Below are 72,089 nucleotides of genomic sequence, written 5' to 3'. Positions count from 1 at the left end.
TGAGCACAGGGATTAAGAAATTGTGTTGTATGATTTAAATGATAGTAAAATAAAATATTTTCTCTGTCCCAAGGTAGTTGATGTCATTTCTTTTGGACACAAAATTTGAGAAATTGATTTGTTACCTGAAGTTGAGAGTGTGAAGTAAGATAGAAAAAAAGTAAGAGAGAAAGAGACAGTAAAGCAAGAGATGGAATAAAGTTTATACCAAAAGATTAGATAACTCAACTATCTTGGGACGGAGGGAGTAGGAGAGAAGAAATAAGTAGAAGAGATAAGAGAGAGAATAAAATAAGTGATGCAATAAAGTAAATGATTACATGTTTGTCTTTTGTAAAAAAAGGTAATGACTCAACTTTGTTGGGACGTCCTAAAAAGGAATACGACTCAGCTTAGAGCATCCACAATGGCTCCTGGACTAGAAACTGGACACCTCCTGCCATATAATCAGGACTAGAAACTACCTGCCACATCACTAGGACACCCAACTGCACAATAGTGGACTAAAAACTGGACTAGCACTAGGACTAGCCACAATAAACAAAATAACAAATTCATATTATAAATTATAATCACGCAAATATAGAATTAAATTTACGACACAAATACATGAAAATACAATCCTAATTAAAAAAATTTCAAGAAAATATGTATTTTCTAGAAATTAAACAGAGAAAATACGTATGTATAGAAAATAGAGAAAACAACGCATACTAATTTTCTAGAAAATGCAATCCTAATTAAAAAAAATTCTAGAAAATACGTATTTTTTAGAAATTAAATAGAGAAAATATGTATAGAAAATACGTACGTATAGAAAATAGAGAAAGCAACGCATACTAATTTTCTAGAAAATGCAATCCTAATTAAATTACAAACTTAGAAAATACGACGAGTTTCGGAAATTTAAAAAAAATATATAAAAAAATAATTCTAGCCGGTCGCTCGCATCGGCCAACGGATCGGCTAGAGTTCGCCGATCGGCTAGCCTAAATTGTTCTCGCCGGTCGCAATGGAGGCTAGCGGACAAGCTAGCAGATCGTGAATCGGCTAGCCTGTCCGCTAGCTTCCATTGCGGATGCTCTTAGTGGGACGAGAGAGTATTTGGTAATACTCCCTCCGTTCCAACTAAGTTGTATTGAAAAGTAGGGCGAGAAATAAAGAAGGAAAGAAAAAGAGAGAGTAAAGCAGTTGATGAATAAAGTAAGAGTGATTGGATGTTTTGATTTTTATGTTAAAAAAATGACTCAACTTTGTTGAGATATCACAAAAGGGAATACGACTAACATGGTTGGGACAGATGAAGTATCATGATTTTTTGGACAACTTTCAATCTCTCATGGTAAATACACGTTTCATTCGTCCCAATAAATATAAAACATTTAGTTTTCGGCACATAATTTTATGTAATGTTGTTTTGCGAGTTAATGAGAGTTAATGAAGACAGAGTAATTAAGAAAGAGAAAAAAAAAATAGAGATATTGTTCTTTTCATTTTAGAAAACTTTCATTTTTAATGAAGCAGCCAAAAAGGAAGAAAGAGAAAAAAAAACAATAGAGATTGTGTTGTTTCGATTTTAAGAAAATATCATTTTTAATGAGATAACCAAAAAAAGAAAACATTTTATTTTTACTGGGATATAGGGAGTAACTCATACTCCCTCCGTCCCAAGGAAGATGACCATCCCTTGAGAGGCACGAGATTTTATGCAATTTAATTTTGTGCGGAGGGAATAAAGTAGATATAAACGTCTTTTCATTTTTGGTAATGAGTCATCTTCGGTGGGACGGATAGAGTACTATAAAATGTTTCGCTTTTATTTTATATAGGGAAAAAAAAAATTCATTCAATTTTATTTTACTTTATTTTGTTATTTTTGTTTGAATGGCGCTAACTCTTTATCTATGTGAAGTACTCCTACAAATTATTTTATCATTGTTCATGTTCAAGTTACTCATTATTTTACATAGTACAAAAGATTTATCTACATTGGTTATATTTCGTCATTGTTTTATGTTTTATATGCCACACAAATAAACAGTTAACAACGTTTAAACAAATATTTTGAAATGTATTAAATTGAGACACGGATGAAACTTTTTATAAATTATGAAATTTCAAACATTTTGTACCAATTTGAACAAATATGAAACATTTTGCATCGAATTGTGTAATTATCACGTTAACGTAAAATATGTCCCAATCTTTGTTCCTTTTATTCAAAATGTTTGCATTATTAACTTAAAAAAATAAAAAGAAATTTGACAAAAATAGGTTTTAAAGGTTGAAAAATATATTTGTTCAAAAGAAATCCATAAAGTACAAAAGTCAGTTTACCAGTATTATATCAAAGTTCTACGTGGCGATATTTTTAAAGAATATGGACCACAAACTATATTATAACAAAGTTCAGGGACTTAATGTAGTTCTCTCTTACAAATAAACTTCAATAATGACCTTTATGTCAAAAAATTACAAATACTACGAAAATCTTTCATGAATATTATATCAATGCTCAGAGACATTTCGTGATATTTTTAAAGAGTACGAATCTGTGGATGACAATGTTCATGGACTAAAAATATTGTTCTCTCTTATTAAAAAATGAGACTCAAGGATTTTAGTAGTACTTTTTCACAATGCTTCCAACATTCATATGAAACTTTTGATATCCATAACAATGGAGTACTTGAATTTTTATAATCTAATGTATAGTACCCTCTCATCCTGGTTTCTCCACACCACCCTCAAATAAATTGAAGTACTCTATTCATTTATTAAAATATTATCCATTTTTATTTTAATGATGTTCATTGCGATTATCTTCTAATGAACCATATACGGATTTATATATTTGTGCAAAGTGTACGAAAAATATTGGCAGGAGTTACCATGATTTGAGGAAAAAACATTTGCCATTTCAAAGTATTATGATTATGGGTGGCTTGCAATGACCAAAGCCGTCATGCCTTGCAAGATTCCTATGAGTTTCGTCGTCTCTATAAGAGCATCTCCAATGCCGGCTAGCCAACCGGCTAGCCGATTCGCGTCGCTAGCCGGTCGGCTAGCCGAACCATTGCAGCAGACCAACCGAGAATCGGTGAGAAAAGCGGCGTGGGCTAGCCGATTCGGGTGCGCTGGCCGATGAGCTGGCCGCCATTGTGGCGTGCCGATCGGCCAGCGACCGGCCAACACTATTTTTTAATTTTTTTTTTTTAATTTTTGAAAAACTATATAATGTATTTTTTTAATGTTTTTTTATGATTTTTTTTAATTATGTAATTTTTAAATAGGCACACAGGCGACGGGCTAGACCCAATACAAAACTAAGACCTAAAACAGAAACACGAGACCCCCGTTCGGCTAGCGGCAAACTAACGGATTCAAGGCATACTAACATTTTTTAATGTATTTTTTAATAAATTGTGAGGAGTAGAGTGGGGCGGTGGCTCGTGTGTAGAAGTCCGGATATTTTTTTATCATGTAATTTGTTTGATTTTTAGTTAATGTACTTTTTTTATTTAAATAAAATTAACGAATTTTTCCCGTATATGTATCGTAAATTTAATTCCGTAATTTAATCGTAATTTTAATTCCGTAAATGTAGTATTTTTTGAATTATTTTTATTGCGGCTGGCCTATGGCTGACCTAAATCTGATGTGGCAGGTGGATTTTTAGTGCTGCTGATGTGACAGGGAGAGAGAGTGGCTGGCCTATTTGCATTGGAGATGCTCTAATTAATATGGTCGTTTTTAATTTTGGTTAATTTGCATCATTGTGATTATATATGCACGTGAGATTGATATAAAGCAGTAAAGTAGTACTCCCTCCGTTCTATAGTAATGGAGGCGAAACTTTTCGGCACGAAGATTAAGAAAAATTGTGTTAGGTTAGTTAAGTAAATGGAGAATAAAGTGGAAAATGAAAAAAGGTAGAGAGTTGAAGAGAGAAAAAAGTAAGAGAGAGTAAAGTAGATGTGGAAAAATGTGTTGATTTTTACTAAAAAGGGAAATGACTCTATTACTATGGAACGTACCAAAATGACAAAATGACTGTATTACTGTGGAACGAAGGGAGTAGATTTTTTTTTCGTCTTTGAAGATTGTTAATATTTTTTACTAACTCATTTGCACAAATCTAAAATCGTTTACTTTTGAAGCATGTTAATGTTTATACTAGCTCATTTTAGATTTATTTTCCTTTTATTGGACGTTTCAAAAAAATAAAATAAGAACAAAGTTAGAATCAAGAAATAAGCATTCCTCAGAGTTAGAGAACAACACACGAACACACGCCATGTGTGCCATTCAATTTGATTAAGTCAAAAGCCTATTAGGTTCAAGAAATGACCAAATCACCTAGGATCCCTAGCAAGAACACAAAATTTACGTCCCCCCTCCATGCATGTAAAAATATCTCCTTTCTTATTCTTCTCTCACCACATTGTGATATTTTTTCTTTTCTAGGTTTGGAGTTTGATAATTAGTTCACACAATAACCAAACTTTTGTTTAGTGGTAATTTTTTAGAAGATTCGAGGTTCTAATCTTTAGGTGGAGTGATAGGAGTTTGCAACCCCTCGTCTATCAAAAGATGATCTACAATAAAGTATATTCTGATCAATTATTTCAGATTTGTTGTCTATCAAGTTGTATTCTAGACACCATAAAATTAACTTGTAAATTTTCGAAAGTCATCCCATTAGATAATTATGAGTCGGGGAGCTTCGATATATCCATAATACCCACCAAATAGATAACACATGGATCACGTGCATCTAAACCATTTATCTAAGAAGCATCACACGGACCGTGTGGTGTTGAACACTAGCCACGCGACTCGCGCAACGATCGATATGGTAATCTGAAACAGACTATACCACTCAGACCGTGAGATTGGAAAACTGGTCACACATACTACTATATGGTAAGGCGAGTTTCGTGAAGCCTTAATTATTAGACGAGGAATATATCTGGTGGAGTCTAGAACAATGAAACTTTATAACACAGACAAAGTGCAAAAACTTACAAAGAAAGTAAATTTCCAAATTAAAGTGCGAAATGAAAAGATACAAAGATTGGCTGCCATATAATCATTTATGGACAATTTTTCTTTTACATTTGGCAATGATAATTATATTTGTATAAATTAGGAGAACCAATTCAATTATATGTAGCAATATTATTTGGATTATTCCTAGCATGTATTAGATGAATTAAACATATTGTTCAAATATTGAATTTCTTGTGAGTTTTGATGTAATTTATTCCTTTCTATTGCACAACCTCATATTTATCATTCTTGCGAGTTTCCAAAAACGTCATTGTCTGTTTATTTATTTCAATTAATTCCTTTTTGGAGTAGTTTATTAAACAATCCCCAAACCCCCTTTTTAGTTTAGTCAGTAAACTAGCTAGATAGCTAATTAATTTGCTTTGCAATTATGAGTTAGATCTTTTAATACGATATTTTATACTATAGGGAGGATAATGGAATAACACGATCAATCTCAATGGAAAAAAAGAAATACTATGATGGAATTTTTTACCCTGTCCCTGTCCACACGATTTTCATTGTAGTGCTGTACTTTCATCACAATCACACACACACGCAAGTTAGGTAAGGGGGACCTCTCTAGCTAGCTCTCATTCTCTCAATACCAAAACAAAATCTTTAATCTGCATGCATGCAAATTAATATGCATGCTTACAACACATAGTCTTTCTATATATTCTTGTCATATTGCTTTTGTGCTTCTCATAAATTGAATTTTGAATTAAGAAATCATGTGTGAAGCTCCATATTCACCTTGGGTAAATTTAACTTGGATTGACAAGCAAGGGTATAAATTGTAGAGTTACATCTTATTAGTACTACCAATTAAGATAGGATCAGCTATGGAGTAGTTTCTATCTCTAATTTCTAGCAACTTAAAAATATATCATCACCTCATGTTTAACATTTTTACTTTCAAAAGCCTCAATTTTGGAAGAAAAATTATCAGCTATGGCCTATGCATAGCCATATAGATTTTGAGGTGAATTATAACTGAATTCATGTAGATGAGAAGAATAACGCTAATCATAGTATTGGAGATTATAGTACTACCTCGGTCCCACTCAAGATGTCTACATTCTTGAATGACACGAGATTTAAGAAGGAGTTGTTAGATAGAGCAAGTAGTGAGAAAAAAGATACTCCCTCCATCTCACTTAAAATGATCACATTCTTGAGTGATATAGATTTTAGGAAGTGTTGTTAGATGGAATAAAGTAGAGAAAAAAAAATGTAGTTCAATATTTTAATGAGGAGAGAAGAGAGAGGAGGTTGTTTCCAAAATTAGAAAGTGACCATTTTGATTGGTACAAACAAAAAAGGAAAGATGACCATCTTGAATGAGACGGAAGAGTAGTTGAATATTTTAATGAGGAGAAGGGAGATATGAATTTATTTTTAAATATAGAAAGTTGATATCTTGAATGAAACAAACTAAAAAGGAAAGATAGACCTCTTAAGTGGGACGAAAGGAGTTCTGTTTTTAGAAGAAGAAAAAAGAGGTTGGCCTGCTTAGATTAAGGCCGAGATGGCGAGATGGGATATAAAGTGTTCCTGTTGATGGGCTTTTGTGGGCTGAAGAAAGGCCCATTTACAACATATCTACCTACATATAAATAATAAATATTTAAATTTGTCTATTGTGAAAGTAGTAGTACTACATGGGCTTTTCCTGGAATGAATTGATTGATTTGAAATTGCCAACTTAAATGATAAGTTTTGGGTGAAAGAGTTGGGAATGATTTTCTGTTGAAAAGGTTAGAAAACTTTTTATGTCGCTGGATTGACAATTCACGAAAACTTCAACTCAGATCAGACACTAAGAGCATCCGCAATGGTGCTTAGGCCAGTCATAGGCCAGTCATTCTCTCCCCTGCCACGTCAGCAATACTAAAAATCCACCTGCCACATCAGATTTAGGCCAGCCATAGGCCAGTCGCAATAAAAATAATTCAAAATATACTACATTTACGGAATTAAAATTACGATTAAAATACGGAATTAAATTTACGACACATATACGGGAAAAATAATCCATTCCATTAAAAAAAATTACAAAGATTTTTAAAAAAAAAGTACATGATTTTTTTTTTAAAAAAAGGGCTTCAACACACGAGCCCCGCCACTCTCTACTCCTCATCGCCGTCGCCGCTGCCGCCACCCGTGGTATCTGAGCCCACGTCGGAACCCGCTAGCCATGCCCTCGCGATCTCCAAATCAACACGCATGCTCTCGAGCATCTCGTGAAGAAACATCTTCTCCGTGGGGTCAGTGGCATTCTTCCACTCTTGGAAGACCTTGTACATCTGATCCCGCGTATGGTTACGCGAATGGAGAGTGTACTCGAGTGGGGCGGGTGGGAGGGCGGAGGACTGGACCTCGTGGGGCGATAGGGGGGATCCGCCCCTCGCAGCCCGCTGCGCCCGCTTCTGTCCAACCGGGCGGGGCGACCAGTAAATGAAGGAGGGGATGGAAACTCCTCAGCATCCGGGGGAGGTCGTGGGATCCGCCGCTGCTGCCGCTGCAGTCGCAGCTATAGTTCAGTCGCTGCTTCTTCGGCCACCCAGCGTCGCACCCCGCCCGGAACTTCTCGGAGTCCTTCAACAACAAGAAGCACTCCCAGAAGGTGAACTCCTTATACTTCCCCTCCAAGGGGAACTGACTCACGGCTATCCTCCGGGCGTCGTCCTCATTCTGCCCACTTCTGAGCTGACGGAGGGCGTTGGCGTACAAATTCGCAAAACGGCCCACTGCGGCCCTGGTGCGCTCCCACCCCTTCCGGACCTCCTCGTTGCTGAAGTCCTTCCCGTGCGGGCAGTGCCTCCTATAAGCATCTCTGATCTTCGACCACATGTTGACGACCCGGGCTGCGATGACTCGCCGACCGCCTTCCCCTTCCCCCTCGTCTTCTTCTTCGGCGCGGCCCGCCTCGCTGGAACGGGAGTATCATCTTCCCCGAGATCGATCCCCATATCATGCAATGACAGAAGGTCATCGCCAGTGAACTGCGTCTCCACTGGGGTCGACGTGTGAGACGAAGCCGTCAAAAAATCAAGCGAGGGCCGATATACCGTGTCCCCTCCTGGTGACCCCTGCACATCCCGGGATGCATACCGTGCTGCATCCCCCCCTGCATCCCGCCCTGCCACATCATCCCCATCATCTGCTGCAGCATCATCTGCTGCTGCATCTGGGGCATACCCCCCACCCGGGCGCTGACTGCCCACCGCCCGGCATCCCCCACGGCATACCCCCCGGCATACACCCCTGCGCCCCCCCGGCGCACCGGCCATCATCCCCATCATCTGATTCCAAGGGATGTTAAACCCCGGGCCCATCTGCCCCCATCCAGATCCCACAGGTACCGTGGGAGTCTGAGATCCACTCGTCGCTGGACTGGACTCGTTGTTGTGATCCATCGCTCGATGATGCTCTTGTACAGAAAGTTAGAGAGAGAGAAAACTCGTTAAAACAAGTGGTGCAAATGAAAATGAAACGAAAATCGCGTTTATATAGGTTTAAAAAAAAAAAAAAAAAATCAAAAATCGGCGCTGGCCGATCGGGCCGCCACAATGGCGGCTAGCCGATCGGCCAGCGCTTCGGCCAGCGACGAGCGATCGGCCAGCCCACGCCGAAGCGCTAGCCGATTTCGCGGTCGCCGACTGCAATGGTTCGGCTAGCCGATCGGCTAGCGCGACGAATCGGCTAGCCGGTCGCTAGCCTACCATTGCGGATGCTCTAACGGCTAACACTTTAGTTGCAAATTTGCAATGCAATCTACAATTCCGCAGTTTTTTATTTTTTATTTTTTATACGGATAAAAACTTAAATCAATTAATTAAATGACAAAGGGTTGCTGGAGGTATCTTAAAGCTGAAACCAACCAAAACTAACTAAATGACAAAAGACTGCTATTTTTATAACTACTAGTATCATCACCCGTGCTATCCACGGACTATATAGTTTTCACTGATTAAACATTTTAATAAAATTAATAAAAACAAGAAATAAGTAATACAGTTACATATATTAACTTTAGAATTAAAAAAAATTAATAGTATTGATTAGAACACTTTAAAACACTAATATAATATTCCCATCATCCAATAATAGATTATAGATGTCACACCTTCCTTTTTAGTTTGTCACATAAAAGATGTCACATTTTCTTTTTCTTTTTTTTTTTAAATTCTCTCTCGCATTAATATAAAGATACTATTTTGGTTTTGCACTTAGCACACAAAAAAACATTACTTAAAATCTCATGCCATTTCCGAAATGTGTCATCTATTATAGTATGGATTAAGTACTATTAATTACGTAGAACAATAACATTTCAACGACTAAATAATTCAAAAATAAACTACTATCAATTTGATTGTTACAAAAATGAGAAATAATTTAGTTGTACAAATAAAAATATTGATAAATGTGAAAAAAAGTTAAATATATAGAAAAATTATTCCAAAATTTCTAATTTAGGAAACTTTTTCTTTCTAAAAGCATCCACATCCATTCTCTTGCCAAAAGCACGGATGTCGGCCCAGACCCCCCTTTATTCATTTTTAATACTCTACTCTTCTATAAGAGCACAATACACACATCCATGTTCTTCCGCAGGAGCATGCTCAAGGGTCTCATCATTCTATTATTCAATTTAAATACTTCAATTACTAAAAATATTTTCACAATATTAAAATGCATTAAAAAAATACTCGGAATACTATTAAAAATTACATAATTAAAATTCTAAAAATTGAGATTGAGAGAGTTGTTTGGTTTAGTGTGATTTTTTGTGTTGAAGTGTGGGTATTTATAGATGAAAGTGTGAATTTTGGGATAAACATGATGAAAAAAAAAATTTAAAAGTGTGAAAAAAACAGATATATTTCATTAGGAAGTTGGAATATCTTTTTTGTTATTAAATTTGGATTTTTCATATATTTTTTTAGAAAATGATTAACTAACGGCCAATCAGAGCATTCCACGCCGGCTGCTCGTGCTCTTGCCGTCGGCACGATGGTGCTTTTGCCGAAGAGCACGCCCGTGCCGACGGCAAGAGCGCAGCGGCGAGCACGGCTCTTGCCGTGCCATCAGCACGACGACTGCTCTTGCGGAAGAGCATTGCTGCGGATGCTCTAATGAGGTAAGACTCATTCTCCACTACCAATGCTTCAACTTTTATTATTTTTTATATTTTACTAATTGTGAATTAAAATTCGTACCATTTAAATCTATTAATTTTTATGGGACAAAGGGAGTATAATTAAATCCAAATAAATGTTATTCATAATTAATTGCTAAACATCTTTTTTGATAATTAAATAGAATATGTCAAATTATTGCGTTAATATCTTTCATACAAATACATGTTCGGTGTTGAACAAAATATTAATACTCCCTCCGTCCCTTTTAAGATGTCACACTTGTGTGACGACACGTGATTTTAGGATGTTTTGTTTTGTGTTGTTAAGTGGAAAGAGAAAATATAATATTATATTATTGTGAAAGAGAACTTTTTCTAAAAATGGAAATACGACATCTTGAATGGAACAAAATAAAAAAAAAGTAGGATATCTTTTATGAGACGGAGGAAGTATTATATTGTACATATCATTCTCACCAAACATATTTTTAATTTAGTTGATATTTAAATAGCAACTTGAATTACTCGAATAAATTTTATTAAATCATCATACAAAATAATATATTCCCCCGTCTTTTAAAAATAGAAACTATTTTTATTTTGGTACGTCTATTAAAAATATAAAATATCTATTTTAGGAAACTTTCTTTTTCTCTCTAATGAAGCGAGTCTCATTCTCTCTTAATAATACTTTAATCACTTTTTTTTTCTACATTCCTCTTAATTTACCATTTATGCGTTAAAACTCGTATCATTTTAAATCACGGGTTTTAATGCACAATTTGGTAAAGTAAGAGAGAAGGATAGAAATATTAGGTAAGAGAGAAGGAGAAAATTTTTTGGTAAAATAAGAGAGAAAGAAAAAAGTAATGGAATTAATGTTAATGGATTATGGACTCACTTTATTAGTGGTATAAGTGGTAAATAAATTGATATATAAAGGTGTAAATATTTCCTAAAATAGAAAATTTAAAAGTTGTTATTTTTAAAAAACGGACTAAAATAGAAAAAAGTTGTTATTTTTAAGAAGCGGAGTGAGTAACAGCTTTTTTGTGGTGCTGAACAAACTGCACACTACTCAATAGTGTTGCAGGTTCTACTGTTGATAGCTTTATGATGATGACGGTTCTACTTAGTACGGGTAATTCATCACATAATCGGAAATAAGTGTTAATATAATAATTATAATAATAGTAGTAATTATACGACTGTAATATATGAAATTGCTATATGATAAATAATTACATGAACAGATTTGAAGTAGAACATGGGTTGTTATCCAAACTTGTATTTCTGTTAAAAATTTACCCTTCTTTTTGTAATGCCTCCGCAGCAAGAATGGATGTCTTAACAGATATCCCACGAATTTCTCTCAATTCCAAATATTCAAATTCCCAATTTTCTAGACTGCCAAACTCCATCAAAATTTGTTCAGATGTTCTCTAGAAAAAATCAAGTGGAATATTGTATTTCCTTATTATCTATAAACATATACTCCTAAATAATGAAAATATTACGCCATCTCCAACCATTTACATCTAACTGTAATTTTACTCAAACCATTTGCACTAAACTTAAAATCCAAAAGAATATTCCATATTCTCCTACTTTTTTTTACTTTCAATCTTAACTACATATTTATTTAAATTACACATCACCCCACGACACTTTGTCAATAATTTTTCAAATATAATTAAATAATTTGATACAATTATTAAAATAATATATTATATTTATATATATTAAATATATTATGCATTCAATAAAAAATATATTAATTTATTGTATTATAATATTACAATTCATTATCAATAAAATAATTATTACTAATAAAATAAATACTATCAATTAACTTTTTAAACTAAATACCGTCTATATCCTAAAAAAATAAATAGTCTGCATTAAACATATGACACTAATTAATTAGCCCATCTTGTAAGGAATTAGCCCATCTCAAATTCAAAAACAAATTTAATTAGCCCATGCCATTAATTATTATACTGCTAAACCTAATTTCCTCTCCCATCTCCGCTATCTTCTTCAATCTCCTCTTTCTCTGAACTTTCCCCTTCTCTCTCCGATGGCCGCTATTCTTCTTCAATCTTCCCTTCTCTGTATTTTCCCCTTCTATGTATTTTCCCCTTCTGATTTCCACAACCACTCACTCCTCTCCTCCACTAGAGTGTCTCCAATGGCGGAAGTCCCAGTAGGACGTCGCCGACGTCCGACTGGACGTCCGCTGTAGTGGCGTCGAAGGGCGCCCACGCCCGTCCCATAAGCCCGTAGCATGGGCTCGCCCGTCCTCCCCACGGGCCGGCGGACGTCCGCCACTGAGGCGTGGGTAGGACGTCGAGGTCGGACGTCCGACCGAAAATTAATTTTTTTTTTAAAAAACTCTATAAATACGGCTCGTGTCGAAAAATTAATTCCGTAAATTTTTAGTTTTAATTGTGAATTTTTTAATTTTATTGCGGGAAGTCCTAGTGGGAAGTCCTAGTGAAATGTGAAGTCCTAGTGATGACGTGACATGAATTTTGTGTGGGAAGTCTTAATGGGAGGGGCGCCACCGGAGACGCTCTTAGAGTGAAGCTTGAAAGTTTGAATTTTTTTTACCTCCAAGTCAATTCCTTTTGAAAAATTAGTGTAAGAAATTAAATTTACTTTTCCTATTATCTCCTCCACAACAGATTGGGTTTATATTATTCTAATCCTATGAGATTAATTGTAAGAAACGAAAGTTTAGGTTGATAACTCTGTCATTCTCCCAAAACTTAACTTTGTTTTATACTCCTGCTACTGTATTTCTTCTCCCGGAAACTTCAATTAAATATTTGTACTAAAAACTTTTTAGAGTATAACTGTAAAGACACTCTACTCGATGTTGAACTCTATTTAATCTGCAAACACGCAATATAAAAATGTTTATACTTTTCCCGCCCAAAATATGCCACGTGTCACTTCAAAAAACTGGAGCTTTATATATGTATAGATTTGTGATGTTTATTAAACTATTTTGTCTGTCCAATAAAATTTGGGAGCATCCACGATGGTGCGCTTTAGGGTGTCACACAATAGTGGACACGACCTTCTCCCACCGCCGGAGGAAAAAAAATAAACGTTTTCAGGGCGCTGCGGCTCGCGGCGCCGTGCAATAGGTCGCTGCGGTCAGCGTCCCCCTCCTTCTCCCTCAGCCCCGTCCCCGCCGAGTGCTCGGCGCGCCCCCGTCCTACCCCCCGCCGCGGCTGGACTTATCCAGCGCTATAGGGAGCTGCGGCGCCGCCGCGGCTGCCGAGGAGACGGCACCCTATAATCCTCCATGTCAACATCTTATTCTCCTAACCATTCACCTGCAATGAGGCGTCCAATAGCATTTTATTTATCTTTTATATTTATTTTAAGTTTTATTAGTATTTAAATATAATAAAATTGTAATTTATCACTACAAAATAAAAAAAAAAACTTCTTTTTATTGAAAGTCGAAAGTATATAATACCAAATACTTAAAAAAAACTACAATTTCAACGGCGGTTACGTGCCCAAATTTCTTCAACCATGTCGGACATGAGCCGAGCATGGTCTTGTTGGTTGCGGTTAAAGCTTGTGCCGCTAGAACCTCATTGTAGCCCATCAGTAATCCTCGAACTTGGGGTGGGGTTGCCGAACCAGATCAAGGTCCAGCTTCCTCATCGCGCCAATCGGTGACTCTTGTACCTTCGTCTTCGACTATCATGTTATGCAAGATGATGCACGCATACATGACATCGACAATGACTTCCTTGTAACAGAAACGCGCCGGACCATTCACTATTGCCCAACGCGCTTGGAGCACACCAAATGCCATCTCCACATCCTTTCGCGCAGCCTACCGCCGTTGCTCAAATAAAGCTCTTTTCTGATCCGTTGGGCAGCTGATCATCTTCAGAAAAATAGGCCACCTCGGATATATGCCATCGGCCAAGTGGTACCCCATATTTTTATTGTTTATGCATAATAATATACTACTTTAGTACTTAGTACTCCCCTCCGTCCTTCTATAGTAGAGGCGTTCTATTTTCAACACTCATTTTAGAAAAATGATACTAATAAATAATTAAAGTAGAAAGAAAGTAAAATAAAAGAGAGAATAATATAGAGAAGACTCTTACTATAATATAGATAGTCAATTTATTTCAATTTGTATAATTCAACAATTATATTTGCATATTAAACTACCTTTTTGGATTTTAATTTGTGATTAATTTTATTGTCATGCATGTTATGTTTCAGTATTGATACCCACATATATTTTTTTTTAATTCTTATATTATTTCTAATTTTATTTAATTTATTTATAGTTTCAAATCAATATAAAATATCTTAGTCCGTTAGTTCGTGTATAGTACGAGTGTAGTACTAACTAGTTTTATCACCCGTGCTATGCACGGGCCATAAATTTTTTAGAGAATTCTAAGATAAATGAAAAAAATATAAAATTAGATGATAAAAATTATAATTATGCTTGCTGACAAAGAATATATGTCTAATAATAAAAACATTGCAAATATCAATGACAAACCAATGAGAGTCTATAACCAGTAGAAAATGGTAGGAAGAAAGAAGAACAAATAAAAGATAAGAAAATTAATTACATTACATATAATCTTATAAATCTTTTCGGATGATAATTTCAACACTATTAATACAATCTTGAAGCGCAGGAAATATTACAAAACGGTTTACATGATGTCTAGAACTAAAGACTTAAGTTGTAAACTAACAGAAAAAGGTATTACTAATGAGGATCCCACAATATTTATGACTATGAATGTTACATGTATTCGATGTACATATTATAATAAACCGTCATTTCAAAGAATACTATATATATAAATAAAAAAAATTAATATATATTTCAGGTGCACTACAAAAACTAAAAAGGACTAAACCTTAATCAAAGCAGCTTCGGAAAGATGGAACAAATCTTGTTTCTAGTGCTTGCACTGGCATAAACGACACATACAATCTGAAAATGTAAGAAACATTTTACTGAATATAGTTTATTCAGTGTGGAGCCAAAATATTTTTAAACTCTGATTATATGATTTGGATTAAATTATATTTGGTTTAAGGATAGATCCGAAGAAAATCATGGTTTCTTCACCAAATCAGATCAATCAAATTCTCAAAGGTAACACAAATTTCACAACATAAATTTTTAATTACTCAATCAATGTATATGTTGTTTCAAAAAGTTAATTACTTATTACCCAGATTAAGCACTGAATCAGTAAGTAAATGCATGTTTAAAACTGTCGTTAATCGTTTCAAAGAATGGGCTAATTAAATCTGTAGCTATTTTTGTCGAATTCAAGTAAATTTCAAAATGAACAGAACTTCAGAATATAGTGAGGACATCTTAAGCTCTGCAGAACTGCATATTTAAAGATGAAGAACTTTACAAATACCAAGATGACCTTTGAGATTATACCACAAAAGGCTTATTTAAACGAGTAATGATAAACAATCAAATTTTGTACAACCAAAATAAGGTTGTATTAATAATTTGATGTATTAATTATATATTAAAATTATAAATATAGTATATGGATAAGTTAAAAAGACTTATTAGTATTTAACCTTATTTTTTATATTTATATTTGAATTTTCTTTCTATTATTTTTATAATTTGAATTAAAGTATGCACTAATTATATTTATAGTTCCAAAAAAATAAAAAAATAATACAAAAATCATAAATATATGACCACAACATTATGCACTTTCCATGTACTATATATGCATTCAAATATTTTAATTAAATGCATAAATAAACCTAACTTTTGTCAAATAAATTAGTTTTTGGTTGTACAAAATTTGGTCACATAGATTTGTTGTATTTAAATTGTTATTTCAGAAATTAAAAGGATGAATACCCCAGAGAATTTTCATCAAAATGCCTCAAAGAATTATAAACAAAAATAAGCAAAGAAATAAACAGATTATTTGCTAACTAACAGTTTGAAAGAGTAGATTAGATATCCTCCAATAACTTGTAAAAAAATTAACTCCACCTATGCCATGTTCTGGCCTTGCATATTAAAAGGATAGAGTAATTCCAAAGTTGTATCAACATAATATTTGCATGATTTTATCACATTAATCATGATTGTTTTTTCTCACAGGGTTTAGGGTTTAATAATGAGCTTATGCTCAGATTTGGTTAGAATGTTGGGCTTATAATCTTGCTAGAACTTCTTCTTCACATAGGTATTGCATTTGCTAAGGAAATTGGACATGGATAATATCAGTTTGAACATTAGGTGATCTTTGAAAATCAAAAGTGAGATTTATTTTAATGAGATATGGTCTAGAAGGTGCCATTGATTAGGGTAGGACTTGTACAACAAAGAGGTCTTAGAGCACGTGAGCAAGTTGTTCATTGACCATAGGTGATATCTGAAAATGGTGAAAAGATTAGCATTTAACCATAATAACTCCAGATATTGTTGGTCTAAAACCAAAAAATTGTCACTAAGGTAATCGTTAGGTTGACTTTTTTAATGGCTTTTATCATTACAAACAATTAAAATCGCATCATTCACTAATTGTCATGCTTCAGGTTAAAATGCTGATCTGCATTCTTATGGAGGTGACCCGTGGAGGTAAAATTTTTGACTGTGACTTTAATCTTGCAGGAAGAGTAATACACTTACAGAGGTACTTCTGCTATATACATTGAATCACTTATTACATGTGCAATCATATTTTTTTAACATATATCATAATTTCTTATGGCATTTGAGTGAATGATGGATTGAACATTGGAAATGCTTAGAATGTTGAGCTTGCATCTCTTAGTAGATTGGCATTTTTATTTTATTTAACTTATAACTTTAAAACTTAATTATAAAATGAAGGGACAGATAAACATTACAAATTCTTCTCATTCTTCTCATCTTACTAATATTTTCTGCCAAAAAAACATTTCATTTACAGATTACAGAGATATATAATGACTTCTGCAATTCATACAACTCTATTATCTAAATATCTAACTCACTGATGTGCAGGTATCTATCAATAATACAAGAGGGAAGTCCTAAACTTAAAGTTACAAAGAAAGGTAATGAGAGCATCCATTCATTATGTAAACCGTTTAGTAATGTTTCCTGCCAAAAACTATTTATGTAGAGTACTGATCTCAAAATGTTGGTCAGGATATAACCTCTGAAAAAGGCTAATGAAGTGACAAATAGATGGTCAGAAACAATTAAAAAATGACAGCATCAAATGATGAAGACATTACACAGGTGAACTCTAGAAACATTTTCATTTATATATGCCTACAAAGAATAATAATTTGAGACTGTTTTCACCTTTTTTTGGCAGCTAATAAGGTGCAAAAGAAGGCCAATGGAAGTGACAAAATGATGGTCAAAAACAATTCACAAATGACAGATGGTCAAACAGATGTTCTACACAATAGGAAAAAGCAATAAAAAGAGGTTAGAACTCTTTCAGTAGATATAAGAATACATATGACCACAGAATGATAGAGACTATAACATTTAAAATTTAATGTAAGGAATATCATAACTTAATCAACAGTTAAAGAGAATAAAAATGAATGATAGTTTCCATTTAAAAACAGAAACAATGAATGTATAGACCAGTGAAAACCATGTGTCTCATGACATATTATATAGAGAGAAGAAGCTTTAAATCTGAATGTAAGGAATACGCTATGTCTGATTTGGTAGAAGAGAAGGGGTGGGGGAGGGGGGGAAGAAGAAAACTTATCAGATGCTAGATGGTTATTTCTTCTTAGATGCTGAAGGTGTAAGTGTCTAAGAGTGGAAAACGATTACACCAAGGTATTTATAGAAGATGGGGCAAGCTGAGCATGCACTCATAAAGTTTTGTGCATGTTCCCCAAAAAGACATCATAATGACAAAAACCTTTCAAATAACACTTAATAGATAAACCCAATATATACCACATGGAGTATTATTAAAAGAGTAATGATAAATAACCAAATTTTGTACAACCAAAATAAGGTTATACTAATAATTTAATGTATTAATTATATATTAAAATATAAATATAGTAAGTGGACAAGTTAAAAAGACTTATTAGCATTTAACCTCATTTTTTATATTTATATTTGAATTTTCTTTCTATTTTTTTAATAATTTGAATTAAAGTATGCACTAATTATATTTATGGTTCTAAAAAAAATAAAAAAATAATACAAAAATCATAAATATATGACCACAATATTATGCACTATCCATGTACTATATATGCATCCAAATATTTTAATTAAATGCATAAATAAGCCTAATTTTTTGTCAAATAAACTAGTTTTTGGTTGTATAAAATTTGGTCACATAGATTTGTTGTTATTAAAACGTATTACTATTATGGGATGGGATTTAATATCTGCACAAAAATATAAAGATTGAAAATGAGAGTTTAAAGAAAGTATAAAAAAAACTGAAAATTAAATAGACAAAACGTATATATATTCATTCTTCAATAAAACTAAAACACACAACATTAAACATAACCATAAATTACTGTAATACTAAGTTTTTAGTAAAATTTCATTAAATGCTATAGCCAAACATATTTAGATTAAATAGAAAATAATGGCACATTCAATGACCTCACAAATTTAATGACACATTAAATGAGAAATTATTGAACTTTCTCCTATTTAAAAAGGCCTTTTCACAGGAATTCCAAGAGAAAGAAAAAAGAAACCCTAATTGGAGTCCAGCCGCCTCCCTCCTTCAAAGACAAAGAAAGAGAGTTTATGTAGAATGATTACAAAAGGGCACACATTAATGATGCACGCGTGAAGAGCTACACAAGTCTACAACCTGAACAAAATGGTAGGTAGAAAGAAGAGCAAATAAAAGGTAAGCAAATTGTATAGATTAAAGATAATCTTATAAATCTTTTCAGGGCAAACTTTTAACTCAATGATTATGTGTAGGAAATATTACTACACGGTTTACACTTTACACCATGTCTAGGTTTAAAGACTGAATGTATTAATAATGAGTATGCCTCAATCCTTTTTACTATGAATATTACATGTGCTAATCATAAACTTTTTTGTAAAACAATACTATAAAAATCAAAGGAAGAAATTTAATGTATAAGTTTTTTGTGTACCTTACAGGAACTAAGAGCATCCGCAACGCTGCGCGATACCGTGTCGGTCTCGTCTCGACGAGATGAGACGGCATCGAGACAGCGTTGCGGCTCCCGTCTCGTCTCGACGAGACGAGATGTCTCGACGCCCGACGCGTCCCGGCGAGGCCAGCCTCGAGCTGGCGAGACACGCGCCCGGCGCCACGTGGCGCGCGCGGGCGGCTGGCGTGACGCCCACTCGCCGACCCGCGAGTGGGCGTCGGATTTATGACGTCATAATTCAATTTTTTTTTAAAAATCAGATTTTTCAAAAAAAAAAAAAATTAAAAAAAAAACCGTAATATGACCGTTCAACGGTCATATCTTTAATTTTTTTTATTTTTTATATATTCTATATATACTCTTCTCCATTCTCCATTTTACACACAAACACACATCTATTCTCTCATCTCTCTTTCTTTCCTCTCCAATCACTTCTATAAAATCATTCATATATTTTTTTCTTCTCCCAAATTTAATTAATTATGGATCCATTTGAGCAAAATGCGTCGAATAATGGAAGAATCGCTAGAAGAAGATCGACGTAGGGAGGAGGAAGCCGCCGCGCCTTCTAGGCGACGCCGGACATATATCCACCATAACCGGGAGGAAGCCGCCGCAAGGTTGGAACGTGATTACTTCAGTCCGAACCCGGTGTGGGGAGATATCTACTTCCGTCGCCGTTTCCGTATGTCACGCCCGCTATTTTTGCATATCGTGAGTACATTGGTGGCACGGGAAGAGTTCTTTAGAGAAGGGTTCGACGCTATTGGCTGCCCTAGCCACACGACGCTCCAGAAATGTACTGCGGCGATCCGTCAGCTTGCTACTGGACAAACGGCGGATGCGTTCGACGAATACCTGCACGTCGGAGAATCCACTGGGCGACTTTGTTTGTTGAACTTCTGCAAAGGCGTCCGGGCAACCTTCACCACCGAATTTCTGAAGAAGCCAACCACCGCAGATTGTCAGTTTCTGCTCCGTCTTCACGAACAAGTGCACGGATTCCCCGGGATGCTCGGGAGTGTCGATTGCATGCATTGGCAATGGAAGAATTGCCCTGTGGCGTTGAGGGGGTCATACACGAGCGGCCACAAAGGCACCCACCCCACCGTTATACTCGAGGCCGTCTCCGACTACCGGCTATGGATTTGACATGCGTATTTTGGGGTCCCCGGCTCGAACAACGACGTCAACGTGCTCAACAACTCCGACCTCTTCGCTGTAGTTCTGAATGGTAAAGCGCCGACCATCAACTTCGTCGCTAACAATCGCCAGTATAAAATGGGGTACTATCTTGCCGACGGCATCTATCCGAAGTGGCCAACCTTCGTGAAGACGTTCAACAGGCCTGTGGACGAAAAGCAGTCTCTTTTTGCGCAGAAGCAAGAGTCTGCTCGCAAGGATGTGGAGAGAGCGTTCAGGGTTCTCCAAGCACGATGGAACATTATCAAAGCCCCGGCTCGACAGTGGTTTATGGAGAATATGGTCGACATCATGTATACGTGCATAATCTTGCACAACATGATTGTCGCCGACGAAGGACCTGAGGCGGGAAATTGGTTCGACCCTGAAACCCCGGGAAGCTCAACGCAAGTAGTCCGCCTCGAACGGGAGTGCATCCGTCTTTGCAAGAGCGGTTATCTATTCGGGCAAGGACACATGATTCTATCGCCCACGCCCAACTCCAGGAGGATCTAATGGAGCACATTTGGGCAAAATTTGGCAACCGTTAGATGATCGTCACTAGAGAACTCCTTCTTCTGCTTCTTTGCCTCCATTTTTTTTTATTTGAGTTTAAGTGTGCAATTTGTAATTTCTAGTTTTTTAATTATGTCTTTTTTATTTTTTTAGGTATTTAAATTGTAATTTTATTTTATTTATAATGAAGTGTGTTTTTTATTAATTGAATTTGTTGGAATTAAAAATAAAAAATGAAATTGAATGAATAGTTAAGAGATGGTTAAGAGATGGAGGGATGCAGTTGTTGTCTCTTAGTTAAGAGATGAGTTGAAAAGTACAGTGGGGCCCATGAATAGTGAAGAGATGAGACGGTTAAGAGACGGATAAGAGAAAGCGTTGTGGATGCCCTAAGGAGGACAAAAGCTGAATCAAAATAGATTTGTCAAGATGGAACAAAGATTGCTTCCAGTTCTTCTGCACAAGCATAAATAACTAACCATTATAATCTGAAAAAGGTAAGAAACTTTAAAACTGTATGATTTCAATTGAATTTCTATTTGCTTTAAGACATGGTTAGTAGAGAACTAAGTAACATATACACATTCAATTCCATGAAATAATACATTTTCTTGAACTGTTTTCTCAATACAGTCTGATTTGAGTTATATTCATCTATAGATTTCAATAATGGTTAGTGAAATGGATACTAATTAAATTATTAAGAAAATGATATACATTTTATTTTTTGAATGGGGTATTAGTAACAAACTATAATAACTCCTGAAAGTTTGCTTGGAAAATCTGTGTTAATTCTTTAAATGGAAAATGGGGTATTAGAAACAAACTATAATAATTTCTGAAAGTTTGCTTGGATTTTAACTAATAGTGTATTTAAATTTTCAGGTATCGATTGCAAAGAGGTCTAAAGGAGTATGTAATGGCTTGAAAGAATGAAATAAATACACAATGTAATAGTAAATAGTTGTTGGAATCTATGTCCGGTCAATGAACTTTGACCAATTATAATTTCAACGAGACATTTAATTTTGTAAAATTAAATGATATAGCGTCGATCTACGTTCGGAGTAGATGACCGTGGTATATTTATTTTCTCAAATCCGATTCCCGGTGAGTGAGAAATAATTGATTAAAGTTGTGCAAAATTGCAAACTTAATGAGCTATGAGAGAAGCTTAGGGAATAATTAAGATAGTTAATTATCCCACATTGAAAGTTACAACCTTATTAAACTAGTATTTAATAAGAAGGATTATTACATGTAATAATTATAGTCGACTAAGATGGGCTGTAAGAGCCCACACGCGCGCCGCCCGCCCCGCCGCGAGCCGCGAGCCTCGAGCCTCGAGCCCGAGCCCGAGCCCGTGCCCTTGTCCTTGGACTTGGACTTGGACTTGGACTTGGACTTGGACTTGGACTTGGAGCTTGGACTTGGACTTGGATCTTGGCAATTGGTCTTTGGGTGGTCTTTCGGCTTGTTCGTAGGCTTGGTGCTTGGGCCTAGTTGTGGGCTTGGTCCATGGCTAGTGGGTCTATTTCTTTTTAGACCACCACCGTTTCCACGTCAGCGAGCCAAGCGGGATGACACCTCGTCAGTATGACGCGGTAAGCCAACGTGGCTGACACGTGACAGTCCATGTCATGAACGAATCTAGAAGCTTCTAGATTCAGACTCTCAGCTCTGTAACGGCTTGCCATTCCATGCATTCTACACACATCAAACACTAGAAAGCATTCTGCATCATAAGCTCTCTCCCTCTCTGCATTGTTTTCTGTCGAAAGCTCTTCCCTCTCCTCCATCCAGTTCGCCGGAGCTCTGTTGATAGCGGTGCTGCTTCACCAGAGACGCAGCCGTTTTATCTTTGGGGACGAAACGCCAATCCGAAGAGCACTACCGGGATGTATCTCGTCTTGCGGAAAGAGGCCTCCTCGACTCGGCTATTTCCTTTTCCTACTGTTTATAGTTTCGATTTCTGTTTGTAATTTTCGTTTCAGTTCTTTTCTGTATTCCTTCTTGGGTTGTATTACGCCCGGTTATCTCTTGTAACTCCAGAAAAAACCAATAATCGCAAGACGAGATATAACTTGCTTTTGAAGGGATTTGGACCTAAAACTGAAACTAAAACTTTCGAAACTTTAATCACCTTTGCTGGAGATGTCGACTGAATCCAATACCGCCGCTGCCACCAATCCGGCCACCACCGCCGCCATCATTTCCTCCACCATGGCATCCACCACGATGATGCCAACTCTCGGGCTCTATCCATCTTCATCAACAACCCCTTGGGTGCACACTAATACCCAGGGGATCACTGGTGGATCCACCTCAAGTGGGTCGGTTGGTTCCACTTTTAGTGGTTCCTTCGGATCCTTTAATGGATCGAGTGTTGGGGCCTTCGGGTCTCATGCGAGTGTTGGAACCTTCGGGTTCAACATGGGCTTTGGCTCCTTCGGGACCAATGCTACCATGGCGGGCTCTACGCCCAACATGAATGGTGGGGGCTCTATGCCCAACCATGTTGTTGGCTTCTTCGGGGGCAACGAAATTGGTTCCTTCCAAGTGCTGGGGTTAGGAGCCCCTTGCACAACGGAAGACTTGTACAATACAAATAAATCAGACACGGATCTATTTGACCGATTATGCGATTAATCAATTCACATGTTAAACAGATAATTGCATGCTAGAACGCAAATAATTCATGCTCATAGAAAGTAAATCCTAAAACATGAATTCTACTGTTTAGGGTTACCGATATTGATTCTCCAAAGAATCGACGATTGCTTCCGCCTTCTCCACGATGATCTTCAATATTAGACCATGGATCTTCTCTCTGGTTCCCGAACTGTATCTCGATATCGGGGTGGGCTGATCTTATCAAAACACTAGGACTCGAATAAAAAAGACAGAAGAAATCCTTTTGGGAAAATGAGTGGAATTCGAAAATTCATACAGCTGGGGAAGCTGAAATTTTCGAAAATTATAAATAATGAAATTGTGATTATTCTGTCTCCTTTATTCTCCTATTTATATTAAGTTCTTTTTGGGCCCAGACAGGGATCTATGGAAGGTTTTGGATATGGGCTCCCCCAATTAGCTTTTTACTAATTAAATTGAACCCACAATTTAATACAAGCTTATATTGGAATATTACGAGCAGCCACTACAGAAGTAATATTGAACTCTCCCCATCCTAATCTGAAATTACAAGTAATCCGGATTTCCACTTTGTTTATTATTTATTTCCCGCGCTTAAGATATGAATATCCATTAATTAATCAATGTCTGCTATGGACTTAGTTAATTAATATCTTATTAATTCCAAGAGTGGACTTAGCAAGAATCATTTATTTATTATTCATAGAGTAATAAAACTCCAACTGGCCAGTTTTCTGAATAACAAAACCTTGTTCGATCTCCTCTTGAGGACATTATCAAACGAGACTCACCTCGCGCACGTTTCAACATAATAGCAATCCTAGCACCGCTAGATATTAATCACCACTACCCAATATATGAGGATTATTGGGTTGCGAAAAACCCGCACCATTTGATAAGTCAAAGTAGTGCATAATCAATACCGTATGCTCAATGCTAACGTATGTAGATTAAGAAATAGTATTTTATCAAGACCTAGTCTTTCAGTAGATAGCATAAAGACACGTCTTGCTGTTAGATCCATTCAGTGCTATACCACACCAACGTCATCTTATTTCAGAAAGGCTTAGAAATAATCGGACTGACATTGCAACCTTTCACGATAGGTAGTCTAAGCCTATCTGGGTTGTGAAATTCTTCTTTTTCTTTTGCAAAGCATTGCATAGAACCGACTGTGTTACCTTAAAGTGGACGACGCCCACAACCAGTCTACTAAGCCTATCTGGGTTGTGTTCCAGTGGAACGCTCCCACTACGACACGGTTCTTACAATCTTAGGTACTGAAGTTGATTTTATTAGTGCAAAAGTTTCTAATGGTATGACTTCTTGGTAATGTGGAAAATCCGATATTTTTCTCTTTATTTTGAGAGTTATCACGTTGTTAGGCTTGAAGTTCATCTCTTGATCTTCATACAAGAATTATATCTTTGAAGATTACAGAACTTATAACCTTACATCATTTGGGACAAACCTTAAAACATGCCTCAGTACTCAACTCCAATTTCTTGGACTCTTTTCCAACACGTGTTGGAACAACATTACACCTTGAGATGTGCTAGACTAGAGACGCTCTAGTCCACAACTCGTGTTTTGTAGGGTACTGATGTTGGTAGTTTCTTTAACGCTTAAAATGAGTACAACTCATCACTTAATCAAACTTGTCTTTGAAAGACTTCGATTCCTTCTTACATAACTATCCCATTCATTAGATGAATGCTTGGATTCGTTAATGGAGATTAGACTCCCACTACTGATCATAACCCTTTGCTCGTTTCCTTATGGTGTAAACCATTGAGACTTGCTAGTCTTTCTATGTTGAACTTCTATAAGTATTCTGAATCTCTTGAAAAATCAAATGATTCTAACTCATAGTGCATCAAATAGACTTTCTCAACTCTCAAGCTATTTAACGAAATGTTAAAATCTTGATAGTCTAGATCAGTTCGAACAATTTCTAAGTATTTTCTTGGCCTTAAGGCTAAGAGCCATAAATACCTTATCATTCAATGATTAAGAAGTTGATGTGTTGTTGAATACTCAACCTTGTCGCACTTATATTATTTTAATACTATGATGCCTTAAACATCAACCATAAAACAATAGTTGAGCATTAATAGCTCCCACTGCAACAAAAACCTAACTGGATCAAGATCTCTTGTTTAGAAGTTGCATTGTCATGTAAGTCATTGTCCTTCTATAAAATAGGTCAATCCAACTCACAAAGCATCTTTTCTCGCTTTAAACAAACTTCGATGACAATCCAGGCTCTCCCATTTCCATATCTAGTCTTTTGTTCAAATGAACTAGGACTTAAGAAAAATGCAGCCTTTATGAATTCGTCATCTATCATGTTACTTTCCTCTAACAATAACATAACGACTATTATTCTGAAGATTTTCTACTTTTCAGTTAAACCTTCTTATAGTCATTTCTTGTTACTTTAGGCGATGACTTGTGTCAGAAACTATTTGAGTGATCAAAAGATCCTCAAAACATTCTGTCACTCTAGGATATTCCAATCGAATCATCTTGACAGATTCTATTGATATCCATCTTTCATCGTTATTAACCAAGACTTGTCGAGCTACTTAACGGAAAATAGCTTGACCTTATTCCTCAAAGAACTTGTCAAGTACATGCATAATGCATTCTCGAACATTCTTCGTGGAATTATGTCGAGGAAATGGAGGACATGAATCATTGAGTATAAACTCCCAGCTTTCAGCGATGAGAATCTTATCCATTTTCGTTTCCGGTCTACATAATTTAGGCATTCGAGTTGTCTTTCTTTAAGGATCGCAGACAAATATTAAATGACATAATGAAGATTTGGCAAATAAACTTATTATCACATACTCATGCTCAATACATAATCACAAATAACCACAAAACAATTATGTATCTTACAACAGTAAAATTAATAAATTGTATCATCCTCTGGAGGTTAATACGCATTAAAATTTTAACAATTTTACTGGTCACAACATCGACGCATCAATTGCTTCCTCCTCTGGAGGTTGATATGCCTAATGCTGCCTAAGCACAACCATCAGATTTAGCATTACATAATTTTATTTCTACAACACACTCCCATAACAATGTTCATGTGCTGATAACAAAACCAAGCTATCTCATAAATTCTGATTGAACCCTGAAACTCGCAGTTCCTTAGGATTATTGTCCCCACTCTGCAGGTGGCAATAATATTGGGAACCACTTTTTAGTTCATTCTATTTATTATGTGAGAAGTCCGCCCTTATGAACTTGCTGTTTTCGTAGGATTATTGTCCCTACTCTGTAGGTGGCGATAATATTAGAAAATCAGCTTCACAAAATTTGGCGGACCAACCGATGAAGACCGTATACAACGCACTTGTTGTAATCATCACTTAGATATTTTTATATGGTTTTTGCATAATTATCACATAAGCAGATAAAGCAGATAATCCACTTAAAATAGATAAACACCAAATAAACAGATAAATCCATTTAATGCATGACATTTAAACACACATGATAATTAACGACAATTATATAAGCTGATGCCTGGAAAGCTGAAGTCCAAGTGGATAGGGCCTTACACAATTGTTGGCATTCGACCGCATGGAACAGTGGAAATTTAGGGAGTCAATGCTAACTCTGTTCCGTTCCTTGTTAATGGTCATAGAGTGAAAGTGTTTAGGGATAGTTCGGAATTGTGTGAAGTGGAAGAAATTCCATTCCACACACCTTCCACTATTGCCTAGTAAGCCATGTTTAAATATTCTTCTGAAATTACTGGGTCAGGTAGATAGGGTAAAATTTTCGATCTGGATCAGTTAATTCCCAAGAATATTTAAACATTTAGGTGTAAATAACATGAATAAGTTTTTTTTATGAAAATACAAAAAAATATATATATGCTTCTAAAACCCAAAAAGATTTTTAAAAGTCTGATCGTCTGTGGAAATGCACAAGTATAAAAGGCTCATCTCTTTGACCCAGACGTTCAGCAAATTTCATTATTTTTACTAAGTGTTTCGGATTACCAGGTCAGAGGGAAGTGAGAAAAATCAGGGGAAAGTTTGAATTTTGAATTTAAAAAAGCTGGCGAGGCGTACGGTTGCTTGCGTCAGAGACGCGACCGTTCGCATGAAGCCAATCATGATATTCCTTTTCTTATTTTATTTTATTTTCTTATTCTTTTCCTTTTATTTCTTTTATTTTCCTTTTATTCTCTTTTTCCTAAAATAACTTCCCTAAAAACTAATTAACTTCCCTCACCTAAAATAATTTTCTCATACCTCACAATTCCCAAACTTTTCTTTCTCTCTGCTGATCCGAGAACCATCCAACCCACCGCCATCAACCACCGTCGTAAAACACCACCGTAAACAAAAATGCAGAAAAATCAGGCTTCACGCTCAACCCGCGGAAAGAACCCACCGAAAGGAAAAAACACGAAGAAGGTGATGGAGGCGATGAGTTCGGCTCCCACGGCCGAGAAAACACCCACGCTGCCACCAGAAGGAAACCCCAATCCGCCGGAAGTTCCACCGCAGCCCATACCGACCGAAGTGCAACCACAGCAAAACATCGGACAAGACAACCCCGCCGAGGCGAAATCCGACGAAGCGAAACCGGATCCTGAGGAAATCATACAAGAGTTCATGAGGAAGTACGGGTAAGGGCCGAAGGCGAGCAAATTCTTCGCACAAATGTCGGAGGCATGCCGGAAACAAGAAGAGGTAATTCCTGCCCTAACCCCACTTACAATTCCACCATGACCCCAAACATTAATCGAAACACCCACTGCACAAGCCTTACCCACACACCCCGAAAACCCCCAAATTTTAACGGAAACCCTAAACCAAGAGACGAACCCCCCACATACGAGTCCTCAAAAAGAAACTGAGACCCAAGCTAAACCCTCTGTAAATGAAGAAGAAACTGGAGAGGAGGAGGGTGATAGGATGGAGACGGAGGAATCGGAGAGAGAAGAGGGAGGGGGTAGTCTAGGTGAGCAAGAAGATACACCGGATGTAGAGGCCGCTGGGTCAGGGGACAAAAAGGAACAGGAGGAGGGTAGAAATGGTGGGGAGAGTGATAAAACAGAGGAAGTGGGTGAAGAAGAAACATGGGAGGTGGAAGAGAATGAGGAACAAGGTATTGAGGAGACTTTGGATGGTGAGAAGGGCAGTGAGGGCAGCGTAGGTGAAGAAGGTGAGGCAGTTGTTGACAAGGAGGCTGAGAAGGAAGGTGAGAGTGTTAATGAGGAAGTTGTTGAGAAGGAGGAAGAAAGAGACGGCGATGAGCAAGATGCCGAGAAAGTTTGTGAAGAGATCGAGACTGACATCGTCGTGGTGGACGATACGATACGACTACTGATGACCAAGTAACTCCGACGGACGAGAGGGTGACGAGGAGGCAATCCCGTCTGAATAGAAAGCAAGTGGATGAAGCAGAGGCAGGCAGGTCCAAACGCCTGAGGCTGGAAGATATAGAGGAGACTGGGGATGATATCCCCCTGGTCCAAGAAACGCTACCAGCCGAGGAGGAGATATCTCCGGAGGCCCTGGAGATGAGATATGAGGCGGAAAGAAAGAGGAAGGGTAAGCATGCTGCTAAGCCCCAACAAAAGAAATCTCGCCCCGCGAACACCACTGTGGTGATCAGCGAACCAGAGGCGATCAGTGTGCCGTTTGCCCATCAGACTGAAGAAGAAGAGGCTGAGATACCAGCCATGGAGGAGAGCCCGTTCGAGACGATGGAGGTCCTTGTGACCAAAAGGTTGTTGGAAGCCATGGTCCAGTTTGAGGACCCAAAGCTGTAGAAGGCATGTGATGGCCGAGCCACGAATGGGAAGTCAGCGAAATCCGGAAAAAAGCTGTGCCTTTCGGACCTGGAGGAACTGGGAGTGGAGAAGAAGTTCATTTCCTACTTCAAAAGCATAGGGTTTGAGTGGCTTCTCAACCACAGCAATGCGGAGGTGCCGGTGGCTCTGGCAAAGGAGTTCTTCACATCATTCAAGTTCAAACAATCTACGAATCTCGATGCAGACACAATCTCTTTCAGGATATTCAACGAGGAGATGGAGATGAGTATGAGGGAGTGGTCGTTGAGACTGGGACTACTGACACCCGAGGAGGAGGAAGAAGGAACGTGGAATAAACGAGAGATCGGCGCACCCAAGTACACAGCTGGCTTCGATGCTGAGGAGGCCTGGAGGATGGTTGCTCACAAGAAGGTGGCCAAGTTCAAGACAAGCACATCAAAGGGGATAAACATCACTGACCCTGTACTCCGATTGGCACAAATATATATCGGGTACAATCTCTTGGGTCAAGTGGGTGCAACCCTCACTACTCCAGAGCTGTATTTCATGTGGTGCATGCTGAACAACGTGAAAGTCCACCTCGGGTACTGGACTGCTTATGCATGCCAGAGAGTCAGAACTCACTCCGACCGCCATCTCTATACGTGCAACTTGCTGGGAGCATATCTCCAGAGGAATGTGTCAATGGAGATAGCAAACTCGGTAGCCAACCTGCCAATGTGTAGCGACCCAGGATACTTCGATCTCCCGTTCTTCTTCAACAAGGGATTGACGATAATGAAGGATGGCGTGTTGAGATTTTACGAAGTGGGGAAAGCTGATGGAGTGAGGATAAAGACCGAGAAAGCAGATGAAGAAGGTGATGAGAAGGTGGCAGACGAAGGGTGGCAGACGAGAATGGAGGAGACAATGTTGAAGCTGGGAGCAAATACGGTGCAACAACAGGAGATCTTGCTGAAGCTGCACCAAGAGGCGGTAGCTTAGAGGGAGATGATGGCCGCACAAGCAAACAAGATGGCCCAGGCCGTGGAGACAATGATGAAGATGGTCACTGTGGTAGACCAAAAGATCCTCCGGGCCCAGCAGCAGCGCATGCCTCCCAAGTTGCCCACAGACTCTAGGCAACTGACTCCGGGAGTCACCCCAGAGAAGCCAGCCTCCGGCGCCCAGGGAATGCCACCAGAGAAGAAGAGAAAGGACAGCGAGACCACCACCAGTGTACCAGAAAGAAGAGGAAGGACAGCGAGACCACCACCAGCGTACCAGTGAAGAAGGATACCCCCAGGCCAGGGGAACAGAAGGCCAAGAATGATGATGAACCAAAGCCCAGCCAGAAGAAAGCAAAGACGGTGCCCAAGAAGTCTGGTCCCACGGGGGACAGAGCCAGAATTGACCCCCCCCCCATAACCAAGTAATTTTAAATTTCAATTTTTTTAATGTCTTTTTATGTTTTAGTTCGTTTTTTACAAAGCATGCCCGTTTTTTTTTTTTTTTATGTGTCTGTAAATATTTTTCCGTTAGCTAACTTCTCCCACTTAGCCCGATGCTCGGTCTAAGTGTGAGAAGTTTGTTTTCTTTTTATATATAGCATGCTTTGGTATCTGTTAATTTGTGTACCTTCTCCCACTTAGCCCGATGCCCGGTCTAAGTGTGAGAAGTTTGTTTTTATATAATATGTGTTTTGTGAGTCTGTTAGGTGTCGCACTAACTTAGCCTTATTTTTCCATGTCAACTTTGATGCCTTTTTCCTTAATAAATCAAAGTTGGTTTGGATGAAGTAAGGACGATAGAATGTGTCTCGACTAATCTAGTTGTGAATCCCTCCATAAAAGTGAGTTATAAGCCTTAAACACTTCATACTAACACAAAATGAGAGGGTTGCCACTTGATGCTTAAGGAGAGAACTTAGAAGGAGAAAAATTTTGGTGATAGAAGTAACCTCTCGGGCCTAGGGGAAGGGTATCGGAAGTATAAGATATATATATATATATATATATATATATATATATATTTGGAGGTATAAGCTGTCCAGGGTGGAAGGAGAAAATTATAATAAGAGCTAAGACAGGGGAACTCTCTGACCCGAGGCATCAGTGGTATAGCATATAAAGAGCGAACGATCCTAACATCCCTGGTGAGGAATGAGTGATCGAGCGAATCCAATAGTTAGTGAAGTTAGGGGCTATCTTGACAACTGACAAGCCGATTAGATAGAAGAAGGGAAGGGGAAGATTCGGAGACTGTAGGTTCTTGAAATGACCTTAATCTTGTGGGGATGGCTGCTAGAAAATAAACCAGTTTATGCATTTATGTGTTTATGTGTCAATATGTGTTTTTATCTGTTTTCTTTGTCTAAGTCCTTTAGCGTCTAGGTCTAGTAGTTTGAGTCTTTTTCCTTTTTTTTTTAGTAGAGTCGGTTAAGGGGAAACCATGCATTGAAACGTGCCTTATTCCTTTTTTCTTGTCTTCATACTTGAGGACAAGTATGGTTTAAGTGTGAGCAGTTTGATAAGGTTCGTTTCATGCATCGGTTTAAGGTTAAAATTCTGTGCATTTGGGGCGCTAATGTGCGTTATTGAGTTCGGGTGCGTAGTAAATCTGTCGGACCCAGGAGTTACTGCTACCTGACCTGGAAGATGCAAAAGAGATGGAATTGAAGCAAAAATCAGACGTCGTCGTTCGGACTTGGAAAATCAAAAGTTGGCGACAGGAGCAGAATGGAGCGAGAGCAGATTATTTTAAAGAGTCTTACTCAAGGGCAAGAACGTCAAATCACCAGGAGGATACCCTAGGGATCAGAGCCTTGGATATATAAGGAGCTCAACCTTGACGAACGAAAAAAGACCGTGAACAGCTACTCCTACGCTCTCCTAGCTCTAGTTCTAGTTCCATACTTCAAATTTTCATTTCGTGTTGCTGCGCACTTGGACATGGAGGATTTTGGCCACTGTGGTTCTCATCGTCATCGTTATTTTGCTGTGTAACACCGCCTTGTGAAGGCGAAGAAACAATTTTATTGCTTTCGTTTAGTACTTTGTGGTTTTTAAGTTCGCAACTCTAGTTTCTGACTTTGATCTACTGGATTCAGACCTATTTCTAGTTATAATGGAAGTTTATGTTCGCTTTTTTGGTTGGATATCTCTGAGTTTATGTTCATCTCTTGCTTTTAGCGTTCGTTCTTAGTTTGTTGTTAGATGTTTGGAGCTGAGATCTGTTAGTTTTTTGTTGGATGTTTGGAGCTGAGATCTGTTGGTTTGTTGTTGGAGGTTGGGGATTTGCATATGGAGATGTTTGGATTTGTTGAATCTTGGTGTTTCGGAGTTGAAATTTCGTATATTTGGTGCTTGACGTTTACGTTGTGCATCGGTATTGCTATTTACTTTCTGTTTTTGCATCCTTTAGGTCCAGTAGCGTAGATCTGTTAGTTTAGGCTTTAATTTCTCGTTTTAAGTCTAGATCTAAAGTTTGCTCTGCTTTCATGGTGTTTAAAATTCTGTTTTCTCTGCTATTCTCATTTGATTCCCGAAGAAGATGAAGTTATTGGTAGTTAGAACCAGATCTGCTTTATGTCAGTACTTTTCTGCATGTACTTTACTTTTTCTGCATGTCCCCTAGACCTGACAGTACGATCCACTTTGTCTCTTTTACTTTTGTGCATGCTTTTCCAGACGCTGGTAGTTTAAGGAAACTTGTCTTGCTTTTTGCTTTATGCTTGTCTGTCCAAATTAGGAAAGCCTTTCTAGTTAAGTTTACTCCAGCTGTTTTAGAACTTTAAAATATCTCAGTTTCTCTAAGTCATGTATGTTCCGTACGCTCTCAGTTCATAGACCTAGTAGGTAGAGTAAAGTTCTCCTGATCTATTAGACCTAGTAGGTAGAGTAAAGTTTTGCTTATCTCTCAAACCCAGTAGTTTTAAGTTCTCGACCCACAAAATTGCGTGGCAGCAGTCAAACCCCTTTTCCCAAAACATCCTCAAATGCAGTTTCGTAGCACCTTCGTCCTCGTGGGATCGATCCTTTACTTCCATGTGCTAAGTTGTAGTATAGTGGGTTGAGGTTTTTTTGAAGGAACAGAGTGCACCCAACGACCCCTTTCTGATAATTTTCACGATGTTCTAGCCTCTGAAGTCTAGTCGAATCCTCTGGACCTGTTAGATCGAGTAACACATATCACACCGCACCTGCACTGCACTCTAGGGACCTGTCAGTCTAGTATGTTGAAAGGTGGTGAAGCAGATCCGAATGTGTTTACGATGAATGAAAGTATGTTCGCGTATGATTAAGTTTTCTATATTATAGATCTGGTAATCGTCTTCGTTATTTCTACTTGATTATGGCCTAGTCAGTTTATTTACGTAATTTTAGTCTGTCTTTTAGCTTAGATTTAAAATCGCAAGTTTACTATGTTAAGTGTGATTGTTTGAAATTAGTTAGTTAGTGAGGAAATATTCGAGATCTGATTATGCTCTGTTTTCTACCAATTCTGTAAGGAAGATGAAGTTGTTGGAAAAGATTACTTTATCGTATAATTCTGCAGGGGACTAACACCCACTCACTTTTACTTTGTTTGGCCGTTTCAGGAAATTACAGTACCAGTTCTTCCGTTCAGATAGGTTGATCAAGTCTAGTCAAGTTTTAGCAAATGGATCAGTTTAGTTAGTTTAGTCTCCTAGTTCGTTTGGTCAAGTAGTTTAACTTAACCCACTATGAATTCGTTGCAGCAGCCATCCCCAACTTGTCCTCAATAAATGTAGAACACATCGTCTCTTTACTAATTAATAGGATTGTGGGTTGAGGTTTTGAAAACCCTAAGTTCCTCCATTTGCGAACTTAACGAAACAAAAGTATGTTGGATTAAGTCAAGTTGATCAGTTTGAATTTTCACTAGGTCTGTTTATAGGCATTCGCAGGTAAAGGCATACATTGGTCAGCTGGATCAGTTTGACATTCTGACATTATCAGCCCACAACGACAGGAGAACTAAAAAAAAAACTACGACAAACAGAGATACACTCGAAACAATAAACCAAAGAGCTTTCAATATAAGTGGGAGATTGTTAGAGTTTTGTATTGTAGAATTCACCTTTCGAGTAATTGGATATTGTAAAAACTCTTAGGTCCGATTTGTTACAATAATAAAAAAACATTGAAAGTAATCTGATTCCTAAAATCATGGAAAGTTAGTGGAAAAATGCAGATTATAATTTCTCACCTTAAAGTTGTTATTCTTTTTCATGGATTTGACGATTTTAAATGATATGGAACAAAAGATATTGTTCTCTGTATCTTCTATTTAATTCTGCCGATTTCTCTTCTATGTGTCTCATCTCTGCGATTTCTGCTTTTATCTTTGTCGATTTCTCACTTCTACCGAGTTCTATTCTCCCTTTAGATCTTTCAATTTCGTGGTTATTTCCATTATCAGGTAAATTCTGTATATATTTTTTTTTTCTATTTTTTTCAAGTCATGATTTTCGTGTATGTGAAGACATAGATAAAGATCAAAATGTTGATCAGGGAGATGAAGAATCTGGTGAAGATGGTGCACCTTCAATAATTACACCTCGAGGTGAAGGTACTTAAAAAAAACATAAGCGCAAAAGGAGGACAAGTTCTGATGGTTTAAAATTAAGTTTTGACCGCATGACTAATGTGTTTGTTCAGCAAATGAATAAGTCGAATAATCAAATGGATAAACTTATTGAAATTTTTAACGTAGGTGACAAAGAGAAAAAAGACAATCGTCATAAGCTCTTTCAGGAATTGGGAGAGACCGAAGGCTTATTAGCCTTACGCAGACAAAATGCTACAATGAAAAGATTCGGATTAGTTAGTTTACTTTTTCATTCTTAATAACGAGAGTTAAAAAAAATGATATTTCTGATGAAATAAATTAGTTCACTTCTTCTCTTTACTTTTTATGAATTTTCTTGGATGGATTATTTAGTAAAGTATAAATATAAATTTAAGTTTAATATAATATATTAAAGTATTCAAGATGATAATATTGATAATAAATATTTTTAGCACATATTTACAATAAATATACTACTCTAATCCTTAATTTAGTTTTAAACTAAAATGTTAAATTAAATATATTACGATCATTTTTTCAAACACTAAAAAGAAAAGTTCCCAGGAATCATTTTTTTAGAAATCATTTATACGGCAACTTTACTTTCCTGACAAACAAGCGGACTCTTATTTTATTTTTCAAGGAATAAAATAAAATATATTGTCATAATGGTGTTATAATTTACATTTAATGGTTGTTTTACATGTGTAATGTATAAGAAACATAACAGGTCTAAGTCTTTGTTTTAGAAGACCGGTTGTGGGCGTCCCACTTAAAGGTAACACAATCAGTTTTGAACGAAGGAAAAACAAAATTCGGGCTTCAGCTCCCAAGGTCATTAAATTGTTTGTTCTCGACCGGAGGGGATGGTGCATTCTTCTCTATCGCTGTCAAGGGTACCTTCTCCAGTTTGTCTATCCGCATCTCCAGTTTATCATCTTTTATTGCTACTGAGATGCTTGCAACTCTTCTCCTTGTGTAGGACTCATGTGGATTATCGTAAGTTCTGTTTGCACTTAAGAGCTTCCCCATAACCTTCTTGGCCTCGCTGACTCTCAGGTGAGGAAATCGTCCTCCGCTTGTTGAATTTTCCAAATCCTTGGATTCCTTGTTTATCCCTTCGTAAAAGGTAGAGTAGATCCCCGCCTCCAACATGCGACTACAGAGGGAGAGGACTTCATCCTGGCTTATGCCAAGTCTTCCTCCATCCGCAACCATGTCCTAAGGTACCTCCATTGGGCTATGACTCAATTGATGTTTGCTCGGACTGACGGTGGAGGTATTTTCCAAACAGAGCTAGATGTGATGTGGAGTCTTCTCCACAAGATGAGGATCAACTTTGGAATCCTCTGCATCATTCACGTTGACCGCATCTTGAAGAACGATGGGAGCACCATTTATTGCGGGGGATTGATCACGGCGATTGCCGAGCACATTGGCATCCCAACCACGGACTTCACTCCGGACATTGATGAGATGTACATCACCTACGAAGTGCTCTTTTCGGTGGGGCTTTTGAAGACCGACTCGAGTGGGCAAGCTTTCTTTCTTCAAGGGGAAGCGGGATCACTTTCCCGTTCCAATCCTATATTTGACTAAGGTCGATACGTGGTAAAACAAGGCTAATGGAAGCTCGACACCGCCGCCCACCGAAGAGCTATTGAGACAAACCCCATTCAAGGGGAGTTTAGGAAGAGGAACATGACGATGCGCACCCCCGTCTTCGACCCCGAGGAGGACTCCGCCTTCGACACCATTGATAAATACCACGAGAGCGGAGAGCATTCGCATGATCAAGGAAGTGGGGCACCGCCGCATGAAGAAGAAGAAGAAGAAGAAGTATAAGGCCATCGCCGCCGCAATACACGAAACCGCCGACGAGGGAGGCCGGATCCCACCGAAGAGTTCCAAGCCGGCACGCCCGCCCAACTAGGAGAAATTTTCTCCTACATGCAAAACATGTCCAACACTTGGGACAACCGTTGGGCGGAGCAACAACAAGCCAACGCCTTCAATCAACAAGGATGTGCAGCACAAGGCAAATGGCAGACGGCGGAGCAAAACTTTTGGGAGCATCAACGGCTGGAGGATGTTCATCAACGCCAACAAATTGCCGAACTCCAAAGGATGGCCGCCGAGGCTCGAGAGGAGCACCAAACCATGAGTGGCGACATCGCCTATCTTATTGGCGCATTTGACGACCTCAATGCTCGTTTCCCTTCTCCTCAATGAACTTTGAAGAAGTCAATCTCATGACTTTAAATGAGCACTTGTATCTTTATTTGTTTTGTTTTAAGACAATTTTATTTTTATGTTTTGACAGTTTTTGCTTACGTTTTTTTAGTACTTTTGAGGTTAATTTTCGTTTTTGTATTGATTGAAAATTTTTGCAGGTTTCTGGACTCTCGCTTGCGACCACTGCAGAGTCCGTAGCGGCCGGTGCCTATTCAGTTTCCAGAGCGATTTTTTGAATTTTTTTGAATTTTCGCCCCGTCTAGCCCCTACGCGAAAAGTTTCAAGGTATGTATTCTTTTAAGTAGTTTACTCACGTCCCTACCGACTCTACACACTTATTTTACACATTGTTGTGAATAAGTTTGTGGGGATGAAGTGGTGGACCGTGAGTTTAGGTTTTTGTTTTAGGTTTTTAGTTTAAGTTTTTGTTTTAAAACCCGAAGGTGAATCCATGTCATGAACATAACATGAAGAACTTAGAAATACGCATATTTAGGGAAACATTAGACCGAGTTGCCAATGATAGGAAGTTCTTTTCATCTTTGGTTAAGTATGGCTTGACGTCTTGATATGATGGTTTGGTGAAATGGTGCATAATTAGTAAATTGCTTGTTCGCATTGAATCATGCTTATACCTTGTGAGAATTGAGCCTACATTCATTCTTGTGTGATTTATCTGCATGCATTTGTTTCTAGAACTTGCTCCTAGTTTTCCTAAGTCTACATAATGTTTAAGTTGATTTAGGAGGATGTTAGGCCATCTTTTCTTAGCTGCTTCTATACCATAAATTTTTTACCCTCTCAAAATTTCAAAATGTGTGCTTGATCTAGAAAGGATTCTTATGAGAAAAGAAAAAGAAAGGTTGAAAAAGAAAATAAAAGAAAAGAAAAATGAAAGGATTGAAAAGTGAGTTGACGGGAAAAAAAGTGTTAGAAGTGTCTTAGGTGTTTAGAAAAGTGGGGTCATTTTAACTCTACTTGGGATATTTTTATTTAGAATCACTTTTTAGCCAAATATTCCTCACCTACCAAAGAGCTTAAATTACAACAAAAAATGAAGACCTTTCGGACTTTTGATGCTTAATAACATCAAGTAGAGGAGGGATTAGACTTTGAGCAAGCCTATGGTAAACTTTGCGTGATGCATGATTTATGATTTGAGTGCTTATATACATTACCTTTATACACTTTTGAGAGTGAGAGATAAATCACTTCCCATCTTTGGAAGATTGCCACATTAAAGCGCATGAATTCAAGGTTTTCTACGAGTTAGTAATGAGAGTACACTAATAAGTCTTGCTTGATTTGATTGCATTAATTTATGCTTAGTCTATCTTTTCCATACTTTGAGGCAATTATAACGTCTATTTTGTGTTTTTATTGTTTTGTTTGAGGAGAAACAAAAATGTAAGTTTGAGGGATTTGATACGCTCTGATTTTGCACTGTTTTAAGACCTTTATTTGGTCTGTTTTTAATATCAAAATCACAATTCATGTCCATATTTTGTCTATTTTGGTATTTTGACGTGTTTTGTGAGAAGTGTGCATATTTAAGTGGGTTGACGTGTTGTCAACCCTAGATTCGTAATTCCTAAAAGCTCCTCAGACCCTTGAAAAGTCCTCACTTTTAATTAGTAGTGCCGTTTTAAGGGAAGCTAATTGTAGTGTCTATTAAGTGGATCTAACTCGCCAAACTCCTCTCATGATTATGTAGCAAATTATATTAAATCTTCATCGAATGTGTCACTCAAGCATGAAGTATTAAGGAACAACTTAAGGAAGAAACGAAGTAAAAACAAAACGGATATTAAATAGAAAAAGGAATTGTATAACCAAAGTCGTTACTAACACATCCCTAGAATCCTATGAATTTAGTTAAATATGATAGAATAATCTAGAAACATGGTATGAAGGGAAAACTAAGTAAATATAAGAACTAAAGCGATAAAACCCAAAGGTAGAATCCTAGTAGCCTTGACCTTCACTTGAATCCGTCTTCAACCTCTTGCACGGCGAAGAACTCTCAAATATTATGCTCTAGAATTATGAGGCAAAAAGTGTTTGTTGAATGAAGAGGTTTGAGGGGGTAATTATAGGGGATGGTTCGAATCATATTGGTGGAAGGAAAAAAGGTGGCTAATTTTGGTAAAATCTGGAGAGAGAATAGGTCAACTCGTGCGCCGCGTTATTGCAGTGGACCGCTACACCTTGGCTAGCGGTCGTTGTGCGTTGTCCGTAGCTTCTGCCCATTTAGATAGTGGTTGCTGCATGTGATGTAGCGGTCGCTGCAAATTAGTCCAGTGGCTTCGGGAACTTCTCGAGCGGTCGCTGCGCACTCCCCAGCGGTCGCTGGGCGTCTTCAGACTTTTAGCACAACTTTCTCCGGAGCGGGCCGCTATGGATGTAGCGGTCGCTATGGTCTAGCTGTCGCTGCGCATGGTGCAGCGGGCCGCTGGACAGCTTGAATGATCTAGACTTCTATCTTCGACTTTTTCCTATCTTTTCAGCTCAAATATGCACAATTCTCACAAAACATGTCAAAATAGATAAAATATGCGAAATATAGACATGAATTGCGATTTAGACATTGAAAACGGACCAAATATGAGCCTTAAAACATTGCAAAATCCGAGCGTATCAACTCCCCCAAACATACATTTTTGTTTGTCCTCGAACAAAATAATAAAGACACAAATATAGACGCACGGAATGCACAAGGATTAGACGTCATAATTGTCTCAAAAGATGAAAGAACAGATTAACCATGAATTAACGCAATCAAATCAAGCAAGGCTTATTAGTGTACTTTCATTACTAACTCGTGGAACACCTTGAATTCAAGCACTCACAAGTGGCAAACTTCAAAGATGGGAAGTGTTCTTTCTCTCACTCTCAAAGTGTATATGGGTTAAGTGTAAAGGCACTCAAATCATGCATCATGCAAAGTTTATCATAGGCTTGCTCAAAATCTAATCCCTCCTCTACTAGATGTGATTAAGCATCAAAAGTTCGAAAGGTCTTTCTTTTTGGTTGTAATGTAGGCTCTTTGTTAGGTTAGGAATATATGGCTAAAAAGTGACTTAAACATAAAAAGATATGACATTATATACTAACCCATGGAATTTTCCCCATTTATTTGGCTTCCGAAGAAAAAGGCTTAAAGGCTCAAAATTGGCTCCAAACGGAAAAATTTTGATTTTTTTTTTTTGAGAGGGTCGAAAATTTTGGATAAAAACTAGGCTAGAAAAGATGGCCTAACATCTTCCCTTATCAACTTAAACACTATGTAGACTTAGGGCAAGTTCTAGAAACATATACATGAATGCAGATAAATGACACAAGAAAGAATCAAGGCTCAAATCTCACTAGGTAAAAACATGATTCAAGGCGAACAAGCAATTCACTAATTATGCACATTTTACCAAACCATCAAATCAAGACATCAAGCCGTACTTAAACATAGATGGAATGTAATATCATTGGCAACTCGGTCTAATGTGTGTCCCTAAGCATGCTTGTTTCTAATTTCTTCCTGTAATGCTCTTGATATTTTTGCACAAGCAATTCACCTTCGGGTTTTATTTCAAAAATATAAACAAAAACTTAAAAACCTAAACGAAAACCCTGAACTCACGGTCCACCACTTCATCCCTCCAAACTTATTTGCAAAAAAGTGTAAAATAAGTTTGTAGAGTCGGTAGGGTCGTGAGTAAACTACAAAGCAATAAAGATACCTTGAAATTTTCTTGTGGGGTCCGGACCGGGTGAAAATTCGAAAAATTCAAAAAATCGCGTTGGAAACTGTTGATGGGTATCGGTCGCTGGCGACAAGTCAGATCCTTCCAGTGTGTGGCCAGCGGACCGCAACGGCGTGCGCAGCGGTCGCTGGCAGGACTCCAGATTCCTGCGAAAAACATTTCAAGGCTTTAAATACGAAAATTCAAAGCAAAAATAACCAAAAACTGTCAACATGAAAATCAAATTGTTTTAAACAAAAAGTAATGATACAAATGCTCGTTTTAAGTCATGAGCTTGACTTCATCATTTTTTAGGAGGAGGGAAACGGGCACTGAGGTCCTCAATGGCACCAATGAGATAGGTGATGTCCTCCCTCATGGTTTGGCGCTCCTCTTGGGCCTCCGTGGGCATTTGTCGGAGCTCGGAAAGTTGTTGTCGTTGATGGATGTATTCAAACCTTTGAGCCTCCCAAAGTTCGTCTCTGCCACCCGCCAATTGCCTTGGGCTTCCCAACCTTGTTGGTTGGAGTTGTTGACCTACTGCTGCTCCGTCCAACGAGTGTCCCAAGTGTTGGACATGTTTTGCAAGTAGGAAATCATCTCTCCTAGTTGGGCGGAGGTACCGGCTTAGAACTTATCTAGAGGATCCGGTCGGCCTCGGCGGCGGTCTCCTGTTGCGGCGGCGATGGCCCTCGACTTCTTCTTCCTCTTCTTTTTCTTCTTGCTGCGGCGGCGGCGTGGCGCCCCACTTCCTTGAGCATAAGAATGCTCTCCACCTTCCACATATTCTTCAAGGGCGGTGAAGGTGGAATCAACTTCTGGTTCAAAGTTGGGGACGTGAAACGACATGTTCCGAGCTCCTATACTCCCCTTGAATGGGGTTGGCTTCAATCGCACTCCGGTGGGCGGCGGTGTCGAGCCTCCAGTTGGCCTTGTTGTCCAACGTATCGACCTTAGTCAATTGCGGGAGCGGAATGGGAAAGTGATCCCGCTCTGTCTGTAGATAAACGCTTGGTCGCTCTAATCTGTCTTCAAGAGGCCCACCGCGAAGAGGACTTCATAGGTGATAAACATCTCACCCATGTCCGGAGTGAAGTAATTCGTCGGAATGCCAACATATTCGGCAATCGCCGTGATCAAACCCCCGCACCATATAGTGCTCCCGTCCTTTTTGGAGATGCGGTCAACATAGATGGTGAAGAGGATTCCAAAGTTGATCCCCTTCTTATTGAGTAGACTCCTGATCACGTCCATCTCGGTTTGGGAGACACTCCCACCGTCTGTCCGGGCAAACATCAATTGCTTCATCGCCCGGTGGAGGTATCGAAGGACGGGGTTGTGGATGGAGGAAGACTTGGCGTAAGCCGGCATGAAGTCCTCCCCTTCGACGGTCATAGTGATACGCTCGGATTTTGCACTATTTTAGAGCCCTTATTTGGTCTGTTTTTAGTGTCTAAATCGCAATTCATGTCCATATCTCACATATTTTATCTATTTTGGTATTTTGACATGTTTTGTGAGAATTGTGCATATTGGAGCCAAAAAGATAGGAAAAATTCGAAGATGGAATTATGGCGCGTTCAAAGAAGCCCAGCGGCCCGCTGCATGTCGCAGCGACCGCCGCTGCGCTTGAAGCGGTCTGCTCCGGAAAAGTTGTGCTGAAAAGTCTAAAGACGCCCAGCAAACGCTAGGACGTGTGCAGCGATCGCTCGAGAAGATCCCGTAGCCACTGGACTAATTTGCAGCGACCGCTGTAGGACATGCAGCGACCGCTACCCAAATCCGCAGAGGCTTCTGACAATGCACAGCGACCGCTGGCCAAGGTGTAGTGGTCCGCTGCGAGAAGGCGGTGCACGAATTTAATTTGATTTTCTCCAGATTTTACCAAGATTAGTCAATCTTTTCCTTTCCTACATAGATTCGACTTACTCCCTATATATATCCCCTTAAAACTCTTCATTCGGAGACAACTTTTTTTACACTCTTTGCCTCACAATTCTAGAGCAAAATATTTGAGAATTCATCACTGTGCAAGAGGTTGAAAACGAAGTCAAGTGAAGATCAAGGCTACAAGATTTTACCTTTGGGTTTTATCACTTTAGTTCTTATGTTTACATTATTTTCCCTTCAAACTATGTTTTTAGATTATTCTATCATGTGTAACTAAATTCATAGGATTCTAGGGATGTGTTAGTAACATTCTTTTGGTTTATACGAATTCCATTTTCTATTTAATATCCGTTTTGTTTATACTTCGTTTCTTCCTTAAGTTGTTCCGTAATACTGCATGTTTGAGTGACACATTCGATGTTGATCTGCTATAACTTGTTACATAATCGTGAGAGGAGGTTGGCGAGTTAGATCCACTTAATAGGCACTACAATTAGCTTCCCTTAAAACGACACTGTTAATTGAGAGTGAGGACTTATCAAGGGTCTTAGGAGCTTCTAGGAGTTACGAATCTAGGATTAACAACCCTAGTGTTAGTAATCTACGCTTGTACCACATGGGCAGAACTTATGTGACTCGTCCTATCGAAGTATAGACTGTGCTAGGGTATTGTAGAAGGAGTTTGTATAACCATAGTTGTGAACGCACATCCCTGGAATACTCTTATCTCACTTATTCTATCTCTAGTTTGTGTTGCATTCATCTGTTTTCTGTTTTAATTCAATTATTTTCACAAAAATTCTCTGGTTCTCCAAATAATAAAAGAAGCTTAGTAGAATATAGCCAATTGGTGATCTTATTCCCCGTGTTCGACAACCCGGTACTGACCTTTAGCTATACTAGATCTACCCTGTATACTTGCAGGTATTTTTAGTGTTAATAAATAGTGCATCAAGTTTTTGGCGTCGTTGCCGGGGAATAATATCACTTTGGGATTGATATCTTCCAAAGGACGATTTTACTACTTTGGATTTTATTGCTTTCAAATTTTGATTTTTAGTTTTAATTTAATTTTTTTTATTTTCTCTCTTTCGGGTAGTTTATGCGAACGCGCTCTGGGAAGGACAGCTTAGAGCCGATCGATCACAAACTTGAAAGGACACGTAGGATAATAAGAAGATGACGACTAACAATGGCAGATGATGACAACATGACCGAGTTGGAGAGGTTGCAGATCCAAGTCAAACTTTTGATGGACGAAAAGCTCGCTCGAGAGGCACAGGAGAAGAAAAACAAGGAGATACTCCCTGTTATGCACATGTTCAACCACGGGAACGATCTTACGATTTCCGAGGGTCCTCGGTTCGACGCTAACAACTTTGAGCTGCGCATACCCCTCATTCAAAGGGTTGAGCAGCATTCTTTTTCAGGAAGGGCCACGGAAGATGCAAACCGCCACCTATCGAGATTCGTGGAGATTGCAAATACGCTCAAATTGAATGGTGTCGACGACGATGCCATTAGGGTACGCCTCTTTCATTTTTCCCTTATAGATCCTGCTAAGGAATGGTTTGAGTGTCTACCTATAGAGCAAGTGTCCACGTGGAAAGACATAGTGGCGGCTTTCCTCGACAAGTACTACCCGCCAGGCACCATATTGAAACTGAAGAGTGAGATCTTCCAATTCATCCAGCACCATATTATATAATGGCTTTAACGAGCAAATTTGTGCCATGTTGGTTCAGGGGCCAACGGAGGATTCCTAAGGAAAAGAGGGGCAGATGCAATTGCAGTGAGAGAGGAATTTGCCACCAACAGCCGCGGGTGGTCGAAGGAGAGGCATCAGTCAAGGAGAGTTGCAGCAGTAGAGACAGACGAGGAAAACTCCCTTGCAAAAGAAGTGGCAGAGCTGAGGGTTAGGGTGAATCAGATGGACACATCGAGAAGAGAAGATCCGGTACCACCGACTTCCATTATCGCAGTCACCAAACCCGACGCTGATGCCGCTCCCGTTGAGGATGTCAACTACGTGCAACAAGGAGGCAGTCCCAACCATTCATTTAACAACAACAATAATCGCCCTAATCAGGGGGCGGTAATTACAACAATTATAATGGGTGGAATTAATGTAAGTAAAGGTGGAGTTGTAGAGCCCGCAAAGAAGGAGGAGAAATATGAGGTACGGATCATGAAAATCCTTGAAGTGCTAGTGCAAGATAGAAAGACCAACGACACCTAGATCGAAGTCGTGGAAACAAGGTTGAATAACCTCGAGGCTGGAATTACCACGCTTACAATTGTCGTCACCTCAATCAAAACCCAGATAGATCAAGTCCAACAAAAGATTGAGGAGGACAAGAAGGCATCAACGCGAGTAGCGTACATCAACAAAAAGTGGGTCGCGAAGCAGAAAACGGGGTAGAATACAGCTCTGGGGCGCAAACTGGAGTCTGTCAGACGCCCAGCGGACCGCTGCGAAGCCGGCAGAGACACCTGCGCCCAAGGATGCTCTCGTGCGTCATAATGGGATTGTGCTTCCGTTTCAGCCAAAGAGGAAGTTTTCTTGAGGAGCAATTTAAGCACTTCCTAAATATGTTCTGCAAAGTTCACATTAACAAACCTCTCGTTGAATCATTGAAGGAAATACCTAGGTATGCAAAACTACTTAGGGAGACCGTGATGCGAAAGAAGAAGCCGATCTCAAGTTGCCTCTTCATTGCAGTGAAATAATTCAACGGGAGAAAGTAGTGAAACAGAAGGATCCCGACAAGTTCATTATTAAGTGTTCGATTGGCCAAGGAAAAGTGGACAAGGAACTCTGCGATCTTGGGGCTAGTATCAACATCATGCCACTCAAGTACTACGAGAAGCTCAACATCGGGCCACTTATGAAGGCAGACTGCACAATTAGGTTGGCTGATAACTCCGCAATCAAGGCAATGGGCATGATTGAGGACGTATTGGTAAAAGTAGATGATTTCATCTTTCCCGCTAATTTCATTATACTTGATATGAAGTTTGATAAAAATGTGCCACTAATCCTCAGACGAGATTTTCTCGCCACGAGCAAAGCGCTTATTGATGTAGGTAGGCGGGAAATCACGCTTAGCGACAATGTTAGCAAGTCTACCTACAAAATCGAGAGTGAGATGTTCAAGTACGAGGAGGCACAAAGGGCCAAGATGGAGTGCGAGTGCAGAGTCATGATGATGACAGATAATACAAAGCCTAAAGGGCCAAGAGAAGGGGAGGATTGCTCTAACCTTCTATCTTTGTCATTAATACTGTACCTCCAGCCCCGAAAAAGGGAAAGCCTAACCCCCCTAAAGTTACACCGCAGGGAAAACTGAATGGGAAGAAGAAGAAGAAGGGTCCGTCACATGATGACCCCGACCACGAAGGAAAAGTATAAATGATGGAGAAAGATGGGCACAAAATTGATACAATTCACGGTTTTTAGCACAAGGGTCATCGACCCGCCTAGCTAGTTGGGTAATTTCAAGTCGAGCCAACGACTCTAAAACAAAGGCGCTTGTTGGGAGGCAACCCAATATTTTATTTTCTTTTATTTTTCTCTTAATTTTTGTAATTCTCGTATTTAAAAAAAAAAATTAACGGCGACCGCTGCATAATCCACAGCGGTCGCTGCCAGTTTGACACGTGTGAAGGAACAGGGTCGGGCCCTAGGGCGTGCCGGAGCGGTCGCTGCGTGGACCGCAGCGGCCCGAAGGAGACCGTCGTTAGGAGAAACATGCAGCGGTCACTGCGCGAGAGGCAATGACGCGAAAACTGCTATAAGAGTTAGTTTTTCTTTCTATTTTCTTCATCTTTTCTCTCCATTCTCTCTTGCACACGACCTCCACTCAAAATATTCAACAATTCCACACACCCTAACTCAAGTTCATCCATTGCATCTCATTTTTCAGGGCTTCCATCGTTCAAATCACTCCAAATCAAGGTATGAATCCTAACTTCAATTTCTGAGCTTATGCTTAAATTCTTCCGTGGACTTTTCTTTATTTGATGATTTGTTCGGTTGAGAAATTTGTTTTATCATGGGGGATGAGTTTGATGTTATTGTTTCATGATTTCATTGGCTATATTTGTAAATTGGGTGATGAATTTTGTGTTTTGATAGTGAAATCCCTCCTTGATCTTTGTTATACTTTGCAATCATGTTCATAGCATTGTGAGGCTATTATTATTTCCATGAATTGCAATACATGAGTAATTGACAGCGATTGTTGGTTTCGTTGCTTAAAATGTTGCGTCTCTGCATGGGGGATTAATTTGCATTGGGGGATGGATTATGGGTGTTCTTTTGTGTTGATATTGTTTTACATGTGTACATGATACAGTTTAGAACACATGTTAGGTACAAACTTGCACAACATGGTTTATTCTTGAATTGTAGCTTGGTTGATTGCAAGTTTGGGGAAAAACCCTTGTTTGTCATTTGTTTTGGTGCTCTTTTTATGAGTTTGGTTTTCTTTATTTGGGGGAAAACCTCTTGTTGTCATTATCCTACAAAGAAAACCAAACTCATAAAAAGAGCACCAAACAAATGACAAACAAGGGTTTTCCCCCAAACTTGCAATCAACCAAGCTACAATTCAAGAATAAACCATGTTGTGCAAGTTTGTACCTGACATGTTTTCTAAAGTGTATCATGTAGACATGTAAAACAATATAAACACAAAAGAACAACAATAATCCATCCCCCAACGTGAATTAATCCCCCATGCAGAGACGTATCAACATAATCAACACAATCTAACAATCTCTATAAATCACACATGTATTGCAATTCATGGAAGTAATAATAGCCTCACAATGCTATGAACATGATTGCAATGCATAAACAACAAAGAACAAAAGGGAAAAATGCTCTCAAAAACTCACAAATCATCACCCATAACAAAAATATAACCGTTCAAAATACGAAAGATCATCACCAAACTCATCCCCCTGGTAAAACAAACTTCACAACCGAACAATTCATCAAATAGCACAATATCCATGGAAGAATTTAAACATGAACTCAGAAATTTGAGTTAGGAATCATACCTTGATTTGGAGTGAATTGGACGACGAAAGCTTGAGAATCGATATGCAATAGATGAATTTGAGTGGGGTTCGTGTGCAAGAGAGAATGGAGAGAAAAGATGATGAAGAGAGTGAGAAAAACAGACCTTAATAGGTAGTTTCGCGATTCTGCTCTCGTGCAGCGACCGCTGCGTGTCGCACAACAACCGCTGCAGGTCTTCAGAAAATGGCGCGTTCTCCCAGGCCGTTGCGGCCCTATGCAACGACCGCTACGGCCCGGCCCTATTCCTGCACACGTGTCACACCTGTTGCGACCGCTGTGGATTATGCAGCGGGCGCCGTGAGTTAATTTTTTTTAAGAAAATGAAAATAACGAAAAACAAAGAGAATATAAAAGTAAACAAATTGGGTTGCCTCCCAACTAGCGCCTTTATTTTAAAGTCGTTGGCTCAACTTGAAGTGACCCAACTAGGTGGGCGAATCAGTGACCTTTGTGCTGAAAACCGCAAATTGGACCAATTTCGTGCCCATCTTCTTCCACCATTTGTACTTTCCTTTCGAGCCTAGACTTCGGGGTCATCATGCGACTGAGCCTTCTTCTTCTTTTTCCCCTTCGGTTTTCCCTGCGGTGCAACTTTAGGGGGGTTAGGCTTGCCCTGTTTCGGGGCTGGAGGTACAGCATTAATGACAAAAATAGAAGGGTTAGAGCAATCTTCCCCTTCTTTCGGCCCTTTAGGCTTCGTAGTGTTGGTCATCATCATGACTCTGCACTCGTACTCCATCTTGGCTCTTTGTGCCTCGATGTATTTCAGCACTTCGCTCTATATCTTATAGGTGGACTTGCTAGCATTGTCGCTAAGCGTGATCTCCCCCTACCTACATCAATGAGAGCTTTGCTTAGGGCAAGAAAATCTCTTCCGATGATTAGTGGCACCTTTTTATCAACTTTCATATCAAGTATAATGAAATCAGCGGGGAAGATGAAATCATCAACTTTTACCGATATATCCTCGATCATGCCTACTGCCTTGATTGCGGAGTTATCGGCCAACCTTATCGTGCAGTCCGTAGTCGTAAGGGGTCCGATGTTGAGCTTTTCGTAGTACTTGAGTGGCATGATGTTGATGCTTGCTCCAAGATCGCAGAGTGTTTTGTCCACTTTTCCTTGGCCGATTGAACACCTTATGATGAACTGGTCTGGATCCCTCTGCTTCGCTGTCTTCTCTCGTTGAATGATCTCACTGCAATGGAGAGGCCACTTAAGATCTGCCTTAGTAGGCTTCTTCTTTCGCATCACGGCCTCCCTAAGTTGTTTTGCATATCTAGGTATTTCCTGCCATGATTCAACAAGGGGGATATTAATGTGCACTTTGCATAACATATTCAAGAAGTGCTTAAATTGCTCCTCAAGTTTAAACTTCCTCTTTGGCTGAAAAGGGAGTACAATCCATTGTGTCGCATGAGAGCATCTTTCGTCGCGGGTGCTTCTGCGGGCTCGGTAGCGGCCCACTGCAAGGCTTGCAGTGGTCCGCTGGGCGTCGAGCAGGCTCCGGTTTGCGCCCCAGAGCTACATTCTGCCCCCATTTTCTGCTTTGCGACCCACTTTTTGTTGATGTCAGCCATTCGTGTTGCTGCCTTCTTGTCCTCATCTATCTTTTGTTGGACTTGGTCCATCTGAGTTTTGATATAGGTGATGGCAGTTATGATCGTGTTTATTCCAGCCTCGAGGTTGTTCAACCTTGCTTCCACGACTCCACTCTTGGTGTCGTTGGTCTTTCTATCTTGCACGAGCACTTCAAGGATTTTCATGATCTCTGCCTCATATCTCTCCTCCTTCTTTGCGGACTCAACCACTCCACCTTTACTCACATTAAATCCTGCAAGGGGTTGCAAGAATTATTGTTAGAGTACGAAAGGTTGGGGTGAGGACGGTTCCCATTATTATTGTAATTACCACCCCCTGGTTAGGGCGATAATTATTGTTGTTGAAAGATCTATTGGGGCCGCCTCCTTGTTGCACATAGTTGACATCCTCGGTAGGAGTGGCTTCAGCGTCGGGTTTGGTGGCTGCAATAACCGAAGTCGGTGGGACCGAATCTTCTCTCCTTGATGTCTCCATCTGATTCACCCTAACCTTAAGCTCTGCCAACTCCTTCGCAAAGGAGCTCTCCTCGTCTGCCTCTATTGCTGCAACTCTCCTGGTTTGATGCCTCTCCTTCGACCACCTGCGGCTATTGGTGGCAAATTCCTCTATCACAGCCATAGCCTCTGCTCCGCTCTTCTTTAGGTATCCTTCGTTGGCCCCTGAATCCAACATAGCACAGATTTGCTCATTGAAGCCATTATATAAAATACCTACGTGGTGGTCCACGTTGAAACCATGGTTGGGGCACTTGCGGAGGAGTCCTTTGAAATGAGCAACGGCCTCATAAAGGGGCTTGTCTAGGCGCTGAATGAATTGGAAGATTTCACTCTTCAACTTTACTATGGTGCCCGATGGATAGTATTTGACGAAGAATGCTGCCACTATGTCCTTCCACGTGGATACTTGCTCTGTAGGTAGACACTCAAACCACTCCTTAGCAGAATCTGTAAGGGAAAAGGGAAAGAGTCGTACCCTAATGGCGTCATCGTTGACACCATTCAACTTCAGCGTGTTGGCAATTTTCACGAACCTCGAGAGGTGACGGTTTGCATCTTTTGAGACCCTACCTTCAAAAGGATGTTGCTCAACCCTTTGAATAAGGGGTATGCACAGTCAAAATTGTTAGCGTCGACACGAGAGCCTTCGGAAAACGTAAGAACGTTCCCGTGGTTGAACAGCTGCATAACAAGGACCATCTCCCTGATTTTCTTCTCGTGCGCCTCTTTGGCGAGCTTCTCATCCATCAGGAGCTTTACTTGAGCCTGTAATAGCTACACTCAGTTATGTTGTCTTCGTCCTCCATTGCTAGTCGTTCACTTCTTATTCTCCTACGTGTCTTTTCAAGTTCGAGATCGAGCGGCTCTAAGCTGTCCTTCCCAGAGCGCGTTTGCCTAAACTGCCTGAAAGAGACAAAAAAGAAAAATTAAAACTAAAAATTAAAAACTGAAAGCAAGTAAATCCAAAGTAGCAAAATAGTCTGTTGGAAGATATCAATCAAAAAGTGATGTTATTTCACGGCAACGACGCCAAAAACTGGATGCACTTTTTATTAGCACTAAAAATACCTGCAAGTATACAGGGTAGATCTAGTATAGTTAAAGGCCGGTACCAGGTTGTCGAACACGGGGAATAATATCACCGACTGGCTACCTTCTACTAAGCTTCTTTTACTATTTGGAGAAACAGAGATTTTTGAAATTTTTTTGAAAACAAGATAATTGAAAGCAGTAAATAGCTAATTGCAACAAAAACTAGAGAGAAAATATATGAGATAAGAGAATTCCAGGGATGCGCGTTCACAGTTATGGTTATACAAATTCCAACTACAATACCCTAGCACAGTATATACTTCGATAGAACGAGTCACACTAGTTATGCCCATGCGGTACAAGCGTAGATTACTAACACTAGGGTTGTCAATCCTAGATTCGTAACTCCTAAAAGCTCCTAAGACCCTTGAAAAGTCATCACTCTCAATTAAAAGTGTTGTTTTAAGGGAAGCTAATTGTAGTGTCTATTAAGTGGATCTAACTCGCCACACTCCTTTCACGATTATGTAGCAAGTTATATTAAATCTACATCGAATGTGTCACTCAAGCATGAAGTATTAAGGAACAACTTAAGGAAGAAACGAAGTAAAAACAAAATGGATATTAAATAGAAAAAGGAATTGTATAACCAAAGTCGTTACTAACACATCCCTAGAATCCTATGAATTTAGTTACACATGATAGAATAATCTAGAAACATAGTATTAAGGGAAAACAAAGTAAATATAAGAACTAAAGCGACAAAACCCAAAGGTAGAATCCTAGTAGCCTTGATCTTCACTTGAATCCGTCTTCAACCTCTTGCACGGCGAAGAACTCTCAAATATTATGCTCTAGAATTATGAGGCAAAAAGTGTGTGTTGAATGAAGAGGTTTGAGGGGGTATTTATAGGGGATGGTTCGAATCCTATTGGTGGAAGGAAAAAGGTGGCTAATTTTGGTAAAATCTGGAGAGAGAATAGGTCAACTCGTGCGCCGCGTTATCGCAGTGGACCGCTACACCTTGGCGAGCAGTCGCTGTGCACTCCCCAGCGGTCATTGGGCGTCTTCAGACTTTTAGCAAAACTTTCTCCGGAGCGGGCCACTATGGGTGTAGCGGTCGCTATGGTCCAGCGGTCGCTGTGCATGGTGCAGCGGGCCGCTGGACGGCTTGAATGCTCCAGAGTTCTATCTTCGACTTTTTTTCCAATCTTTTCAGCTCAAATATGCACAATTCTCACAAAACATGTCAAAATACCGAAATAGATAAAATATGCAAAATATGGACATGAATTGCGATTTAGATATTGAAAACATACCAAATAAGGGCCTTAATACAGTACAAAATCCGAGCGTATCAACTGCTAGTGTGCATTTGAAAAGTGAAATCTTACTATAAATGGATAGACAAAAGCAACAAAGAATAACAAACTGCGCTGACCAACTAACTACCCAGTTATGTAGAAAAAGCTGAAATGGTAAAAGGACAAAAGTAAAAGGTGGCTAAAAGCATAAAGGTGGTCACAAACTCAAATTGTGACATTTTATTCTTCATCAAGTAACAAAAATTAGGAAAATCGAGAACTCCATAGACGAAAGCTTGATATTGAAATCGTAAATCCAAATTTAGACTCGAAAACAAATTACGAGCACCAATTCGTGTAGAAATCCATGACCACGTAAACTGACCAACATGCAAGGTGACAAAAACGAAATAAACACCGATCCCATGCATTTCCGAAAGACTACACCGATTAAAACTTGTAATCACTTGAGAAATTACTAGATCTAGTTAGCTAGGCAGATTTGAACATGCAACAAATGAATCGACGTAAAAACTCTAGATCTATCTAACTAGGCAGAGTGAAATCAAGCGACAATCGAAACCCGAAATAAACCAAAATTAACTTCATTGCATTCAAGATTAGAACCAAAAGATGTTTCAAATAAAGTAGTTAACTAAGATCAACTTCGAATGCAAGAATGACAAGAACTTTAACTAGGAAATCATGAAATAAAACGAGTAAAGATTATTTTGGGCTCTGAAGAGTGATAAGATTGGAAAACATCTAAGCTACGACGACAACTGGCTGGAATGGAACGATGACTCCCCCTCCGGCAGGTGGCCGAAGTCTTCAAGTGAAATCTAGACTAGAAAGCGAGCTAAGAGAGTGATGGAGCTAGTCTCCAAAGACGTGTGTCCTTTTTTTCTTCATTTGATCTTCTATTTATAGGGCGGCTTGCCCCAATCCCTAGGGCTTCTCTTCTACTGAAATGACAATTATGCTCCTCTTCCCAACAGTTGATCGTTTTGTTGCATTTTCCTCCCTTCTCTTGCTCAAGCTCCGCGGCATGCATCCTGGTCAGTGTTGCACCCTTCTGGCACTTTTCACATAAATCTTCTTCGCCCCTTTCGTCCTGACTTGTAACTAAACCTGCACACTTTAGCAATTTTCTTGCACATAATATTCGATTAAGCACATTGATAAGCCTAATTTCATGCATCCGTAATGTGCAAAAAAAAATGTTATAAATTGCTGGGTCTAACACGTTTCCTAAGCCAGGTTTGTGAAGAAAATCGCTAGATCAAGGAAGTAATGAAGGAGATGGTCTAGCGAGAGAAAAGGACGAAATGAGCAGGATTTACAAGGAAAATTGGCGTGACGGGGGAGTCTACAGCTGAGGGCAACAAAGTCATTATCAATACCTCGCTGGACCCACTAAAGCGCCTATAAATAGAGAGGAGCATGCAGCGTAACGGGACAGTTTTTCACTCTTCTTAGCTCATACATTTACACACACACTTGGGAAACATTCGGGGGATAATCGTGATAGGGGGGGGGGGGGGTACTTTCTTAAGATCTCGAGTTTGGTAACACCGTCCCAGTGAGGGCGAAGATACAATTGTTTTAATTTCAGCTGTTTTTGCTAGTTTCCACCGTCGAACTTCACTTTTGGGAGTCGACTTTGATGTTGATGATGTTTAACTGCTTATCGCTCATGGATCTGAGTTTAGCTGTTTAATTTCAAGTTACTTTTGCTTAGATCTCTCTACTGTTAGCGTAGTTCTTAAATTGCTATGTCGATCTCTGCTTATTTCGTTATTGAGGTGTTTGATGTGGAATTGGGTGACAGATCTGTGGTTGATTGAGTGTTCGGAGCTTTAATTTGTAAATCTGACATGATGGAGAATTTCTTCTATTTGGAGTCCGTGTCGGACGCTTGGATCCGGAGTGGATTTAGCGTCTGAAGTTGGTTTTGGCGTGTGAAAGAAACAGTAGTGGATAGACTTGTTTTATTTCCTTTGTTTTCTATTTCCCTTCGTCTAGGTATGCAGATCTGTTAAGTTCTTCGTTATTTATGCATAGATTTGATTCCAAGTTAGTAGCCCTGTTTTTTATTTGCGTATGTGTTTTCTCCAGAAGTTTTTATGCGAATTTGGTTGTAGAAGACGATGTCACTGTCAGTTAGTACGAGAGTTAGTTATTCTGCCACTTTCCAGTCGTACTCTGTTTTTTTTTAGATGTGGTCCCACCGTAGATTTATCTCCTAGGTCTAGCTGTTAGGTTAAGTTTCTTTCTAATATTCCCAAGTCAAGTTAATTTTAATTTTCCTCAACCCAAGAAAATGCGTGGCAGCAGCCAACACCAAAAATACTCCCAAATCCTTGATTTAGTAAAGTGGTTGAGGGTTTTTGAAGTGGGGAAGTACTTGTGTGTCCGACAACTGGGATTCCGCACAACCTACGAGTTCCTAGACCAAGTGATCTAGTGGACTTGCTGGATCTGGGGAACCTGCCTTATTTGAATATCGCAACACTGCACACACACCACACTTGTACTGTCACATCCCGACGTAGCTTCAAGTGGCGCCGTTGCCGGGGATGGATGGCGTTTGCTGTTATTAAGGATTTGGTGTAAATATTCTAATTTTTGTTATTTTCTTTCTCCCTGACAGTTTATGAAAGCGGGCTTCCAATCTAGAAGTTGGGCAAGTTCATCTGGAGCAGGGAGTGGCCAGTACGAGTGGCGAATCAAGCAATCTACATTTACCATCACTACTAGATCAGGATTGAGAACGGAAGATCCATTCCCGTTCGAGTCAGAAAGTGAAAAGGAGTGGAATTCATCGACAGAGGAGAATCCAGGGACATCAACAGAACCAGAGCAATCCGAGACCGAGGAGGAGAAGGACCCAGATATGGCTCATCTTCTAGACCCCGATCCAGAAATAGGGTCGCTCACCGCACATCTTGACGGTGAACCCGCTCATGCTATAGTTTCGAATCCACGACGGAGGTCGATCGACATCAAAACAAATGTGCTTGGAGTTCTACCTACTTTCTCTGGGCGTAGGAATGAATGCCCTTATGAATTTCTGAACGAGTTCAGTAAACTATGCAGCATTCAAAAGCGACCCAACGAGGCAACAGAAGAGGACTACCGTCTTCGAGCAATTCCGTTTGCTCTCAAAGGGGAGGCGAACACTTGGCTGCTGAGGCTTCCACCGGACTCGATCAACACGTGGAAGGATTTTAAATTGGAATTTTTGGATTACTTTTTTCCATCTAATAAGACGAATGCCTTGAAGAAGGAGATTCAGGAGTGCAAACAAGAATACGATGAGTCCCTAAGTTCTTATTGGTCCCGCTTCAAGGGTCTGCTGGATGCTTGTCCAAACCATAGGATGATAGAAGCGGAGACTTACTATTTGTTCTATGAAGGTGCAAACCCTGAATCAAAGGACTTGATGAACTCCTCGAGCGGGGGAAATTTTACTAAGAACAAAGCAAGTGAAGCCAGGGAAACGCTGGGGAGATTGATTGAGGCGAAGAAGGCCTATGATAACCCGCGAAGCATATTGAGGAGAGGATCAGCTAATGCAGTGATGGATCAAGAAGACAAGAAGGTGGAAGATAGGATCGATAAACTGGAAAAGGCCTTGCTAAGTGCGATCGAGAAATGCAATCCGCATGCCCCAGTGGAAAATGAGAAATCCCTTGGTCAAGAGGAAAGGCAACTGCAACCATACTACAGCCAACCCTACGAAGGAGAGTGCCACGCTCAAGCAAGTTCGATGGGAAGTTGGAATCCCGATGGAAGTTGGAATCAAGGGAGACAGAGGGACGCTCCATGGAGGACTCACCCAAACTTCAGATGGACTGACCATGATCAAAGCCAGCCACCTCCCTTGCAGCTCACGAATTTTGCACACCCTCCGGAGAGGCAGTCCAATTGGCCAGGGAAGGGACAAGAAGGACAATTGCAGCTGGGATACAGGAATCAGGATCAAGCTAATTGGGGAAACAAAAATCAAAACAACCCAGGAAACTCCTATGTGCCACCTCGCCAAAGGAATAACCAAGGGTCGAGTAACCAATACAACAATCATCAAGGAAATTTTCGACAGAACCAAGGTCAAGGACAAAATTTTGGTCAATTCAACTTCAGACCACAACGGAGTTTGGATGACATGGTCCATGATTTGGTAAATTCACAGCAGTTCATGCAAGGTAACCTACATTCCAACAATGACATGGTGCACAAGTTACAAGATGCTCAGTCAGAGCAAAAAGCCGCCATGGACATGATGGCAAAACAACTTTCCCAGATCGCAGTATCTCTGAACGAGATGCGAGGGAATGAAGGTAAACTTCCTGCTACCGTCAAACCGCCAGATCGGGCAAATATTAGTCAAATTACTTTGAGATCTGGGCGGGGTTATGAAGGGCCAACGTTGGGAGCTGATGAGGAAGCGCCTATGCAAGCCAAAGAAGGGAAACAGAGTCAGAAACAGCAAGAAGGAGGCGCTGAACCAAGGGGGATCATTGTTCAGAGAGACCCCCAGAAGGAAGACTTAGGGGGATCTCTACCTCGACCAAGGGACCCGTTCTTCCTAGACCCCGAACCTGAGGAAGTAAGTAAGGAAGTAAACAACGGAGTTGATGAAACCCAGGCTGGGACGTCCACAAATGCAGTAAAGCGAGCAAAACCATTTCCATATCGTGGGGAGGCGAAGAAGAAAAAGGATGATACAGAGGATCTCATGGAGATTTTCAGCAAGTTGGAAATCAACTTGCCATTCTTGCAAGCCTTGAAAATGCCCACCTTCAGTAAGTTCATCAAGGAGTTTATTGCAGGGAAAACCAAACTAGATGGGAAGATTGTGATTGGAGAAACTGTGTCTGCTATGATACAAAAAAGAAGGATGCCCTCAAAATGCACGGACCCAGGTATGTTTACATTACCTATTTCTTTAGGGGATATCAAGGTTGAGCATGCCATGTGTGATCTAGGGGCGTCAATAAATGTTTTGCCTCTTTCAATCTATAAAAGGTTAACTGGGGTAAGAATGGTTGATACCAAAGTAGTAATCCAGCTAGCAGATAGAACTTGCATTTGCCCTGAAGGAGTGTTGGAAAATATTATAGTCAAGGTGCATGAGTTTCTATATCCTGCTGATTTTTACGTGATCAAGATGAATGATAATGGGTCTGCTGAGTCCAGTGGGGTACTTTTGGGGAGGCCATTTTTGCGTACGGCTAAGACCATTATCGATGTGTTTGACGGAATAATTTGCTTGGACTATAATGGGGAAAAATACACCTTTAGCATAGATGAGGGGATGAAAAGACCTTTGGATGTTGAGAATATCTATGCTATTGATGTTATTAACCCTTTAGTCCAAGAATATCTTGAGACAGAATTGATACAGGAACAGATTGATAACTCGGAGTTGAGCCATTCGATTGACAAAGAAGTTGTGGGATGGTGTGCAGCAGTGAACACAGAGGAATTGACAGATGAAGAGCTCATGGAGGCCATAATGGAATTCTGCAGGAACCCGGAATCAGCTAGGTCCAAGGGATCGGCTTATGTGGCCAGTTTGGAAAAATCTCCTGGGTTAGGGAAAGAGACTTCACCAGAAAATTCAGGAAAAAAATCCCTTGCTCCAGAAGACAAATGGAACGAAAAAAGAGCTGAAAACACTCCCACCAGGCCTTAAGTACGCTTACTTGGAGAAGGACGAGACATTTCCAGTAATAGTCAACAGCAACTTGACCAAGGAACAGGAGAAGGAGTTGTTAGAGGTCATTAAAAGGAACAAGAAGGCAATAGGATGGACTCTCTCAGATTTGGTGGGAATAAGTCCAGATCTTTGCATGCACCACATCCGTCTGGAAGAAAGTGCAAAGGCTCATCGAGATGCACAACGGAAGCTGAACCCAAACATGCGAGAGGAAGTCTTGAAGGAGGTATTGAAGTTGCTTGCTCTAGGAATCATTTACTCCATTCCTGACAGTGAGTGGGTCAGTCCTGTCCATATGGTGCCAAAGAAGTCTGGGATACAAGTCGTCAAAAATGAGAAGAATGAATTGGTACCCACCAGATTAGTGACACGGTGGAGGATGTGCATCGACTACAGGAAGTTGAATGAAGCCACAAAGAAGGATCATTTTCCTTTGCCTTTCATTGATCAGATGCTGGAAAGATTGGCAGGCAAACAGTATTTTTGTTTCCTTGACGGATACAGCGGATATTTTCAAATCTACGTTAATCCGGAGGATCAAGAGAAGACCACTTTTACGTGCCCTTTTGGTACATATGCATACCGAAGAATGCCGTTTGGATTGTGTAATGCACCGGGGACTTTTCAACGATGTATGATGAGCATTTTTTCGGATCTGTTGGAAGTATGCATTGAGATATTCATGGACGATTTCACCGTCTATGGGAACTCATTTGATGCTTGTTTAGCCAGCCTAGATCTAGTGTTGCAGAGATGTCAGGAAAAGCATTTAGTGTTGAACTTCGAGAAGTGCCACTTCATGGTGACTGAAGGCATTGTCCTAGGTCACGTGGTTTCTGAGAGGGGTATCCAGGTAGACAAGGCGAAGGTGGATGTGATATCAAAATTACCATACCCTACGAATCAAAAAGAGGTGAGAGGTTTCCTAGGCCATGCAGGGTTCTATAGGAGGTTCATAAGGGATTTTGCAAAAATCGCGCAACCACTCACTCGGTTGTTACAAAATGATGTTGAATTCGTCTTTGACGAAGGATGTGAGAGGGCGTTCCAGCTGCTTAAGGACAGGTTAGTATCAGCACCAATAATCAGGGCACCAGACTGGAACCATCCTTTCGAGATAATGTGTGATGCGAGCGATTTCGCTGTGGGAGCTGTCTTAGGACAAAAAATTGATGGAAAAAGCTATGTGATCTTCTATGCTTCCAAAACACTAAATCAAGCTCAAAAGAATTATGACACCACGGAGAAGGAAATGTTAGCCATCGTGTATGCCTTTGAAAAATTCTGACCCTACCTTCTTGGGTCAAGGGTTATAGTCTTCACGGATCACGCAGCAATAAAATACTTACTGGCTAAGAAGGAGTCGAAGCCAAGGTTAATCCGTTGGGTGTTGCTTCTACAAGAATTCGATTGGGAAGTACGAGATAAAAGAGGAACGGAGAATAGGGTAGCAGATCATTTGAGCAGAATCTTCCAAGGGGAAACAGAAGAGGCTATACTCGATGCCTTTCCCGAGGAACATTTGTACCTTTTGGAGAAATTTCCTAGACCACCTGACTGGGAAGCAGTTTTGGCTCTGACCGGTCTAGGGGAATCAGATAAAGGGAAGCGCACGCTGAATGCAGAACCATGGTTTGCTGATCTAGCCAATTACTTGGTCACAGGAGAGATGCCGGTTTCAGAAGAAGTTTCCCGGGCCCAGAGGATGAAGATTAGAAGCGAATCCAAATTTTATTTTTGGGATGATCCTTACCTATGGAAAATGTGCTAAGATCAAGTGATTAGGCGCTGCATTCCCGAATGGGAACAAAGGGATGTATTAAATCATTGCCACGCGTTATCATGTGGAGGCCACTTTGGGCCAAGGAAAACAGCGAGGAAGGTTCTAGACAGCGGATTTTATTGGCCAACATTGAATAAGGATGCTTTCGAATTCTGCCAGTGTTGTGAGATATGCCAACAGACAGGGGGAATTTCAAGGAGAGATGAGATGCCTCTGATCCCAGTGATCGTGTGCGAAATTTTTGATGTATGGGGAATGGACTTTATGGGACCGTTTCCGTCATCATGTGGGAATACCTACATATTGGTTGCAGTGGATTATGTATCTAAGTGGATAGAAGCCAAGGCCACCACAACATGCGAATCAAAGGAGGTGGCGAAATTTCTCAAGGATAACATTTTCAACAGATACGGAGTTCCTAGAGCCATCATCTCAGACCAAGGAACACATTTCTGTAATCGCACCATCGAGGCTTTGATGAAGAAATATGATGTACACCATCGAGTGTCAACTCCTTACCATCCTCAGTCTAATGGCCAGGCAGAGATTTCTAATCGCGAGATCAAGGCGATATTGGAGAAAACAGTTAATCCGTCAAGGAAAGACTGGAGCAAAAGACTCGGGGACGCATTGTGGGCCTACAGAACTGCTTTTAAAACACCTATTGGAATGTCACCCTACAGACTTGTGTTTGGTAAGATGTGTCACTTGCCTGTAGGAATTGAACACAAGGCGTACTGGGCAGTGAAGGAAATGAACATGAAGCCGATAGCATGCGAAGAAGAGAGGAAGTTGCAATTGCAAGAGTTGGAGGAACTTCGGCTGGAGTCGTTTGGATCTGCCATGTAGTACAAAGAAAGAACGAAGTTATGGCACGATAAAAACCTTCGGGTCAAGGAACTTCATGTGGGACAGAAAGTGCTCCTTTTTCAGTCTCGGCTTAAGCTCATGCCAGGGAAACTGAAGTCTAAATAGATTGGCCCATACACCATCGTTGGCATCCGAGCAAATGGAGCAGTAGAGATCCAGGGTAGTGCTCCAAACTCTGTTCCTTTCCTTGTAAACGGTCATAGAGTGAAAGTCTATAGGGATAATTCCGAGTTGTGTGTTGTGGACGAGATTCCACTACACACACTCCCTATTATTTCCTAAAAGGACGAGGGTAATTTCCGATGAATTCCTGGGTCAAGGGGTAAGTTGATAATTTTGGAAATTCACAACTGACCCAGGGAATCTCGGAAATACAACATGTAAATAGTTTAATCATTCTCTAAAAAAAAAAAAAAAAAAAAAAACAAACAAAATGAAAAAAAAAATGTGTATTTATGTGTATATAATTTCGAAGCACCAGACTCCTAGGGGAACTCGTATTGTATGTCCTAACCTAGACCCAGGGGTCTGGAATCTTCAAATTTGATTTTGTAGGGCATGGTCGAGGGGATTCGCCAGGAGAGACCCTGAAGGAAGGAGTCAAGGAGGGAAAGGATATTTTGAATTTCAAATTCTGGCCGATAATTATGGGAGATGTACGGTTGCTTACATCACGCCTGCAACCGCACCATCTTTTCACCAGAAAAGGCAACCGTCGTCCTTCTCTCTCCATCATTCCTCATTAGACAAAAAAAAAAAATTTGAGTTTGCTCTTCCTTCTCTCTTCATTCACTTCTCTCTCTAAAAGAAGGACGAAACCCTAACAACAAAATCGCCCAGTTCTTTTCGTTTTCCTTTTCAGATCTAAACCGATGGATTCTACCAAGGAAACTGAGTATGACCCCACTTTGTTGGCCGAATTGACACAGAAGGTGGGAAGCATAGAGAAAGCGAAGGAGGTGTACGCCCTATTCGCCGCCAGTCTGATGTCGTCTGCGCCGACTGTACCGTCACTGCCAATTCCGGCGGATTCGGCCGCGACACCGGCAAGTCTCTCTGAAACAAGATCGCAAGTCGCGGAACCGCCGCATGCAAAGGCCGTTTCGCCAGTAGCGGAGAAAGAGGAGGCTTTACACAGGCAATCGGAGGACGGTGAACAGACGCATGACGAGACCTTGAAGGAGACAGAAGGTAAGGTACCGGAGAAGCCTAATCATGAGGGTAGGGAAATGTATGAGGGGGAAACCCCTATTGCTGATGAAATTCTTGAGGGGGAAACCCCTATTGCTGTTGAAATATATGAGGGGGAAGCCCCTATTGTGTTTGAAGTTCGTGAAGGGGAAACCCCGGTTTCTGTTGATATTGCTGAGGGGGAGACCCCTGTGTTTGAGAAGGCTGCTGAGGGGGAGACGCCTATGTTTGAAACAACTACTGAGGGGGAAGCCCCTACTTTGGAGAGAATCGCTGAGGGGGAAACCCCTATTCCAGGAGATGTCAGGGGGGAGAACCCCATCTATATCGAGGGGGCAACCCCAATGTTGATTGGAGAGGGGGAAACCCCAGAAAAGCTGTTGGCGGAGTCGGATCTACATTCGACGGAGGTACCGGAGCCCGAGGAAGGGCTGAAATTGATCGTAGACCTGGTTGATGACCAGGAAACAAGTGAGCCCAAGATTGATGAAAGGGCCGAAAGGAGGCGCACCAGGAGAAGCCTCCTTGACGAAGTTGATGACTTCATACCTGAAGCGACAGAGACAGAGGCGCGCTTGGCCAAGGAGAGAGCAAGAAAAGGAAAGGCGCCGGCGACTGCATCTACCCGGTCAAGGAAAGCTCCCTCCGTCCAGGAGGTCGAGGAACCCCTTTCCCCTGAGACCGAGGAAACCCTTGTCGACGAGCACGAGGAGCCCATCCCTGAGCCAAGCTATAACTCTGAGGAGGTTGAGGAAGAGCCAATTCCCGGACGCCCCGTGATTTGGCTGACCAAGAGCTTGCTGGAGGAAATGAGACAGTTTGACGACCAGAAAAGAATCGCGGTGTACAAGGAACGATGCAGCGCAGGAAAAATGGCCAAGTCGGGAAAACAGTATAGCAAGAGGGAGCTCAAGATGATTGCATGTGACAAAGAATTTCGCGACTATATCCAGGCAATAGGGTTTGAGTGGCTGTTGCAGCACAGCCAAGAGAGAGTACCAGTGGATCTGGCAATGGAGTTTTTCTCCACTTTTCGTTTGAAGAATACCTCAGACCTGGACGCGGATTCCATCACATTCAGACTCTTCAATCAGGAACACGAGTTGAGCATTAGGGAGTGGTCCCTACGGATGGGGTTGTTCACTAAGGAAGAAGATGAAGAGGGGGCTTGGAACGACAGGATGGTGGGGATGCCAAAGAACACACCTGGGTTCAAAGTCCAGACAGCATGGGAACTGGTCACGCACTCTAAATCAGGGGCGTTCAAATCCAGCTACTCCAAGGCCTCCCACATCGAAGATCGGATCCTCCGTTTTGCTCAAACATTTATCAGTTACAATTTGATGGGCAGTGCGAATTCAGCCCTCACTACTACCGATCTCTACTTCACTTGGTGCATGGCAGAGGGTGTTAAGGTGCACCTCGGATATTGGATGGCGCAGGCGTGCCACCAGATGACGAGCAACCCAGGACGTCATATGTACACCTGCCACCTCATCGGCGCTTACCTCCAGAGGAATATAGAAATGAGAATTGCCAAGGCTGCTCCACTTGTAGTCATGTGCGACCCCCCAGAGGTGTTCAGTGTTGACTATTTCTTCAACAAGGGGTTGCTGCAGACTCAAGGCACCAAAACTCTCTTCTATTCTTTAGGAGACAAGGTAAAGGCGGAGCCGGAGGAAGCAGAAGAGGCCATACCAAGTGAAGAGATCGAGGAGCTGCGGAAGGAAGTCCAGGACATGAAAAAGGAGATGCAGATAATGCGGAAGGATATGATGAAGGAACTCGATGGGATAAGGAACGAATTGATGGGGAATCGGGAGGCAGTGCAGACCCTGAGGGGAAATATTGCTGATTTGGCAGTGAAATGTGCCAAATAGAATGATAGGATGACGGAAGCGGTGGAGCTTTCAATGAAAATGTTGAAGTGGATGCAGCAGACGCTCCCCTTGACCCAGTTGAGGACAACTCCTGGGTCCAGCAGTGAAGTCAGGCAGCCCACCCATCGCAGTCCCTCCGTCAAGCGACCACAGCAGTCGCTTCAGATGATCTCCCCGACCATTCCCGTGCAAATTCCAGCCCCACCAAAATCAAAATTGATCGTGAGAAAGTCAGTATCGGAAATCCCAGAGCAGAAGGACGAAGAGCTGGAGCAGCCAGCTAGGAAGAAGGTGAAAGTAACCCGCCCCGGAGTCCCACCCCAGTCTGGCTCCCGAGGGAGCCAGCCCCAGAAATGATCAAACATCTCTTGACCAAGTAACTTTTATTTTTCGTTCTTTTCGGTTTTTTTTTATTGTCTACCTGTTATTTATGTGTTTAACATTTGCTATATCTTCTCCCACTTAGCCCACTGCGTGGTCTAAGTGTGAGAAGTTCGTGTTTTTTGTTGTTTTATTTGTTTTTCTATGTTTTTCTGTGTCTTTCTCCCACTTAGCCCATTGCTTGGTCTAAGTGTGAGAAGTTTTATGATTTTAGTTTTGCATTGATCTCTCTGTTCCCCCCTTCACGACGATGGCTTAGGGACAAGCTTGAGTGAAGTGGGAGGGGGAGAGGAGTCAATGCATTACCCGTATTACATGTTAAGAGTTTGTTAGTTTTAAGTTTTGTCACATGAGCCAGTGGATTTAATACGGCATGATTCCCTTAGTGAAAGTAATTGAAGATATGAGGCATTTCAACTTAGAAGCTTTTTCCTTAAATGAGCCTAGTTAATTTGAATGAAGCAAGAATGACGGAGAATGCCTCTACTTACTTAGTTGTGAAGCCCTATTATATAGTGAGTTATAAACCTCAGATAACTTTGAGCTAACAAATGTTTAAGGGCCACCACTGAATGCTTAGGGAAGAAGAGCTATGAAGGAGAAAGAAAAAAAGGGGGAATTGGGTTATGAAGGTATAAGCTGGACGAAGTCCAGAGAAAAAATGGAGGAATAAGCTGGACAAAGTCCAGATATTGAAAAAAAAGAAAAAAAAAAAAAGAGAGGAGGAATAAGCTGGACGAAGTCCAGAGGGGGGAATGGTCTAAAACAGGAATAATGATAGCCTGACCCAGAAAGGAGAAAACTCTCATAACCCAACGCTTCAGTGGTGTAGCATTAACTTAAGAGAGAATCAATCCTAACATCCCTGGTGAGGAATGAGTGATCGAGTGAACCCAACAATTGGGTAAGTAGAGAGCTATCTTGACAAACTGACAGATTGGCTAGGTAAAGGAAGGGAAAAGGCCTATTTGGAGGAGTGCAAACTATTGGAATGACCTTAATCTTGTGGGGACAGATGCCTAAAATTGAAACTAGCTCATGTAAATATGTGTTTTGCGTGTTTGTGTGATTTTCTTATATTTCTTAGTTTTTCTTGAGTCTAGGTTTAGGAGTCGGTCAAGAGATAACCTCGCTTGAAATTTGCCTTATTCTTTTTCTTTTCTTGTCTTTATACTTGAGGACAAGTATGGTTTAAGTGTGAGCAGTTTGATAAGGCTAATTTCATGCATCGGTAATGTGCAAAAAAAAATGTTATAAATTGTTGGGTCTAACACGTTTCCTAAGCCAGGTGTGTGAAGAAAATCGCTAGATCAAGGAAGTAATGAAGGAGATGGTCTAGCGAGAGAAAAGGACGAAATGAGCAGGATTTACAAGGAAAATTGGCATGACGGGGGAGTCTACAGCTGAGGGCAACAAAGTCATTATCAATACCTCGCTGGACCCACTAAAGCGCCTATAAATAGAGAGGAGCATGCAGCGTAACGGGACAGTTTTTCACTCTTCTTAGCTCATACATTTACACACACACTTGGGAAACATTCGGGGGATAATCGTGATAGGGGGGGGGGGTACTTTCTTAAGATCTCGAGTTTGGTAACACCGTCCCAGTGAGGGCGAAGATACAATTGTTTTAATTTCAGCTGTTTTTGCTAGTTTCCACCGTCGAACTTCACTTTTGGGAGTCGACTTTGATGTTGATGATGTTTAACTGCTTATCGCTCATGGATCTGAGTTTAGCTGTTTAATTTCAAGTTACTTTTGCTTAGATCTCTCTACTGTTAGCGTAGTTCTTAAATTGCTATGTCGATCTCTGCTTATTTCGTTATTGAGGTGTTTGATGTGGAATTGGGTGACAGATCTGTGGTTGATTGAGTGTTCGGAGCTTTAATTTGTAAATCTGACATGATGGAGAATTTCTTCTATTTGAAGTCCGTGTCGGACGCTTGGATCCGGAGTGGATTTAGCGTCTGAAGTTGGTTTTGGCGTGTGAAAGAAACAGGAGTGGATAGACTTGTTTTATTTCCTTTGTTTTCTATTTCCCTTCGTCTAGGTATGCAGATCTGTTAAGTTCTTCGTTATTTATGCATAGATTTGATTCCAAGTTAGTAGCCCTGTTTTTGATTTGCGTATGTGTTTTCTCCAGAAGTTTTTATGCGAATTTGGTTGTAGAAGACGATGTCACTGTCAGTTAGTACGAGAGTTAGTTATTCTGCCACTTTCCAGTCGTACTCTGTTTTTTTTTAGATGTGGTCCCACCGTAGATTTATCTCCTAGGTCTAGCTGTTAGGTTAAGTTTCTTTCTAATATTCCCAAGTCAAGTTAATTTTAATTTTCCTCAACCCAAGAAAATGCGTGGCAGCAGCCAACACCAAAAATACTCCCAAATCCTTGATTACGAGTCTTACGCATCCTTCTCTGTGGGATCGATCCCTACTTCCCTATACTAGGTTTAGTAAAGTGGTTGAGGGTTTTTGAAGCGGGGAAGTACTTGTGTGTCCGACGACCGGGATTCCACACAACCTACGAGTTCCTAGACCAAGTGATCTAGTGGACTTGCTGGATCTGGGGAACCTGCCTTATTTGAATATCGCAACACTGCACACACACCACACTTGTACTGTCACATCCCGACGTAGCTTCACACATCATCCTGACCAATAACCAAGGCTTAGAACACGACTTATCAGAGTTCAATTTAATTAGATAAGAACAATTGAGGGTGGTCTGCATCCAAACCTACATAGATCTCTGATTGGGCCTCATATGTAACTTAATATAAATAGGACAATAAATGAGAGACAATGTACACACAACACATCCCTCTCTCTCTCTCTCTCTCTATGTGAGGCGACGATTTTTGCTTCAAGTCATATATATTTTGTGTGGAAGTTATATCTTCTTTATTCAAGTCCTATATGTTTTGATAAGATCAGCTCACCCTGATATCGAAATATAGTTAGAGAACCAGTCAAAAAATTCGTGGTCTAATATTGAAGATCATCACGTGGAGAAGTAGTGAGCCATCTACGAGCCTTTAAAGAATCAAGAAGATATTAAATTATCTTCATAGAAAGCATGTTTTAGGTTTCAATTAATCAAAATCATGTTTTAATTCAAGTTTTGAGCATGTTACCTGTGATAATTACGCGAATAAAATTTGTCTAAATAATCTGCTAAATAGATATAATTCTCTGATTTATTTGCTCTTCTGCTGCCAACCCCATCAGGAAAGTCTGTGAAAAAAATGGCAAATAGGATTATAGTCCTTCATAGGACTAGGAGTCCTATTTTTTTCATATCGATCCGTCCCCGAATAGGAGTCTCAATATACTATTTAGGACTCATATTCTCACTAACTCATTCTACTAACATTTGATTTAAAATTAATATACCTATTATATATTTTTCATTAACTTTTATTGACATTTTCTAAAACTTTTTTCAAAAAGAAATACACACACGACATGCGACAGAAGTATAGCGCAATGGTTTAAATAAGAAAAAGTAGTTTGATTTAAGTATAAAACTATGCGTATTTATTTTTATGTACTGGGTTTCTATTAAAGTTTGAGAAGAATTCAATACATATCAACAAAACACATGGGTCACGTACTCACGGTTCCGGGGAGTGATTAATTGCTAACTCATCATTTAATTGCTAACTATAACTAATTTAAAGTCATAAGATTTTAGAAAACGTGTTCTCTACAATTTGTCACGTGTAATTTTCGTTTTTATTAATAAAATAAAAAAGATAAAAAAAAAAACTCCAAATTAGGGTTTTGGATGAAAATGTCAATATAGTGTTTCGAAAATATCAACACAATGTTTTAAGAATGTTAACTCATTGCTTATGTTGACATTCTACATGTATTATATTGACATATTCTATATAGTATGTTGACATTTCTGCTTGTACGAAAAAATTAAAAAATTTTGAATTTTTTTTTTAATTTTGACGTCGGAACATATGCATGTAGGCAGTAGGATATCGTTGGAATCCTTATGAAATTATCTTTAATTTGATATATGTTATAGGAATTTAAAGTTTTGGAATTTCTTTTAAAAGTTAGTTATAACGAAACATGTAGTTAATTGACATTAATACCCCTATTGATATTTTTTGGAATTAATTCTATGGCCTTATTGACGTTTTTCGTTGATCGTATTGACATTTAGAGATTAATGATCTAAACTCTTAATTTGAATATTTAATGACTATTATTTAGGTGTAATTAACAATTAAGTTATGAGTTAGCAATATATAACACTCCCCTACAGTTCTCAAACATATCATAGTAATTCTATTTAATTTTATTAAATGGAAACCAAATAACAACAAATCATTTCGAAAAAGGTTTATTTTTTTATAATATCACCTTTGACCAAATTTTAGGTTAATGTACATTTCAAATATTGAATGAGAGATTATAAAATTTTGTAAATTCTCAAATAATCACATTTGACCAATTTTATTTTATTTTTTTAATTTTTTTAGATTCTAAAAATCAAAGCGACATATTTAGTCGTCACATTAATACTCAATTATGTTACTATTGTCTATTCAATTTATCTATGACCAAAATTTTAAATGTTGCCATAAATTTGCTTGAAAATATCACCGATGGAAAATCATTTTTTTTTAACTCATAATTTGTTATTACCTTTTAAAAAGTACTATGGAATAATTTACAATTTGGCCAAATTTTATTTATACAAAATTATCCCTTTCGATAAATGACATAAGGTGGCTGTCGAGGAATTCCATTCCAAATTACAATTATGTGCTTGGTTATTATACAAATATTATAATAATCTTAAGATGGCCGAAATTTTTTTATTTGGATTGTGATTTATGAAACTGGAAACAATTCCTTTATGTTGATAGATTGGATTTCATGATAGTGACGTAAAAAATATAAATTCCTAAATAAGTACTAATAAATATTGGGTAGCTGAGAATTTCGTGACCAAAAAAATACAGTTCTTCTTACCCCAACAACCCAACTACCCTTCTTCAACTACCTTAAAACTCAAAGGTTTTATTTGATTTTCAATAATTCAATATCATATCATACTATACGTCGTCTGTCTGTGTCGACATTACCATCTTTGTCCATTAGAGCATCCACAATGGATGCCCGATCGCGCGCCCGATCGGCCGAGATCGGGCTCGGGCGTGGTCGGGCATCCATTGCAGCCCTCGGTCACGCCCGAGCGCGACCGATAGTTCGGTCACGACTGATCCCGAGCCCGACCGATCGGGCGTGAGCTCGGGCGCCAATTGCAGAGGCGCGCCCGAGCCGGATCTAAAAAAAAAAAATTATAAAAAAATTAATTTTTAATTATAAAAACCGATTTTTAATTCTAAAAAATCGATTTTTAAATTAAAAAATCATTTTTTAACTTGAAATAAAAAAATTATAATTTCACAACGATCCGTACTAAAAGACGAAACCGTGAATTAGTGAGCAAGTTTTGCATCACTTGAGTAAACCTTTTATAGATAGGTTTTCAACTCTAGCTTTCATTGTGACTTCGATGTGGGACAAATGATAGTTTTATAGATAGGTTTTCAATTCCAAATTTCTTTGTGATTTCGATGTGGGACAATTAGTTTTACACTTAAAAGAGAGTTTTTTTTTTCTTTATGTAAAAATTTGTTTGATTTCATTACATAATCTAGGTTAGCCTAATGGTAAATGTATCTTGTTAAATTATAGAGTTTGTGTGTTCAAGCCCCAAACTCAACATATTTTTTTTTATTATACTTTTCTCATTTTATTTGATTAATGTAAGTGTTTTATTTAAATTTATTGTGTTCTATAATAGTGTATTTATATTTTGCTATTTTTTATTTGATTAAAATTAAATATGAAATTTACAAATTCTTTTTTTAAAATTAAGTAATGTATGATTTTCATTTAATTTAGTATTTGATTTTTTTATTTATAATATGTGAAAATATAAAAAAAAAATTAAAATTGAAATGAGAAATGGATAAGAGACAGGGCATCCACTAGGGCTCTACCATTGTAGAAAGATAGGGCATGCTGATGTGGCAACCACTAGGGCTCTCACTGGGGCTTCCACTAGGGCATCCATTGTGGATGCCCTTATATTTCATTTTAGTATAATAGCAAATGATACAAGTTTCACAATTAAAAATTGATAAAATAAAATAATAATTGGAGTATTATTAATTCAATGTGCATAAACATAAATAAGAGTGAAAATGAAAATGGATAAATTGCTCAAAAATCACAAAATTTAGACAAATTATGGTCAATCCCATAACTTTTAAAAATAGCATATTATATTATATTATAATTTTGACATATTTTTCAAATTGTCCCATGTATTTGTATTTTGAGGAAATTGTGTATGACGTAGAAGCCGAAATCCATGATTTATTTGCAAATTTGTATATCACTCATAAAAGCTATTGATTTTGTAGTATGAAAAAATATAAGAATATAAAATTTCCAACGCCAATTGTATGCAATTGGGCTAACGTAATAAAAAAATGAATTATTAGATAACTAATATTTTATCATAGAGGCATATTTTGCTATTTATCTTCTCCACAAATATAAATGAGTGTAACAAAGGGAACAAAGTGACGAGTTTTTCTCCGCGAATTTGTTAAATGATATTGAGGCCATAGAAGAAGAGAAAGTAACACAATTAGGTTTGGGATTAATTTCTAAACGAATTATCACACGGTTCAGCCATCCTCTAAATAGGGACTTTACATATGCACTTACGAGGTAAGGAATGTGATCAAATGAAAACTCTAAATATTATACAAACTCAAAACTATGATCTGGACCATTGAAAAATGTCAACAGATCACAAAAAAAAATCAACAGGAAAATGTCAACAGAATTTCAACGGTACTTAATGATTGATGTTGTGTTGATACTGTGTTAATATTAAAATCTTAAAATTTTACACTATGTTGATATTGTATTGAAATAGTGTTGAAGCTGTGCTGAGGAGTTTTGAATTTGTACCATATATAAGTTTGCATATTATCATTATCCTACAAGATAATATGTGTATCTATGGTAACAAGTTACAAGATAATAGAAAACGCCTATTATTGTTGTTGATTGAGTTGGAGAAAAAAGTCACTAATCAATACATATCAAGGTGGCATTGTGATACTGATATGGTATATCCAACTAATATTTATTTGACAAGTAGAAATAGATTAACATCCAAATTAATCTCACCTAATATGACATTCTCTATGTTTGGAAATATACTAAAATATGGGGTAACATTATTAGAACTTCCTATATGAATTAGTGATTATAATTATTGTGGAGTATTAATGTATGTATCCATATATACACATGTATTTTCGTATACATGTGTATAGGGGCGCAATATGGTTAATACGTGAAATTCTGTCAAAAATCAAAGCAAATCTCAGTCATTGGATTCTTAGATGGGATAATTGTGATAAACTACATTACTAAACTAAAATATTACATTATTAGTCAAGCTACATTATTAGACAAAAATGTTACATTATTTTACTAAAATAGTACATTATAGCTAAGTATGTTAAATTATTTTACTAAAATAGTATATTATAGCCAAGTTACGTTATTAGACTAATAATTTACATTATTAGATGACACGTGGCACTAATCTAACAATTACATCACAAGATCCAATAACTGAGATTTACTTTGAATTTTTACAGAATTTCACTTATTGATCTGATCACGTTCGT

At 39.3% G+C, this 72,089-nt stretch overlaps 1 protein-coding gene and 1 pseudogene across 1 annotated transcript; both read left to right on the top strand.

Moving 5' to 3' along the window:
- Nucleotides 1–36,827: 36,827 nt before the first annotated feature.
- LOC148928484 (uncharacterized) lies at nt 36,828–37,358 on the top strand (annotated as a pseudogene).
- Nucleotides 37,359–44,180: 6,822 nt separating this feature from the next.
- On the top strand, nt 44,181–46,338 carry LOC148928483 (uncharacterized). Its single transcript, XM_089056694.1, has 3 exons — nt 44,181–44,658; nt 44,734–45,167; nt 45,658–46,338. The coding sequence occupies exons 1-3, from the start codon at nt 44,181–44,183 to the stop codon at nt 46,336–46,338; spliced, it is 1,593 nt and encodes a 530-aa protein (XP_088912820.1).
- The last annotated feature ends 25,751 nt before the right edge of the window (nt 46,339–72,089 follow it).

Source organism: Salvia hispanica, chromosome 4, assembly GCF_029641045.1.
Source record: "Salvia hispanica isolate PSC_SH4W2 chromosome 4, Shi_PSC_v1, whole genome shotgun sequence".
Lineage (NCBI taxonomy): Eukaryota > Viridiplantae > Streptophyta > Magnoliopsida > Lamiales > Lamiaceae > Salvia > Salvia hispanica.
This window is presented reverse-complemented; position numbering and strand designations above follow the sequence as displayed.

Excerpts from the sequence above, each read along its gene's own strand:
- LOC148928483 (XM_089056694.1), top strand. The coding sequence starts at position 44,181 with ATGGCAGATGATGACAACATGACCGAGTTGGAGAGGTTGCAGATCCAA. Across the intron at positions 44,659-44,733 it reads CACCATATTGAAACTGAAGA|GGGCCAACGGAGGATTCCTA; the intron begins GTGAGATCTTCC and ends ATGTTGGTTCAG. Across the intron at positions 45,168-45,657 it reads AGAAGGAGGAGAAATATGAG|GGAGACCGTGATGCGAAAGA; the intron begins GTACGGATCATG and ends AAAACTACTTAG.